This window comes from Protopterus annectens, chromosome 5.part1 (assembly GCF_019279795.1).
Source record: "Protopterus annectens isolate FY-2018-M chromosome 5.part1, PAN1.0, whole genome shotgun sequence".
Classification (NCBI taxonomy): Eukaryota; Metazoa; Chordata; order Ceratodontiformes; family Protopteridae; genus Protopterus; species Protopterus annectens.
The window spans coordinates 154,210,532-154,282,620 of NC_056736.1; positions in this window are offsets into that span (position 1 = coordinate 154,210,532).

The following is a 72,089-nucleotide window of genomic DNA, read 5'->3' on the forward strand; positions in this document are numbered from 1 at the left end:
TGATTGTGTATGATGTGTAGTTTACGTTGTTTGTGTCGGTGTAATTGTGTCCGGTTTTGTGAATTGTCGGTGTTGTGTGGTTTTGGTCATTAGGGTTCGGTGTTTTGTGTGTCGGTGAAGTGTGGTGTCGGTAAGGTAAAGTAGATCCATATATATATATATATATATATATATATATATATATATATAATTTACATGTCATATGCTATGTATAGCTTTATATGAGATGTGACAAAATGCCAGTCAATATTTTTTATTGTTATTCAGCTTTAAAACATGTGAAGAAATTAATGCATTCTAATTTATGATTATCTGATATAACCACTATGTTTTTTTAAAGTGAGTGTTTGATACTGCTTTTGAATGAGCATCGAGAGAGGGTGATGTCACAAAAGCCTTGCTGATTGAATATTTTTATTTTATTTATTTATTTTCCATTTGTTAACTGGGATGGTCTGACTGGACACAGGTCCATTTTCAGCGGAGGCCTGGAAAGAAAAGCTCCAACATTAAGTAAAAGTACAAACATAGTAGTAAAATTCAGTGTACATCAGTGATACAAATGCAAATCAAAAAGCATACGTACAATGAAAAACATAGTTAAATTAAAACAGAAACAAAAACAATAAATGTTTAATATATACAATATGTTTAGAAGATATTAGAATTAATGTTTCGTCTTCTTTACTCAGAAACCTATTATTAATTTGGATAAAATAGTTCCAATAATTGTCATTGCAACATTTTGTTTCTCTTCTCACAACTCTATATAATTTAGATGAGACCCTGTCCCAATGTGTTTTCTTGCATTAAGAATATTAGATATTCAATTAAATTTGGGATATGATCTCTTATTCTTTGTTGCTTTAACTTAATTTCCCTTTCTACATGCTGTCTGCAGGATTGCACATCTAGCCACATGTCTTTGTCTATATTATATTTGTTCTTAACATAATCAACAGCATGTAGTGTTTCATCTTTAATTAACTGAAAACAATATAGCAAAAGTTTCTCTTTAAATGCGATTATTGTTTCTAACCTTGAGGTGGAGATGTTATTTTGGGTATATGCCATAGGAAATATAAGGAAGCTCCATGATTTATATGCCAGATTTCTATATATACAATTTTAAAAAGTGTTAATATAGTAGAAATGAAATAAGAGTCACTTGTTCGGTGACTTTTTCTTATAAGGTAATCCTTTAATAACCAATGCAGAGATTTATTTCTGAAGATTGTAAAATTCTTGTTCTTAAAATGTTTGTAGCAATTTGAAGCTTTTCTCCTGGGCATCCACTGAAAATGGACATCTACCCAGTCAGACTTTCCTGGTAATCAAATGGGAATAAATAAATAAATAATCACGAATTCCTGCATATGTGCTTTTGCTCTGTACTTCTGATAATCACAGGTTTACTTATGCTGAATCAGATGGCATTAGTGTTTCCACATCTAAATGTGAGTACTAGTCCCAAATATTTCTGAATATCTTGATGCATGCAGATAGGCATGCTATTTTTTTAATTTGTTACATATATTCACATTGGCTTGGCTCTTCAATTTTTTTTTATTATTTTTGGTAGCATCATCCATGGTGGATAGCCTGAATGAACAAGAAAGTAAATTTATGAGCAGATTAGATGATCCTGAAGAAGGGGCAATCATTGATTTCAATGATTCTGTGAATTCTGTCATGGTGTATTACATCGGTACATGGGTGACTGCAAAGGTGAGTTCTACTATTTTATTAATAATATCTTACTGCATTTCAGTTCATTTTTGTGGTTCTTATGGAAGTATATTGTGCATGTTCAGCTTTTTGCAGGAAACAGTGTTATCAGCTCTATGTATATAGTTGTCTAACAGTAACACAACATTTATTTGGTGTTCTCACCATAGCTAACATTACTTGATCTAGTGCAATCATGGAGAATGAGACTCAACCAAAGAAGGTTTATATGGGAAGTAAATTGTGTTTTAAAACTATTTCTAGGTTGCCCCATATGCTACACAAATCTATTAATGAACTTCATGAGGATACACAGAATTCTTTGCATTCAGTAAGTATTGCAATTCACTCTGCTTTTATATTGATTAATGCTGAAAGAGAAACAGAATCTGCATTGCATACATACATATAAATATTTCAAGCTTGGGCATTAATGCCCTTCTAAAGTCAAATTGAAAGTCAAAGGAAACTTTATTTTCATTCAGAACTATACCATAGTGTAGCTGAATGAAATTGTGATGCTTCATTCTCAGTGCAAAAACATGCATACAGAGAAGAATAAAAATAAAACAAAAGTAAACAAAATAGAATAAAATAATAACATAATGACCAGACATGCTTTACATATAAATAGAACTGAGTAACAACGTGTACATGACCTTACTATAACATAAGAACCAAGCAGGATATGGAATGGTCAGCACGAATATTGCACAGTGTGATTTATATTGCAGTTCACAGAGTCTTACAGTAAGGTAAGGTATGAACCAATGTTAAATGTGCACAGCAGTCAGTTATTGCACATGAAAAAGCTTAATACTTATAGTGCAACAAATCCTGGATATTTAAGAATCTGTACAGTCGGATAAAAAGCATAACTATGTGGTAGGAGGGGAAGTATGCATTGACAATCTCTGGGCTCATTTTTCATAAGAGTTCAGTAGTCTGAGGGAGAGAGGAAAGAAACTGTTGTTAAGTCTAGTAGTCCTACCATGTATACTTCTGTATCTCCTACCTGAAGAGAGGCAGGAAAACATACCATTTGCAGGATGCAAAGGATCATTGGATATCTTCCTGGCTCTACTGATGCAGCATGATTCATGTAGGTCTTCCAGATGTGCAAGAGAGGAACCAATGATTCTAGCATGCCAATATACAAAAACGCTTCTTCCATAATGTGTCCAGGCTGTTTTTAAAAATAAACAAATACTTGCTTTAATGTAATCCGATAGTCTGTTCCATGGATCAGGTGCTCTCTCAGAGAACCAATTGCTACAGTTCTCATTCCTAAGGAATCCTCTACACAGGTTGTCTGATGATACTCTACTACTTTTTGACAAACATTCCCTGAGATAGTTGTCTCTAAATGCTCTATATCCCCTGAATAAGATTTCCTCTTAAATATCTGTAAATGACACTGTACAATTTCAGATATTTTAGTCTTTCATAATAACTTAAATTTTAACATCCATGGATGTCCTTGTTATATTTCCTCTGTAGTCTTTCAAGCTTACTTATGCTTGTTTTCTTATAACTGTTCCACTACTTTCAAAAATCATTAAATCATACCTCTTTTTCAACCCTCTATGCAACTGCAATACACCCTCCTAAATGCAAACCCAGCACAGTAGCCTACCTCCCTAAGCCTCTGTAGCACACTTATATATTGCTCTACAGTTGCCTTGTGTATAAATTGTATATAGTGTAAATATGTTCTACTATGATAAAGTCTTGCACATATATTGCATCTATGCTTTTCCATGAAACTGTTACACTTATATACTGTACTCCAACTTTGTATCCTTTAGAATTATTAGCCATTCTATAGCATGTTACTTAACTGTCTCTTCCATGTTACTCTTTAACCTACTATTAAAACTATGTATAACCAGTGTAGTTTCTTAATGTATGGAGCTTTTCACCCCATGTCTCTGCTGAAAATGGACACTAGTGGTCCAGCCAGACTATCCTGGTAAACGAATGTTAAATAAATAATTAAATAAATAATACGGATTCCATATTGTTATTCATATTCAAGTTTGTGTCTAATGTAACTTACAAACAATAACTTCATCATTTCTGATTTCATAGACTTTATAAATCTTTTTATACAATCCATAGTTCTATAACTATCATTAACCAATTAATTGATATGTTAAGAAAAACTCAAATCGGGATCTACCCATATACCCAGGTCCTTAAATGAATCGACAGTTTTGATCACTGGGTGTTGTATTAAATATTCACCTTTCATTTTATGTCTCCCAAATCTCATATGCTTAGTTTTTGTTGTATTTATCAGCATATTATTCTCCTGTGCCCAGATAGTCAATTTAGTCAAGTTATTTTGCAGATATGCCCTATCTGTAATGCATGTAATCAGTTTACCTAATTTCAGGTCATCTGCATATAGACTATAGGTTCATAGGTTCATAGGCAGGTATTAGGCTATTGGCCCTAGGGCCTATATAACACCTATAGAACACCTCAGATAAAAAAGTTAAGTTTGAAAGATACAATCTAAACACACAAAGGTCTAGAACAGAGCCCTGTGGGAAACCCTGGCTGTAACCAAGAATTTCACTTGTCCAATTGCTGTCCTATTTGTAAGCCATGCAGCTATCCATCATCTCAAGAGTGCCTCAATACCTAGTTGTTCTAATTTATTGATCAGTGTTTTGTGTATGACCCTGTCAAATACTGATATTAAATCAATATAAATTACATCACAGCACAAGTTTTCATTCATAGCTTTTATTACTGTATATTGTTATAGAACATCATGTTACAGGTGGTAATAGATCTGTTTTCAACATATGCATGCTGATATATGGTTTCAAGTACCAACCTATCCAGTTCTGGCAATAACTTATCCAATATTACCTTCTCCATTAATTTTCACAACATGAAGGTAGACTTAAGGGCCTATATGGCTCTGGGTTTGTCCTACTCCTCTTTCCCTTAAAGACATGTTTAATAAGTGCATGTCTCCAATCTTGAGGAATCTCTCTATATTTATATGATTTAGCAAATAATAAATATAATGGTACTGTGAGCTCTTACTGATGTGTTCTCAAGTCATTATTACTAATTCTGTCCCCTCCCTGTACTTTGTTTGGATCCAGTTTGTGCAGTTTTTTTTAAATATAATCTAATTTGAATCCAGTTTCTGCAGTTATCTGGATTTCACTAGGACTTGTTTCACACTGCGCTTAATTTGTTTGTCCAACTTGTTGTTTTCAGTTTTCAAAGTTGTAGTTCAACGTCTCTTCAATTTCTTATATTTTTTGTATTTCACCTTAATCGGGTATCTTGTTCTTATGGAAATCTATCCCCCTGATGTTCTATGCCTAGATCCTGATGTTAAACATTTTTTGATTTTTTTGCGCTCAAACAATTTCTCTTTCAAAACTTTCCACATTCCATCTGCAGTTTTTCCATTGAATATATCACTCCGGTTAGTTTTACATAGTAACTGTTTTGCTTGAATATAATCTATAATTAATCTTCTGGGCATTGATTTAGATTTCAGTTTGGTAGAATTATCTAGCAACAAATTAACTTTTATAACCCCATGATCACTGCACATCAACGGTGGTAAAACTTGACTTGAAGTAATAGCAATTTCGTTAGGAACACAAACAATGTCTAGTATGTTCTGTTCTCCTATAGTTTTTTTTTTTGCAATCTGAAGCAATTATTGTTCCGGAACATACATAGTAAATAATTTCCTTACCAATGTTGTTGAATCAATCTTATTCTAATCTGTTTCTGGTGAATTTAAATCCCCAGCTAATATTATTCTTCTCTCCTGTGTTTCATGCAAGAAATGTTTGAATTCCTCTAGGTCATCTGCACTTGACTGTGGTCATCTATACACTCCAACAATTGTTATATGATATCTGCATTGCTTACTGTACTTATTTCCTTGTTCCACTTGAAAGAAAGTTACTGTTTGTCGTTTTTGCATTTAAGTTACCTGTAACACATTGAACTTAAGTTACCTGGCACTTGCTCTCTAAAGCAATTATATAAGTCAGCACTAAAAATTAAAAGCACTACACCCTCACTTCCCACTGGCCCTTGTTTTCAATTATTAAGGAATTCCCAATATTATTCTAGCATGTCCAAAGGTCAGTTGTCAGTCTCCTCTCTGGTCCAGCTGGTGAATCTGGGAATCTTGAGGCAATGTTACAACTGCCTCATGTACACAGATAACCCCCTCCTCCTCCCAACAAATTCCAACACATGTGAGAGATGCAACCATAAAGCCAAACTGGAGGCTAAGCTCTCTCAACTCAGTACTGGCATAACCAGTCAGGAGGAGAAGGAAACCACACTCACTACAATTCCAGTCTCACATAGACCTACCACGACAGCAAACCAAACACATAATCACACAAAAACATACTCAAAGGCTCTAAATAAAGATCTGCCTAAGCAGCAGAGACCTCCAAAGCAGACACCCAAGCAACCGCTACCCCAAAACAAAACACGTGCAACACATATCTCACAAAGCCAGTGTGTCGAACAGTCACAGCTCTTAAGACTAAACAACACACCTGATACACTTGTAATAGGTGACTCTATCCTCAGGCACACTGACGTCCCGCTCACCAGGTTGAACAAGGAGAGGGTCACGGTGAGCAGCCTGTCGGGCACTAGGATCCACCACATAACACAAGCACTCAGGTCACTCCAAGGCAAGTACAAATATGACTCAGTCATTGTCCATGCTGGTGTGAATGACCTGAGACATACCTCCCTGGACTACATGAAAAGAGACATAAAGGAGCTCTCTGAGCATGTAGCCCAGGCCAGTATGACCCTGACCTTGAGTAGCATCTTACCCTCACCAAGAATGATTCCACAATATGAAGACAAGATGATCAATTTCAACAATTGGCTTAAGTACTGGTGTCATTCAAAGGGGATCCAATGCCTGTCAGCTTGGGATGATATGCTCAACAAGCCACGATGCTTCGCTAGGGATAGCTTGCACCTGTCACCCCTGGGCTTTCGGATATTGGCAAAGGCTCTTGCTACCCCCATAGTGCCTTTTTTAGGCAAGGCTCAAAAGACAAACCCACCTCCATAGGTATCACAAGGGATAAGAAACTAAGAGTAATGCTACTCAACGCCAGAAGTCTAAACCTCAAGATGCACGCACTCGAAACTCTCCTTAGCATGGAGAACATTGATATCTGTGCAGTAATAGAAACCAGGTTCAGGGCTCCCGAGAGCACCCCAGCACTACCAGGTTATACCTCATACCATGCTTTTCGACCCCAAAACTTGGACCGAACCACAAAAGGAGGGGGAGTATTGATATTCATCAAAGATACCCACACCTCCAGGTTGGTGGCAAAGCACGAAGCATCAGAGACTATCCATGTGCAACTAACAGTGGGTAAAACTGCCTTCCATTTTATAGCCTGCTACAGACCACCCTCCCAAACCCAGGAACCCCACTTGGCCTTCCTGAGAACACTGGAAACTATGAAGGTCTCTCCAAACACCATTATATTGGGCGACTTCAACTACCCAAACATAGACTGGGAGCATTACTCTAGCTCCAACACCCTAGCCCAAAGGTTCATAGAATTTATAAACTCAAATGCTATGGAACAACTTGTTACCACTCTCACAAGAGGGGAAAACATACTGGACCTGATCATCACCAACATGGGGACTCTATGCTCCAGACCAGAAGTGTATCCCTCACAGGTAAGATCAGACCATAAACTAATCTCACTGGATATTCACATCCCGACCCCACCCCCTGCCCAGAAAACCACAGTGAAAAACTTCTCTAAAGCAAATTTCACACTCCTCAAAACCGAGGTGGAATCCTTCAAAGCCTCCGGGCCTGTGGAAAATACAGCCCAGACCGCAGAATCCTTTATAAATGCATTCTATGAACACCTTCAGGAATGCATGGATCATGCGATCCCAAATAAAACCAAGACCCAATCCTCCAAAGGTAGACGTCCTGTCTGGTGGACCCCAGCCATAAACAAACTGTACAATAGAAGGAGGAAGCTACTAAATGATAGAGCAAAATCCCAAAAAGGGGAAGGCATCACTGATAAGTATTAGCAAAAAACTACGGGCACTCATAAAACTGTCTAAGGCCAGCTTCAAGAGAAAAATTGCACAGGACACTAAGGATAATCACAAGGCTTTCTTTAGTTATGTTAGGAACCAGGGTGGTAATTCCCAGATATGCTCAGAATTAGTCCAAAATGACAAAAAATACAATGAACCCACAGACATTGCCAACATCCTAGCTGACAGGTTCAATGCAAACTCCCTCCCCCCTCCCCACCAAAAGGGCAAATATCTATCCCAGCAGAGTGCTGCCCCCCTGACATCTCAGATGCTCAGGTAAGAGCCGCCTTCTCCAAAGCAAAAAACACAGCATCAATGGGACCAGATGGTGTCCCGGGCTGCATCCTACATGAACTCCAAGAAGAGCTAAACCCAAACATAAAACTACTGTTCATTCTCAGCCTTACTACAGGATATGTGCCCAAAGAGTGGCGTACAGAAACAGTGTTCCCTCTCCATAAAGGTGGTGCATCAACGGATCCTGGAAACTATCGCCCCATAAGCCTGACTAGCTTGGTCTGCAAAGCTATGGAAAGGATCATCATGGACCTCATAAATAAAGATATTGGGGACCTACAGACACTGGATCCTACCCAGTTCAGCTTTGTTAAGGGCAGATCCTGCCTCTTAAACCTGGTTGATTTCTTTGAAATAGTCACCAAGGCCATTGACGAGGGGAAGGTGGTCCACACAGCCTACCTGGACCTTGCAAAAGCCTTCGATACAATACCCCACTCAGGCATTATAGATAAGCTCACCAGCTTAAATATAAACCCCTATGTCACTAGATGGATTGCAAACTGGCTCAAGGACAGAACCCACATGGTTAGAATTGCTGGAGCCATGTCAGACTCCAAACCAGCTACAAGTGGTGTCCCACAAGGCTCAGTCCTGGGACCTCTCTTGTTCGGTATATATTTCTCGGAGGTACAGACCAACACGGAAGGACTGTGGCTGACCAAGTTCGCAGATGACTGCAAACTGGGCCATAATCGACTCTCCAGCCGACACAAGCATCCTCCAAAAGGGCCTCAAAGAAACAGACAACTGGTGCCAGAGCCATGGCCTCAAGCTAAATGCCAAAAAGTGTATAGTCATCCCCTTTGGCAAAAACAAAGTGCCCACAAATTACCACATAGGTGGTAATCCATTAAGTACAGAAGAAGTAATTAGGGACCTGGGGACCCAAGCTGATAGCAATATCTCATTTGACAACCACGTGGCCAAAGTGGTTAGAAAAACATTTTATATAGCCCACCTAATCATGAAGGGATTCACATCTAGATCAGGGGAGGTCATCGTGCCTCTTTACTCATCCCTCATCAGGCCCATAATTGAGTACAATGCCCCTTTTGGGATGTACCTTACCAGACACCTGCAGCAACTGGAAAGACCCCAAAAGTACCTCACCAAGAGGATCAAAGGGCTCAAACAGATGCCATATGCTGCCCGGTTAAAGAAACTCCAGCTCTACTCAGTGGCATACCGCCTGTTCAGAGGCGATCTGTGCCTGGCGTATAAAGCCATGTCCAACCCGGAATTAATGGACATGCTGCACCTCAAAAAATCCAAATCCCATCGAGCTACGTGCTTGAGAGACTTGAACCTCAGCACTGAAATAAATAGGACATGCTGGAGGGACAGATTCATAACCCAGAGGCTCCCTTCACTCTGGAATAAAATCCCAGTCCAGGTTAGGCAGAGTCCCTCGTTGACTCTCTTCAAGAGGAATCTTGATGAGTGGATGGGAGATCATAGGTTTACCCCGGGTATCAGTTTTGTGTCACTGTTAGACAGAGGCACAGTATACTAACCTCGAAAAGGGGCATAGCAAAATAAATTTAAAAAGGGTGGTGAAAGCCAAACACATTCTGGCTAGGCTTATAAATGCCCTAGGGCGGATAGCCTAGTATGAACCTATGAACCTATGATCCTATATGTTCCAAGGTCATCCTTGCTGTCACAGTTACACAATCTATAATATTGGTGTTATCACATATAATAATCACGGGTGTCATAACTATCTCCCTATCATAACACCTCAACCTAATTTTTGCTTAAAATATCCGTTACAGTAAAAACATTTATACCAGGACAGAACTGGTTTCCAATCATTGTTCTTTAAACATGTTCTCAAACAATAACAACAATCTTGTGGAAACATAGCAGATTTTCCAATTAAAAAAAAAGTTTTATTATTAATGCTCCTTGCATTAACAACCATCAGAGATACATCAAATATTGCTATCTGTGAACTGTTAAATTGTCGACCTGGCAAAAATCTTGCATAGTGCATGTCAAGTATTGCAAAATATCTGCTGCAAAAGTTCTCTTCTCTGATCTTGACAAATATCATATTAGAAATAATAAGTGATGATGCTGATCGTGATGATGATGAAGATGGCATTTAGCACAGTGGAGTTAGGCTCTCAGCTGATAATAAACATGAGATTAATCCTTTGCCCAGGGTAGAGGTTCCAATTCCTTTAACCCTTATATATCTACTGTGTGACTCTGAGCAAGTCACTTAACAAGATCCTGCTACTGGGTTACCTGTGAAAAGAGACAGTTGGGATCCAGTGGTCTTACCTGATCAACAAATAGGAAAGAAATACAAAATAATTAAACAAAATTTTAGTAGTAGACATAACAAAAATAGTGATCCAGACAGGTAGGTTTCAGATAGTGTGACAGAGTAATTCCTCCTTGGACAGTCTTAGGTTAATATTAGGAGGAATTAAGTGGGTTGGGGAGGAAGGGATGGTTGGGAGGAAACGAAATAATGATGGGGAGGAGCTTAAGAGGTTTAGTCTAGTGTAGTTGGGTTAAGCAATCACATTTTGGCGTGAACTTGCTATGCTACTGCAAGTATCATGCCCTTGGTGACCTGTAGGTACTGCTGCATGCAGGTAGGATTTGGGCTATACTAGAGGGTATGGTGGTTGATTCTGGTACAATTCTAGTACATAGACATAATGACAAAAGAACAAAGTTTTTTTTTTCCCTGTGGACTGTGTGGTGAATGGGTTTTGTGGAAAGGCAAGGAAGAATGTGTTTACTTTCCATGCCTTCACAGCATTTACGGAACTGAACTGCATGGTGGCAAAATCTTGCTGAATGGTAGTTTCGTGGGTCAGAGTGTTTTAAATTAGTTTTGAATACAAGGTTTTGTCACTCTTGCCCCTTATTTTGGCTTTGTTGTGGTTCTTAGGTCTATTTATGGCAGCCCGTTTGGTTAGTGTTGGTTGCTATGAGGTAATTGTTGGTTAAGGCCTTTTGAGTGCAGCTCTGTGTAATTCTTTTTTAAGCTACTGTGGTGAACTTCTTTGTTTCTTGATTTGACACACTTCATAATAAATGCAGTTGCTAGTTCCTTTTCTTATCCATGGCCTACTTGTCCTTGGAGGAGTGGTTTCTGCCCAGAAACTGTAGTTTTATTGGCCGCTTTGGGCTAATTTCTATCTCTTTAATCTTTCTGATATAAAAAACATATTTGCGCACATTTTGCATCTGTATAAGCTCAGCAGATCCTGCCCAGGTGTCCTTCAGTGACCTACAATGCCAGAAAAGCAAAAGGAAAGACTTTGGAGTGTTTAAGTACCATTTTTTGTTGTTTACTGCTATTTCCGCTTAAACGCTTGTTTTCTGGCATTTATTGCTTCTCAAAATACTCATTTTATACTGAAAATTGCATTTACTTGTGCCTGCACTTTAAACGAATCGTTTTTGCTGTAAATTGTATTTTTTGTCTCTGGATTCCCACTCACGTGCGACAGTCATTACTGCACTATAAAAGTTGTTTGTTACCTGTTTCTACTGTATTTACTGAAAAAACAAAAAACAAAAAACAACAAAACAAAAAAAATCTTGCTATTTTCCCACCTCAATAAGCTAGAAAAGTCTAGTTTCAGATACCTGCTGATACCTGGACTGTGTTTGAGCTTCTGTGTTGGCCATACCTTACTGCAAAAAGGAAGTTTCTTTGTTCACCATTGAGAGTGGGTAGCTCTGAACAGCCTACTTGTCCTCGGAGGAGTGGTTTCTGCCCAGAAACTGTAGTTTTATTGGCCATTTTGGGCTAATTTCTATCTCTTTAATCTTTCTGATATAAAAAGCACATTTGCATGGTTTTTGCATCTGTATAAGCTCAGCAGATCCTGTCCAGGTGTCCTGCGGAGACCTACAACATCAGAAAGGCAAAAGGAGAGACTTTGGAGTATTTAAGTACCATTTTTGTTTTTTTGTTGTTTACTGCTATTTCCGCCTAAACGCTCGTTTTCTGGCATTTATTGCTTCTCAAAACACTCATTTTATACTGAAAATTGCATTTACTTGTGCCTGCACTTTAAACAAATCATTTTTGCTGTAAATTGTATTTTTTAATTGTCTCTGGCTTCCCACTCACGTGCGACAGCCATTACTGCACTGTAAAAGTTGTTTCTTACCTGTTTCTACTGTATTTACTGAAAAAAAAAACAAAGAAAACAAAAAATATTGCTATTTTCCTGCCTTATTAAGCTAGAAAAGTCCAGTTTCAGATACCTGCTGATACCTGGACTGTGTTTGAGCTTCTGTGTTGGCCATACCTTACTTGGGCAAAAAGAAAGTTTCTTTGTTCACCAGTGGGAGTGGGGAGCTCTGAACATCCTACTTGTCCTTAGAGGAGTGGTTTCTGCCTAGAAACTGTAGTTTTATTGGCCGTTTTGGGCTAATTTCTATCTCTTTAATCCTTCTGATATAAAAACCGCATTTGTGCGGTTTAGCAAGCCGGGCACCGCCGGTTAGCTAGGGTTAAACTACTCCCAGTTCCAGAAAGTCTGCTCTTCAGTTTTTCTCTTGGAACTAGACAAACTTTCAACTCTAGCACTCAAACCATTCATTTTACAGCCCAGCACTTGCTTAAAACTCATAACAAGCATTAACTACCCCTAGCACTAGCCCCCTTATACTGTCCAGAAGGAAAAGGCTCTCTAATAATCCCCACCAGTCAATCAGGAAAACAGATCACTCTACCTATTCAGGTATGTCCAAAGGGCAGTTTCCGGTGTACTCTCCAGTCCAACTTGTGAATCTGGGCATTCTGAGGCAATGTTACAACTGCCTCATGTACACAGACAACCCTCTCCTCCTACCACCAAACACTACTATATGCGAAAGATGCAATTATACAGCCAGACTGGAGGCAAAGCACTCTCAACCCAAGACTGTAACTGACAGTCAAGAGAAGAAGGGTAATACTTGCAACACATCACCAGTCTCACATAGACCTAACAAACCAAACAGGCAAATAACACATAAATACATGAAAACATACTCGGAGGCTCTAAATAAAAATCTGCAAAAGCAACAGAGACCTCCAAAGCAGACACCCAAGCAACCTCCACAACTCATCACCAACCATGAAACACATACTTCACATAATCAGTGTGTCACACAATAACAGCCCTTAAGGCAAAATAACATACGCAACACAATAGTAATAGGTGACTCTATATTCAGGCACACTGATGTCCCACTAACTAGGCTGGACAAGGAGAAGGTTACAGTTAGCTGCCTGTCGGGCGCCAGGATCCTCCACATACCACAAGCACTCAGGGCACTGTAGAACAAGTACAAATATGACTCTGTCATTGTACATGTTGGTGTGAATGACCTGAGACGTACCTCCCTGGACTACATGAAAAGAGTTATGGAAGAGCTCTCTGATCATGTAGCCCAGGCAGGTATTACCCTGACCCTGAGTAGCATCCTGCCCTCACCACGAATTATGCCACAGTATAAAGAAAAAATGATCAATTTCAACAATTGGCTAAGTTTTTGGTGTCATTCAAAGGGGATCCAGTATCTGTCTGCCTAGGAAGACATGCTCGACAAGCCACGTTGCTTTGCAAGAGATGGCTTGCACCTGTCACCCTTAGGCTTTCAAATACTGGCAAAGGCTCTTGCTTCCCCCATAGTGCCTTTTTTAGGCAAGGCTCAAAAGACAAACCCACCACAGTAAATAGCACAAGAAACCAAAAACTGAGGATAATGTTACTCAATGCCAGAAGTCTAAATTTCAAAATGCATGCACTCGAGGCACTCCTCAGTATGGAGAACATGGATATCTGTGCAGTAACAGAAACATGGTTTAAGGCTCCAGAGAGCAACCCAGCACTACCAGGCTATAACTCATACCATACTTTTCGGCCACAGAACCCAGACCGAAACACAAAAGGCGGGGGTGTATCCATCTTCATCAGGGATACTCACTCAGGTTAGTGGCGCAGCATGATGCATCAGAGATCATCCAAGTGCAACTAACAAAGGGAAAAACTGCAGTCCAAATTGTAGCTTGCTGCAGATCACCCACCTTGACACAGGACCCCCATTCCGAATTTCTGGAGACACTGGGAAATATGAAGGTCCTACCAAACACCCTAATACTGGGTGATTTCAACTACCCAAACATTAACTGGGAGAACTACTCAAGTACTAACTCCCTTGCCCAACACTTCCTAGAATTTATAAACTCGAATGCCCTGGAGCAACTGGTCAACACCCCCACCAGAGGGAACAACATATTGGACCTGGTCTTCACCAGTATGGGCAACCGGTGTTCCACACCTGACATCAACTCCTCGCTGGTTAGATCAGACCATAAACTAATCACTCTGGATATCCACATTTTGCCTCCAACCCCAATCAAGGAAACCACCATGAGAAACTATTCAAAAGCAAACTTTAAGTTACTTAAGACCAAGGTGGAAAGGTTCACATCCCCCATGCCAATGGTCAATGCTGTCCAAGCTGCTGAAACCTATACAAAGGCACTCTATGTCCATCTGCAGGAATGCATGGATTGTGCTATCCCAAATAAAACCAAGACTCACTCCTCCAAGAAAAGTAAACCAGTCTTGTGGACCCCTGCCATAAACAGGCTCTACAACAGAAGGAGGAAATGAGTACAGATAAGAGCAAAATCCCCAGAAGGAAAGACATCCCTGATCAGTATCAGCAAGAAACTACGATCCCTCATTAAATCATCCAAGGCTAGCTTGAAAAGAAAAATTGCCAAGGACTCCAAAGATAATCACAAAGCGTTCTTTAGCTATGTCAAGAACCTAAGTGGAAACTCTCAGATCTGCTCTGAGTTGGTGCAGAATGGCACAAAATACACTGAACCGACTGATATTGCCAACATTTTGGCAGACAGGTTTAGTGCAAACTTCACACCCCTCTCTCCTCCTAAAGGGCCCATAGCCATACCAGAAGAATGTATGGCCCCAGCAATCACCGACACACAGCTTAAAACAGCCCTATCCAAAGCCAAAAACACAGCCTCAATGGGACCAGACGGTGTCCCAGGCTGCATCCTACAAGAGCTCCAAAATGAACTAACCTCCCCACCTAAACACACTATTCAAACTCATCCTCTCTACAGGCCACATACCCACAGAGTGGCGCACAGAAACAGTTATCCCACTCCACAAAGCTGGTGCCACAATGGACCCCGTGAACTATCACCCTATAAGCCTGACTAGCCTAGTCTGCAAGGCTATGGAACACATCATCATGGAACTCATTAACAGAGACATTGGGAACCTCCAAACTTTGGACCCCACCCAGTTTGGCTTTGTTAAGGGCAGATCATGCCTCCTAAACCTGGTAGACTTCTTCAAGACAGTTAACAAGGTATTAGATGAGGGTAAGGAGGTCCACCTAGACCTCGCAAAAGCTTTCGACACCATTCCCCATTCTGGTATTATAGACAAGCTCACCAACCTGAACATTAACCCCTACATCACGAGATGGGTTGCAAATTGGCTCATGGACAAAACCCACACGGTGAGAGTTGCAGACTCTAGGTCCGACTCTAAACTGGCTACAAGTGGCGTCCTTCAGGGCTCAGTCCTAGGACCCCTCCTGTTCGGTATATACTTCTCAGAGGTACAGGCAAGCACAGCACAGGAGGACTTTGGCTGACCAAGTTCACAGACGACTGCAAACTAGGGGCCATAATTGATTCTCCGGCTGATACAGAAACCCTCAAGAAGGGCCTCACTGAGATGGATACCTGGTGTCAAAATCATGGCCTCAAGCTGAATGCCAAAAAGTGCATAGTCATCCCCTTTGTAAAAAGCAAAGTACCCGCAAACTACCACATAGGTGGTAGTCCCCTAAATACAGAAAAAGTAATAAGGGATTTTGGGACCCAAGTAGATAGTAATCTCTCCTTTGATAATCATATTGCCAAGGTGGTTAGAAAATCTTTCTATGTGGTCCACCTAATCTCAAAAGAGTTCACATCCAGATCAAAGGAGGTTATTGTGCCTCTCTACTCATCATTTATTAGACCCATTATAAAATACAATGCCCCATTTGGGATGTACCTTACAAGACACCTGCAAAAGCTGGAAAGACCACAAAAGTACCTCACCAAGAGGATTACTGGTCTCAAACAGATGACCTCTGCAGCCCGACTAAAGGAACTCCAGCTGTACTCGGTTGCATACCGCTTACTCAGAGGTGATCTATACCTGACATACAAGGCCATGTCCAACCCGGAATAGATGGATATGCTCCACCTAAAAAAAAACAATCCCTGAGAGCCACACGCTCTAGGGATATAAACCTTACTACCATGTTAAATAGGACATGCTGGAGGGATAGATTCCTGACCCAGAGACTCCCCATGCTTTGGAACAAAATTCCAATATACATCAGGCAGAGCCCCTCACTAGCACTCTTCAAGAGAAACCTTGATGGGTGGATGGGCAACAGAAAATTTACCCCGGGGATCACTGCATTGGCACTGCTGGACAGAGGCTCAGGGAACTAATGGCTCTGCTGGTCAAAGTCACAGGGAACTAATCTAAGGGGGTGGCAAAAGCCAACACACTCTGGCTAGGCTTATAAATGCCCTTGGGCAGATAGCCTAGTACTTAGCTATGAACCTATGAACCTATGGCTAATAAACTAACAACGTTCACAATGCTTTGCAAACTGAGAACTTTCCAGTCAATACAGTTTGAGATAATCCCAGTACTTCAGGGGCAGGACTTCAGGGGCAAGATGTGTTTTTAGGTGCGTAAATTCGGTGTGTCAGGGTCTTTTTGGGGTGAAGGCTGCTGTTCTTGATATAGGGGTGAGAGTCTTGCTTGATATGCTTTATTTAGTGGTTTTAAGTGAGAGAAATAGGGAGGTTGTTTTCAGCAGTTATGGTAACGAGTGACTATTGAGATTATTTAATAGTGCCATTGGCTGCAGAATGATCGGAGCGATATCTGAGATGGTAGCCTGGTTCATACTTCAGCAGTGCTCTGTTTCGCAGGTAAACTAATATTGCCATTAACAGTGCTACCTGGACATGCACATAGCAGGAATAAACGTCTGGTGAAGTTAACGGTTCTTCCTTGGGGGGGATTGTGTATGGGTTTAATTATATTTTAAAATATGAAAAGGCCATATGTTTATTTTATGAAGCTTAAGTGGCGATGTTTTAATTCACTGGCTCACCAGATGTGCAGTAGCAAGCACTGGCCAAACCCGCCCATGGTATTAGGACATTTCACATATTAGAATAACATGGTTCAGTTTAACAAGTCAGTAGAAGAAACAATGGATGTAGTTAAAAGGCCGTTATGAATGTATGCAATCTCTGTCTGTATTTGATACATATTACATATACACACACCTACATTATTTGGAGCACAGATGCATGGTTGATTAGAATATGGGAAGCTTTTTGGTCCCATATCAAGTAGAAAACATGGCTCTGTGTAATTTGGGAATAGCTCCATTACAAGTGGCAGCAGTTATTATACCAGTAGTTATACAAAGCCAGTCTTGTCTTCCATCATATATCTTTGTGTTGCAAATCAAGTTTGCTCTTGCTCTCTTAAAACTGATAAAAATTATTGAGCATAGACAATAAGGATCATTGTAGTTATGAATTTCCTTTATTTAAAAAAAAAAAAGCCACGCAAACTCATGTTCTCTTATTCTCTCAACTTTATTTAAAAACTGTCACGTATTTGGGGACTCATTGATTCTAACTTGTTTTGGCTTTGCCTTTGATTGTGAAATTTGTGCAGGGAAGAAGTTGAGATCTTTGCATCAGGACATGCACTGGGTCTTGTCTAATCTCTGTAGTTGTATTACCAATATAGTTCCAGTGTTGTGGTTTTTGTATCTAGCTGTTGAAATGTTATATACAGCATAAAAACGCAGAAGAAAGGGTGAGGCAGTACTCTATGTTTATGTAACGTCCGTTTACCAGGAAAGTTCAACTGGGATAGAGATAGAGACAGAGGGCGGGGCATATTTCAGTCTATCTTAGGATTACCAGTTAGATTTAAAATTTGGAAGTGGCATTCACTTGGGGTTCTATCTTCATTTGTCCAGTAAATATGGGCAAATCTTTACAGCCTGGATGTAGGTACTGATAGGAGTTGGCAACAACAATAGTGGGGACTTGCACTGATGTGACTCCATTTCAGCGGAGCCCTGGGAAGAAACACTTCTGATGCATGTCTTTGAATGTGGGAGGAAACCAGAGCTCTCTGAGGAAACATGCAAATTCAGGGAGGACATGTGGAAGGCACCCAGTAGATAATCAAACCCAACTATCTCTTGCTGTGAAGCGATAATGATAACCGTGGAACAACTACCCCACTGCTTGTGTTAACAGTACCACCGATATATAGATATAGATATAGATAGCTATATAGGTATATATATATATATATATATATATATATATATATATATATATATATATATATATACACACACACACACACACACCCATACATGCTATACATTTGGGTACTTGCTGATAAGTAATGCAGATCTGCTAGTGTCTATATACTGTGAATATACAATATAGCGATTCTCAATTTAATACTGTTGTATAACATAGCTGTATTCTACAATGTAGTGAGTGTAGGACCTGTGGCCAGTGAGAAGAAACTGTTTGCCCTCGTATGTGGGGCTGCGATTGCTGTACTTGCAGAGGACATGTTGTGGTTTCACGGGCTTTCACCATGCTGTTGTTCACGGCGCATGTCTGCTGTAACCTGGCCATAGTGGGGGAGGGTAAAAAAAAAAGCATAGCAAAAAATGCATGACAGTCAGTCAAAAGGTGAAAGGTAAATGGACAGCTGACTGACACAGGGTACAACATGTAAGTTGTCAGAATTTACACAAACCACACATAGCGCTACACAGACCAAAGTATTTCTGTTTCTTATGAAGTTAAATTTATATAGTTTTATTTCTTTTTGATAAAATGCTGTGTACAATAAATGTGAAGATGTCTATGTTTGCTTTGCACTTGTTAAATGGTGGTTGATAGGCAAACCATTGAGGGCTAAAGTCGATAAACAATGGTACGTATTTTAGCTGCAGCTGTCATATCCTGGAGGGTGGTTCATTTACCATAAATAGGGGTTTTCGGGGAGGTTATTGGCAGGTCTTTGGATAATTCTGCTAGGAAATGTCAGACCTTAGGGTCAGGGGAAGGAGGCTGCTTTCCCTGTGGATTATTTATTTATGTATGTCTAGTGCATCATATTTATAAATTAGCAGTCAAAAAAAAAAAAAAACACTTTGATATGGTGGGGTCCCTCTCGGCATAGAGTAAAATGCCAATTTTGGGAGGCTGCTAGGATTAGGAGGGCTGTTCAATGGGCATGGGTGAGGTATAGGTAGTAGACAGGTTGGGGAATGGTTTTGGACTTATTGATTTATTTCCTCCTCCTGGAGGTCAGGCTTGATAGACAACAGGCAAAGCTGTAAATATATACTACTATGGCAGGGCTCATTTTCTGGACTATAAATTACAGTGCCTTAAAAGTACATGGTTCAATAGGTGTGCAAAGGTTATTGGTGTGCACTTTGCTTTGGATTTCTCTGTTAAGGAATGGAGTAACTGATGTTTCTCTGTCACTGATTATCAAAGGACAGCTATACCTCTCAACTGTACACATTCGGGCAACTCCCTGAGGGTTGAGGTCAAAAAATGACAGACATTTGAATTTCAGACTTTATATCTTTCAGATATTCAAGATAATACAATATCTGTTATTCTATCAATTTGCTAAGTTTGTAAGAGAAATATTTAGAAGTGTCCCTATTTGTGCCTTTGTCTTCCCATTAGTTATGGGTGTCCAGACTCTTTGTTCTAGGAAGTTGAGAAGTATGTTGACAGCCACTTGCACTTCTTTGATTATAGCATGATTCTTTGATAATAGCATGGCTGGTGCTACAGAGATCAAGTGTTAATATTTCTGAGGGGGGGCATATTTCAGTCTCTCTTAGGATTACCAGTTAGATTTAAAATTTGGAAGTGGCATTCACTTGGGGTTCTATCTTCATTTGTGCATTAAATATGGGCAAATCTTTACAGCCTGGATGTAGGTACTGATAGGAGTTGGCAACAACAATAGTGGGGGCTTCCACTGATGTGACTCCATTTACCTGCTGGCTATTCTAACTTTATAAATAGCAATATTTAAGAAATTACCACTATATTGGGTCATTGTCCCACTTTACTTTTAGCTTGGTTTACACATTTTCCTCAGTGAATTGAGAGGGATGACTAGCAGGTGTTTTGTTGCTATTTTGTAGTATGTGGACATTGCTGGCCTGAGGTGGCAGAAGAGACAGATTTAGCTCAGTTAGGTTCTCCTTAGAACTTTAGGATCTTCATTTGGGGCTCTCAAATCTGTCAGATAAATGATGGTAAACATTAAGGAGCAGTTATACGGATAAGTTGTCTGCCCCATAGACACATGGTATAGGGTTTGAGACTTGTTTTGTTCAAGCTTGGGGCATTTAGGGGGTGAGAGGGGGGTGAAGTTGGTACTGAATTAATCTGCCAGGATATTGGCAATATCCTTGGGATCAGTATAGTTAATGCCATTCTGTTGTAGCTCAGAGCAGATCTGAGCATTGCCGTTTAGATTCTTGACATAGTTATAGAATGCCTTGTGGTTGTCTTTGGAATATTTGGCAATTTTATTTTCATAACTGGCTTTGGAGGATTTTATGAGGGCTCTCAGCTTCTTACTGAGGCTGGTAAGGGAGTTTTTTGCATCCTGGGATTTTCCTCTTTTCTGCAACAGTTTCTTCCTTTTGTTGTAAAGTTCGTTTATGGCAGGGGGCCACTAGATTGGCTTCCTTTTTTTGGAGGAGAGCATCTTCGTTCTATTTGGGATGGCACGATTCATGCATGAGTGGATGTGCTCGTACAGTGCCTGAGTGTAGGACTCAGCAGTTGAACTCTCAGTTCCCATCTGCATGGGTGTCATGAAGTTTGTTTCTTCTGACTTGAGTAGCATGAAGTTAGCTTTGGAGAAGTTTTTTATGGAGGTTTCCTTACTGGGGGGTGGGGGTGGGATGTGGATGTTAAGGGTGATTAGCTTATGGTTTGACCTGACCAACGAGGTGTCACCATAGGTGTGGAGCATCGATTTCCCATGTTGGTAATGACCAGGTCTAGGATATTGGAGGCCCTGGTGGGACTATGGATTAGTTGATCGAGGGCATTGGAATTTATGAATTCCAAGAACCATTGGGTAAAGGTGTTGGTACACGAGTAGTTTTCCCAGTTAATGGCAGGGTAGTTAAAATCACCCAGTATTAGGGTGTTTGGTTGTATATTAATATTTTCCAGTATGTTTAGAAAGGTATAGTGAGAATCTTGAGACATGGTGGGGGATCTGTAGCAAGCTACAATTTGGATTCCATCTTACCTAGTGTTAGTTGCACCTGGAGAATTTCAGATGCATTGTGTTAGGCAACTAACCTGGTGGTGTGAATATCCTTGGTGAATACGGACACTCCTCCACCTTTAGTGTTTCAATCCTAGTTTGGTGGCCGAAAGGTGTGGTAAGAGTTGTAGCCTGGTATTTGCAGGGGTGCTCTCTGGAACCTTGAACCAGGCCTCAGTTACTGCACAGATATCGATGTTCTCCATTTTTAGAAGTGCTTCGAGAGAGTGCATTTTAAGGTTTAGACTTCTAGCATTGAGTAGCATTATCTTCAGATTTTGCATGCTTGTACCTGTTACGGTGGTGGTGGTTTTGTCCTTTGAACTTTTCCTAAAAAAGGCACTATAGGGGTGGCAAGAGCCTTAGCCAGTAACCTGAATCCCAGGGGCGACATGTGCAGACCATCTCTGGCAAAGCATTGTGGTCTGTCAATCATGTCGTCCCAGGCAGACAGATTCCCCTTTGAATGACACCAGAAGCTTAGCCAATTGTTGAAGTCAGTCATTTTGTCCTTATATTGTGGTATCATTCTGGGTGAAGGCAGGATGCAACTCAGGGCTAGGGTCATACCTGCCTGGGCCACATGATCCAAGAGCTCTTCCATGTCTCTTTTCATGTAGTCCAGGGAGGTACGTCTCAAGTCATTCACTCCAACATGGACAATAACAGAGTCATATTTGTACTTGTTGTGGAGTGACTTGAGTGCATGAGTTATGTGGCGGATCCTAGCACCCGGCAGGCAGCTGACTGTAATTTTCTCCTTATTCAGCCTGGTGAGTGGGACATCAGTGTTCCTGACTATAGAGTCACCTATGACTAAAGTGTTAGGTACGTTGTATTGCTTTAGGGGCTGTTGTTGGGTGGCACACTGGTGTTGTGAGCTATGTGACACTTTGGTTGTGATTGGTTTTTATTTGTGTTTAAGCTTTGGAGGTCCTTGTTGCTTGTGCAGGTTACAGTTAAGAGCCTCCACATATGTGGATTTAGTGTTGCTATGTGTGGGTGTTGGTGGTGTGAGTTTAGAAGGGCTATGTGTTGCTTGAGGTGTAGTGCGGGTGTTAACCTTCTCCTCTTGACTGTCTAGCACAATCTTGGGTGGAAAGAGCTTTGCTTCCAGTTTGGCTATGTAAGTGCATCTCTCACAGGTTGTAGTGTTGGGTGGTAGGAGGAGAGGTTTATCTGTGTACATGAGGCAGTTGCTGCATTGCCCCAGTATGCCCAGATTCACCAGGTGGACAGGAGAAATCACCGGAAGCTGACCCTTGGACATGCCTGGTTTGGTGCTTTTTTTTGAAAAGTACAGGAGCTGTTGTCCCTTACCTTAACAAGGTACTTTGCAATTATAGGCTGTTTAGTGCCTATGATTAATTTCTCCTTATTAATAAGGAGAATTGAGTGCTTGTATCAGTTTAAGGCTTCCTAGTGCTTTTCATCAGGTATTAGAGCAAGTGCTAGTCACAGGGATGCTTAAAGGTAAGATGGAAAAAAATGATTTATCCTAAACACTGCAGTGTGCACTAGAGAAGTTAGATGTGAAAGTAGGTAATTTAAGTTTTACCTGTCTAAAAAAATAAGTTTTGGTGGAGTGTCACTATTTTTAAAACAGCAAGATAGATTGAAAGGGGGTGATCACTTTTGTATTCCGGTACTAAAGAATACAGTAGAATGGCCAATAAATTTAAATAGTTGAAGGGGAGTGATTTCACAAAATGAGTACTTCTTTGTTGGGTATAGGCAAGTTTTCACAAACCAGGTCAAGGGGTGCTGGTTGGGTGTGAGACTTAATACTAGTCATTTTGATTGGGTTCAAGGGGTTATAGATTGTGGTTTTGTGGTGGTTATAGGTTGTCAATTCATTCAGGTTTAGCTTCGATTTCAGCTTTGAAGGTAGCAGGCTGAAACGGTATGTGTTCTCTTGGTGTGGATGTTCTGGTGTTACAATGGGGTCACTGTAATCCTACTTTATTTAGTTTTATTAGGGTGTGTTTCAGTGATGGCATTGTATATGCGTTTCTCATGGGATTCTAAAGTGCTTTACAGATGATGGGTACACAAAATGATTTTTGGATTGACCCTTCCCTCTATGGGAAGTGGATTGAACAATTTTGGGTAGAAGGGAGGGGGAACAGCCTAGTCAGGCTGGTTGCAGAGAAGAGGGATAGGCTTGCCCTCTTCTTTTCCCCCTCTGATGTCTGGATGTTCATGTCAAGGATCTGGGGAAAGGAAATGAGTAGTTGGAGGAAGCTTGCTGAATAGATAAGCAAGCTGAGGTAAGGATGGTGCTTATTTGGTGGAAGGTAATTCAATGGATGGTGTATGAAGTGTGTTGGGATGCTGCTTCATAAGTAAAGGAAGCGAGCAGAGGTATGAACCCTGCTAGTTGGGCAGGGTGAGTAGGTACACTGCCCTGATTAACATTAGAATGAATGGTGTATGAGGTGAGATGGGATGCTGCTTCATAAATAAAGTAAGTGAGTAAAGGTATGGACGCTGCTTACTGGGGCAAGGTGAGTAGGTACGCTGCCCTGATTAACATTATAAGGATGTTATGCTGTATTTAGAATCATTTATATCATGAATAGTTGTAATTAATAAAGTTGGTGATCAAAGCTATGTTATGGAAATCTAATAAACGTCGTCAAATGTCATTTGTTGTGACGTGTGTTATTGAAGGGGACCGGGACAAATAAATGCCACATCGTGTATATGAAATGAAAAACTTGTAAATGTATAAATGTTAAAAATTGATTCATGTAATATTTTCACATATAAAAAATGTTGTATAAGTAAATTAAAATCTTAAAACTTTTCTGCATTTAAAGTAGCAAAATATTAATCTCTCTTTCCTGCCATCTAGTGGCCATAGCAAAAAAAAAAAAAAACGCAGGTGGACATAAATAGAATAAATAAGGTACAACAACCTTATCCTATAACAAATTACTCACAATCTAGCCGCTCTCATTTTTAGCACTGAACTTATACTTAAATTCTCATTAAGCCCTGGGCTGCTGTTAACTTCCAGGATTTATTGCCAGTACAATTCAAAATACTCAACTATGTTCTCCGAAGAACCCCCCTTAAAATCAAAAGGAACTATTTCTATCACAAAAAACTTATATTTTGCATTGATGCAACCTTTCAAATGCTTATATAAGCTATTTTTTCTCATGCTTAGTTTTTATATCATAGTAATGTTCATATATTCTTCTCCTTAGGGTTCCTTTTCTTTTACCGATATAGAATGCATTACAGCATTCGCAAGTAACTAGATACACTAACCCCTGACTTTTGCAATTAGAAAAGGAAGTCCCTTTAATAACTTTGCTCTTACTTGTCAAAAAATTACTTTCTGTCTGGATAATATGGGTACACTGGGCACACACACCACACTTAAATGTACTCATCCTTTTATTGCCCTTTGTCTTAACCTTACGTTCCACCAGGACCTTTATATTCTGGGCTGTCCTATCAGTTATATTTAATCGATTCTTAAAAAGCACATCTAAGTCAGGAAACTAAAAAAGTTTCTTCCATTCCTCCCTAACAATCTTAGTAATTACTTTGGCACCCCCATTATAATCTATGACAAAGGCACCATCCATACTAACACCCTTGTCATTATTATTTTTACCCCTACTAACGTTTTCACCAACTTCACCCAAACCTAGCACTGGCTGATGTTTATCTTTTCCACCTACTTAACTTCTTCCTATACCTGATCTATTAGTTTCTCTGTGCATTTCATTTCAAGAAACATACTATTCAAATGTCTACTTCCCTGCACAAAATCATCATCTGATAACTTTCTACTTATACAGACATATTGTCCTTTTACTATGTTCCTTTTTTGTTTAAAAGGATGGTCACTTGTATAATATAAGTAAGAGTTAGAGAAAGTATTCTTCCTATAAATCTTAGATTTAAACCTCTTGTCCTTAACAGCTTTAGTAATAGACATATCCAAATAATTCGTAACATCTTCATTTATTCCGTGGGTGAATCTTAGACATTTATAAATTTACAAGTGTTTTTACAAGTGTTTCATATACAGGATGCAGTATTTATTTGCAGCATCTTTTATACAGAAGAAGTACTGTGATCATTTTTTAAATCTGTAACTTGTTTCAATGAGAGTTTGATTATTATTGGATGTATAATTTATAGGTGGAGATTTTTGATATATAAAGGCAACAATTTTATGTAAAATTTTATCTGAAGAAGTCTTGAAATGAAAATGTGGTGATTCAGTTAAAGCGTTAATTTTTTTGCTGGCCTTTTAATAAATTGCTTATTTTGCACTGTACATACTGCATCACACGTGTATTTTATAGGTTTTCCTTTTGGGTTTGCACTTGTTTCTTATTTTTTTGTCTTGTAGTATCCAAGTCATAATTACATATGAATCATATTATAAGCAAACATGAAGAAAATGACAATTTTTACAATTTATTTGATTATGGGCTACTTTAGGACAGATACTGGCTTAGTAAAAGTATGCCAGAAGTACACTGACTTAAACCCCATGAATAGTAGTCTACTCAGACTCATCACTTTTTAGAGTCAAAAGCACATAGTGAACTGGAACTAATTGTGAAGGGCAAATGTCTGCAGAATAATGTAGACAAAACTGTCAACTGAAGGGAATACATTATTATTGGTATCACTTCATAAGACTGTGACTTATTTTGCTCCAGTGTTTACACATTTTTTATTTTTAATTTTCATCTGTGCTGTGTAAGTCATGGACAAGGTTAATAAAATGTAATTTAATATGATAGTCTATATTTGTTTAATGTATACATGCCTTAGTTTTCTTCTTACTGAGCTACTGAACGCATTTTATAGCCCTTCCTGACAATGATAATTACTGAAGATAATCAGTAATGGATGATGACAGTGAACGACTGTGGAGAGTTTCTTACTTAAATACAAGGATGGAAACAGAGTTGGTAAGGATATAAAATTTATGTGAACATACACTAGAAATACAATATCAGCTAGAATATTGCAGTTTTTAAATTGTTAGCATATCAAATGTACACACCTTTTATGAAATATTTTTATGAAAAGGCTTGAATAATTGCACTTTTCCAGCTTTTTATTAGGAAAGAGACTACAGCACCAACCTGTTCTATGTTCAGCCATTCTCCAGTCTTTAGTTCACAGCATCTCTTTACTACTTACCTTTCTGAGTATATTATCTTTAGTCTCACTCTGCTCAGCTTCCTTCTCCCACTCTTTCTATAGCCATTTCTAAGACAATAGACTCTCTCTTCATTTGAGCTTTTCTAATTCTGCTCTATATCACATGGAAAGGATGCTGTTTATTTCATTTATATTTAATGATGGAGTTATTTCTGTACATTTTCTAAAGCTTCATGTTATCATCTGTATTATATCGTACTTTGTTGTACATACTGCATGCAGGTAAGTGCAATACTGTACACAGATAAGTGCAGTACCATTTCTCTGTGAAATTACACACATTATTATTTTCCTGCTCATCAACATGCTGTAGTCATTTATTATTTGCCTGTTCCTACTAGGCTGAATCAGAAAGGGGTCCAGTTGATTAACAAAAAGAAAGAGAGAAAGGAAAAAGAAGAAATTCTTATTAACTGGGTTGGACAAACTTCTTTTCTGTAGTCAGTATTTTGTGACATGAAATAAAAGCCAGTATATATTTGCAAAGCAATATTAGGAAGTGAATTGTTTTTTTTTTTTTCACTGAAGAGGGAAATATTTTTGATCATCAACAGAGTACATGACAAATATATTTAAGATTGTCACAGAACACTGAAAATGTCTGACAAGATTCAAATCTCAATTGAGAAATTTGGACCCATTATGCACAAACTGCCAGTAGATGCAAACACAACCACTCTCCTTCTTCTTCTTCTTGTCTTTCGGCTTTTCCCGGTTAGGGGTCACCACAGCGGAACTCCGGTCCGCTAATGATTGGCAGTAGAGTTTTATGTGCTGGCTTGCCGGGCCTAACGCACAACCTTCCACGAAGGAACGCCCATTCACGCATGTCGCCACACAGAAGACGCTCTAACTGAGGATCGAACGGGCAACGTCTGTGAGGCGACAAAACACAGAAATTCAAAACCAGATAACAAAAATGCAGTGCAGAGAAGACAAGGAGCCAAGGAATATGCATCTTCCTATGTTTTTTTGAATAACCTGACTGGTAAAGACTTAAAAAAGTGTATACTGATGCAATAGTGCAATTATCTTGCTACTTCTCCAAATTGTAAAAATATTACAGATTGTTCTAGCAGTATGCGAGGTCTTGTTTTATAGCAAATGTCTACATATAATATGGATTATATCATTATTTTCCTGAGAAAAGTGTGACACTCTCACGAAGGACATGAATGTTATGTCTGTATTTTTTCCCACACAAAAAAAGAAAAAATAAAGGACAGTTACACCACTGACTCCATGAAGTATACAAGAGTTGTTTATCAATAAGTAAATAAGGCTTACCATTAAGTTATATTAAATAGATTTGTGTTATGTCACATACTCTATAACATAATGGTCAGTTTTACCCACTGACCATTTGCATAAGAATGAAACTTTCACTGGTATATACTGACACCTTGTCTAGTATGCAAAGCTATGGTGTTCTGTGTGCTATGCATGGACCAGTCACTGCTGGAAAGAATATCATTGTGATAATCAGCAGTAAGTGTTTGCTGAGACACATGAAAATGTCATAGTCTATAAGCATAACCTTATTTAAATTAGGCAACTGCATATCCTGGTATGTTGCTCAGCGAGGATTATTACAATGATTCATGTACATTCATACGATGCACGATCTATACAGTGTACAAAATCTGTACACATCAATTTAACTGTGTATACCTATATAATTAAATAAATAAATCTGAAAGAAGAAGTCAGCTTTGTCCTTCTCAGATAGCCATACAGGTAATTACGCATACTTCAGTGTGTGTGTGTGTGTGTGTGTGTGTGTGTGTGTGTGTGTGTGTGTGTGTGTGTGTGTGTGTGTGTGTGTGTGTGTGTGTGTGTGTGTGTGTGTGTGTGTGTGTGTGTGTGTGTGTGTGTGTGTGTGTGTGTGTGTGTGTGTGTGTGTGTGCGCACACATGTGTGTGTGTGTGTGTGTGTGTGTGTGTGTGTGTGTGTATGTGTCCAAGAGTGATTAGCTATATGTAGCTGGGCATGCATTGGTTGTATGTGCAAACAAAAGGATCCATGTGTCTTTTGATGCAGGAACTATCCCCAAAAAAGACACAGAACGAGTGGCTTACATAAAAATCCTAATATTTGCCCTAATCTTACTAAGGGTAAGAATATTCATTTCAAAAAAGTCCAAATGCACAAGATAAACATGCCACTACAATTTGTCACATCAACATAGAAGCTCATAATTTTAAATAGAATGTGTCCATCATAAACAGTGTTGCAATTTACTAATTAGGCAAACTACATTGTGTTTACCATTTAAATAGTATCCCCCATGCCCATTTTATAGAGTCAGAGAGGCAGTCGTGATAAGAGTAACATTTACTCTGTTTTTCCCTCCATCAACTCACAAGAGTACCATGATTGCCTATGTGTTTTAAACAACGTACCAATGCTGATAGCCGAACTGCGGTGATGGTGCTTCAGTAGCGTTGTCACCTCACAGTAAGACGCTGACCGGTTCGACTCTCAGCTAGAGCATCTTCTGCATGGAGACAGGCGTGAATGGGCGTACCTTCATTGAAGGTTGTGCATTAGGGCTGGCAACTCAGCACGTAAAAATCAACTGCCAATCATTAGCGGACTGGAGTTCCGCTGTGGTGACCCCTAACCGGGAAAAGCCGAAAGACACAACAACAACCAATGCTGATAGACATTACTTTGCTTGCCTTCATTTTTATTAGTGGCCACCTCTGAAGCAGCATTTTAACTAATATTTGAATGTCAGGCTAGAAAAAGTAGCTGTGTTAGCTGTTCTTTTCAAGTGAATAAATGCATTTCTGTGTCCAAACGTGAGAAATTCAATTTGAGTGATTATTTGGAGACATTTAGATTGAGCTGGCTTGTGATAAGTCCACAGACTTTTGACATAGTGCTTTGAAATACAGATTTGATGCTCATGAATGTATAGGTTCATAGGTTTATAGGTCAGTACAGGGGTATTTATCCAGAGGATCATTAGTATCTTAGCCCCGATATTGCAAATTGTAGGTATCCTTTGACATGATAGTTTTAAACCGTACATAGTTTTGATTCCTGCCAATGAGGACCTGAGGGACGAGATCAATGGTACATTTATGATTTCCCATCCATTCTTCCAAGTTATGCCTAAAGAGGGTCAGGGACCTACTTTGTTTTGTTTCCAGAGGATGTATTACCAGCATATCTTGTTTTATGTTTCAATGGAAGTTAAGATATCTTGAGCAGGTGTTTATGGTGCTCTTACTTTTGTGGAAGTGCAGGAAGCCACATAGGACAGGATCCTTTGACGCTCTGTAGGCCTGATAGAGTTCAGCTCTCACACATTTGTAGAAAATGGAAAGGAAAGAGAGAAAAAGTATACTTTGAGGTGGTCTGAGTACCTCAAAGAAGACATGTCCTTGATTATCTTAATTTGGGATGCATCTGTTTCTCAAGCTGGCTCATATGTTTAGACAAGTATATGGCAAAGGTGCCATTGCACTCTATTATACCACTGACGATGGAGGAGTAGAAGAGATGATAACTCCATTAGATCCAGAAGAAATATCCCTTGTGATTAGTCTGGCAAGGCAAAAAGATTTCCTAGCAACAGTGAATTCATGGTGATCAAAGGATAGTTTGCTGCCAAGGAAAGTGCCCAAATTCCTAATAGCTGAGTCAGTTTCAAAGAGTTGTCACCTATGTGGTAGGTGCATGGGTACTCAGTTTTGCCAAGGGATGGAATGCCACATTTCTTGGCATTTCAATTTTGGCTGCAGTCTAGGCACCACTTATTAGTGCATGTTAGTCCCTCCTGAAGAAGTTTGAAGTCAGATGGGGAGTTAATAACAGCTCTAAGTCTGCAGTCATCTACAAAAATGGTTACCCACAAACCCTTTGTGTCAGCCTTGACATCAAATAAGTAAATACAGAATAATTGTGGTTCTAGGACTAATCTCTGGGGAACCACTGTTAATTTTCTCTATTCAAAGAGATAGTGTCTCCCACATTAATTGATTTAGTTCTATGAAGCAAGGATAAGTACTGAAATCTGTAACATAGTGAAACATTGCTTGGAGTTAAACTTAAATAGCTAGTTATTGCATCAGACAGTACTAATTCCATATCCTAGCACTAACATTGTGCCCTTAACCCTAGAAACAAGCTTAGGAGATGCCTGTTAAAACCCAGTTCTTCACCCATGATAACCTACGCTAATACATGACTGGACAACATGGATATACAATTTCCAAATGTGTCTATGGCCAGTTTTGTAGATAAAGGCATCCTGAGATAATGTAGTAACTATTTTATTTTCTCAGACAACCAAATAATCCTAAAAGAAACTAACACACTATGTGAGAGATGAAAATATGCAACTTCCATGGAGGGAATCTCTCAGTTACAAACGAGGGTGTCAGGAACACACACATTACATCTCTCAGATATACTGAACACTATACATATACATAGATCTTCTTACACAGAGGAAGGTAAAAGAAATGTTCTCAAACCTCAAAAACATCCTAAGATGTTTAATAGCAATACCCTTCCTCAGAAATCACTAAAGCACACACCAAAAGCAACAGAAAACACCACACATAAGCCTAACCTCAATGGTCCCCAATGAACAAAGCCCATAAGGCAAGCAGACATTTTACCTAATACTCTTGCCATTGGAACTTCCATTATATGACACACAGATGTCCCACTCACCAGGTTAGACAAAGAGAAGATAACATTTAGCTGCTTATTTGGAGCCAGGATCTACAATATCACGCATACACTTAAGTCACTGTACCACATATGATTCTAAATTGGTCGGTATACGTGTAAATGATTTGTGAACAACCTCATTAGACTATGTGAAAAGAGACATTATGGCTTTCTTGGATATATGTCACAGACAGGTATCTGCCTTGCATAGCAGCATTCTACCTTCACCAAGAATGATAGCACAGTTTGAACATAAAATGATTGATTTTAATAATTGGGTTAGTTTCTGGTATCTGTCCAGGTGATCACATATTTGTCAGCATAAAAAGACATGGTGCTTTGCCAAGGATAGTCTGCACCTGTCCCTCCTAGGCTTTTGGATATCAGCTAAAGCTTTATCTACCCCCATTACAACCATTATTTATACAGTGCCAAAATGCCAAGGCTACCAACACAGCAAAAAAGATTTAAAACAATCTTAAAGTTTGAGCTTATACAAAAAACTCCACACCCTATGAGCCCTCTGAACTCTGGAGAATGTGGACATCTGTGCCATTATAGTGACTTGGCTTAAAGCTGTAGAAAGTACTCTGACAGTGTAAGATTATAGCGCGTTCCACACATTTGGACCAACAAGTGTACAGACCGGATCTAAAGGTGAAGGTATTTCGATCAACATTAGCAACAAATATACCTCCAGAATGGTTAAATGGGATGATGCCATGGAGTTCATCCACATGCAAGTCACCATAGATAAGGTACATTACCATATCCTAGCAAGCTATAGATAACCAGCTATGACCCTAGAGTCTTCCTGCTCTTACCTATACCTATTAGAGGATGCTCCCCAACAATCAAGTACCCTATTCATGGGTGACTTTAACTACCCTTCAACAGACTGGGAAACATACACTGCATCAAACTCACAGGCAGACTGCTTCCTGGTCTTTCTTAACACAAATACCCAGGACCAGATATTGCACACTTCAGCCAGACGATTAAGCATACTGGATGAAGTACTCAACAACATGGAAGGGCGATGCACCCCCCCCCCCCATGTTCTCACTAGTAAGGTCCGATCACAAAGCTGTCTCCTTCAAAATAAAAATAGTAGAAAAACAAAATGGAATCAAGGCAGCAAAGGATCCCTACAGTGCAAAACTACATAGAAAAACAAAATAGCAATCCAGGACCACCAAGGTTTATGATAAAACCAGGATTTATTAAAAAGTTAGTGCTTTCTAGCCAACAACTCGCCACTTCATCAGACCAAAATAAAAATCATCTCAGAAGACTCATCTTAACTTTTAGCAGTTAGGAAGTATTGTAAGGGAATCTACATCCCATTAAGTAAGAGCCTGATAAATCCAAGGATCTCACTCACCCCAAGACCATAGCTACCTATGCAGAAGTATTCACAGAATCCCTGGACAAACGTGCAAATGGCTACATACAGGCTGCCATACCTACTAGAAGTAAGCCTAAAACAAACACCAAAAAGAAACTCCACTGGTGGAATCCTCATTTTAGCAGTGTATAAAACAAAAGAAGAAAGTCATGTCCAAAATCAGAAAGGACAACTCCCATAAAAAAAAAAAAAAAACAAGAGCTCTCTGACTCAAGTGAACAAGAATCTAAGAGGTCTAATTATGTCCAACAAGGCCAACTATGATATCAGAACAGCATCTCAGGCTAAGTGCAATCACAAGGCCTTATTTAGCAATGTCTGAAACCTTAAAGGAAACACACTGCAATGTCCTAAACTGGTGGTAAATGGCACCACCTTCACTGATCAGGGAGACACAGTGAATCTAATGGCTGATTAATTCATCTCTAACTTCAGCTTCTAGTCCCCCCAGCAACCCAGCTACCCAGTGTGAAATCCATTCTAACACACTCCTCCCAACTATTAGCAGGGATCAGGTTCTGATGGTGTACACTAAGGCCAAAAACACTGCCTCAGTAGGCCATGGCAATATCCCCAGTTGCCTCCTGAGTAGTCTAAAACATGACCTATTAGGACCACTTGAGGCACTCTTTAAGTACATATTTAAAACAGGTTATGTATCAAATGAATGGATGAGTGCAACTGTCATCTCTCTAAATGAGGGTGGACCATACCTCTCAACCTCTTAGCGCAAGAAATATGGACAAAGCTTGTCATAACTAGAAGACAAAGGCCCAAAAATAGGAATACATTTAAATATTGCTCTTATAAACTTAGAATGTTTCTAGAATAAAAGGATTTGTCCAAGAAGATAAAATAAAGCTGTCCAAATAACCTTAAAATGACCAATAGTCCATCAAAAATCCACTTTATTGAGATACGAACACGGGAGCAACTACCATAAGCGCTTTCGTCTTAGGCACAAGACTTCATCAGATACTCCTTCCATGTATTACTTGTCTTTTATACAAACCCCTATTAATTATCATTAACAATTAACAATTTAAAGCAACATTACCAAAAATAATGATAAAATACCATCCTAGGAAATGTTTTTTAAAATATAATAACTAAACCACAATGCTGTGTTTGATTTTTAAAAAAACCTTCAGATGCAGTCACCTATTTAAAAACGTTTTATCTAACTGAACATTAAATCGGAATTAATAAAATTTTTTTGCACAAATGGGCAACTAAATGTATAAGTTGTAAAATCACACCATAGAAGTTTTTTGTACCAAAACTGGTTTAACAGATATATATGATTTGTGTTAGTGTACATTTTCTGAAGGGTATGAAGTCTGAAACTCAAATGCACGTCATTATTTAGTGACTTTAAACCTTAGATCAACCCAGTGATTTCTCAAAAAAAACACAATTTTTATGAGGAACAGATCAAAAATATGAGGCAAAAATCTGGACATTGGATTAGATTGCTGGTTGTCTTACAAACAGGACCAACAAAGTCAGGATTGTTCATCTCCAGCAAGAGACAGATAACCAGTGGAGTAACTCAGGGCTCCATACTGGGTCTACTTCTGTATGACATTTACTTTTTAGAAGTGAAAGCAAATGTCAAAGGTCTCACCAAGTATGACTGTAAATTAAGAGCTATCATAGATTCTCCCCATAACACAAACATCTTGCAAGATGGTCTAAAACAGACAAATAACTGATGTCAAAATCATGGCTTAAAACTTCATGCAAATAAATGCATTATAATACCATAGGGACATATTTAAACATTGCTCTTATAAACTTAGAAAGTTGCTAGAATAAAATGATTTGTGTTCATGTGCATTTTCTGAAGGGTATGAAGTCTGAAACTCAAATGAATGTCATTATTTAGTGGCTTTAAACCTTAGATCAACCCACTGACTTCTCAAAAAACACAATTTTTATGAGGAACAGACCAAAAATATGAGGCAAAACTCTGGTCATTCTGTGAAAATATGTACAGTTGAGAGAAATGGATTGGAACAACAACCAACCCCTGGAACTACAGACGTATCTGTCTGACAAGTCTAATATGTAAAGCCATGGAATTAATTATCATAGAACTGATCAAGAAGGACATTGGCAACCTTCAGACACTGGAACTACCCCAGTATGGCTTTTTAAAGGGAAGGTCATGCCTTCTTAATCCGGTTGCTTTCTTTCAGAGGGTCATCAAGGCAGTGAATGAGGGTAAAACAGTGCATATTGGATACCTTGACCTGGTCAAGGCATTTGATTCAATACACCACTCAAGCATTGCTGACAAACTCTCAAAACTAGGCATACATTCCTGCATAACTTACTGGGTTGCCAGCTGGCTCACAGATAGGACCAATGAAGCTAGGATTGGTGAGTCCACCTCAACCAAGAGACAGGTCATTGTTGGAGTACCTTAGGGCTCTATTCTGGGCTCACTATTTTCTTTGAGAGTATCACTAAGGCAATGGATGATGGTAAAACAATGCATACTGCATATCTTGACCTGGCCAAGGGATTTGATATGATTCCTCACTCAGCATTGTTAACAGACTCTACAAAATAGGCATAAGTGCCTACATAATTTGCTGGATTGCTGGTTGTCTTACAGATAGGACCAATGAAGTCAGGATTGGTCACCTGCAGGAAGAGACAGATCACCAGTGGAGTAACTCAGGGCTCCATACTGGGTCTACTTCTGTATGATATCTACTTTTCAGAAGTGAAAGCAAATGTCAACGGTCTCACCAAGTATGACTGTAAATTGAGAGCTATCATAGATTCTCCCCATAACACCAACATCTTGCAAGATGGTCTAAAACAGACAAACAACTGGTGCCAAAATCATGGCTTAAAACTTGATGCAAATAAATGCATTATAATTCCATTTGGAAAATTGTTCACCCAGGTTAATTACTTAATTGATAAAATACCCCTAAGAAACAATCCAGTAATTAGGGATCTGGGCACATATGTAGACAGTAATCTGTCCTTCGACCACCATGTAACAGAGTTAGTAAGCAAATCTTTCTATGTCACCCAGCTTATAGGAAGGGTACAGTATCCAGGTCAATGAAAGTTACAGTACTACTGTAGTCAGCCCTTATCAGACTGGTCATTGAGTACAATACTCTCTTTGGCATGTACCAAATGGGAAACTTGCAACAGTTGGAAAGCCCACAAAGATTCCTAATCAGGAGAATCCAGGGCATGAATACACAGTCCTACACAGATTGCTAAGGACACTATCTTTGTTCTCAGTCTCTTAAAGGCTATTAAGATGCAATATATGCCTGGCTTATAAGGCATCCTCAGATCCATCCCTGATGGATGTTTTGCACATCTGCAAAACAGACATCACCAGAAACACTAGATCCAAGGATTTGAACTTGGCCTGTGACAAAAAAAGAACATGCAGGTGAGGCAGATATGTGTCTCAAAGGATCCCCCCCTTTATGGAATAGGGTCATCATCCATGTGAAGCAGAGATCATCTCTGACCCTATTCAGATGAAAGCTGGACCATTGTATGCCAAATAGTAAATTCACTCCTGGTCTGGCTCCTGTGTCTCTGACGAACAGTGGCTGTTAGTAAGTAAAATATTGTCCAAATAACACCCCCCCCACAAACAAACCCATAGCTACCTCCTTCTAGCATACCCCCCAGTAGAAGCCCAAGATACCTGGAGAAAAAAATGGGTTGGGGTAGAAGACTTGGTTTATAAAGGCCCTAGTAGTTGTTAGCGTAGTAACAACTACGAACCTATGAATAGGCATAAACACAAGTCTTTTGTATAAACATATAATCTCCCTTCATATTTTCAGAAATATACCTATGTTCTCCATAGAAAACAAATATTTTCAGGTAACATTATATAATTTATTTTTAGGATATAGCAATAATGTGGATACACTTAGTGTCAATATTTTAGAATTCTTCTTCAAACATGACATAAATGATAGCAATTATTTGAAATAATCAGACAAATATTACTATGCTTATTGCTTACCCGTATCTGTTTAATCAAGCAAATTAAAGTTCTAAGTAAAATTGCTGCACTGTCAGTTATACAGATGTCTTCACCATATGTAATGTGTATACTCCTAGGTTTTGGACTACAAAGCCTATATTTATTGATGCATTATACTGATATATTGTTTACAATGGAGGATATCCATGCAGAAGTACAATTGCTATCTTATTGTTTTTGGCTGATATTTTTTATTCTATGTATTTTATCTACAGCAGATAACTTTCAGATACTGGTTATCTAGTTGGGGAAAATAACCTTCTGCTCATGTTACCCTGTTTTGTCAAATATGTCTTAATGGGTATTAAACAGTAACATACAGGACATACAAAGTAAATTCTTCTGTAAACTTAGTTTTTATTCTGGTACTTATTTGGAATCTACCCATCACACTCTTAAAACAAGATAGGGGAGTTTTATAAAACATTCCCATAACAGCATATTATAAAGAAGAGATCACTCTAATGATAAAGCTTCTCAACTCCTTCCCCTGTTGGATATTTTTTTTAATATTGTTATTTTCTGCTTCCTTTTCTGCTTGTCAGAACTGCACGTTTTTCTAATTTGCTTAGCTGGCTTCACAAAGTAATATACTAAATGATGTGAACATTTAGGAAATTTTGATGATTATAAATCTACATATTTGTTCCTTACAATAGAGCTTCTTCTAACATGTGGTTTGTGTCCTCCATGTTTGTTGTTTATATGTCCTACTATTGTTATATATTAGAGTTGGAGTATAATTTGGAATGCTTTTGTCTTGGAGTTTTTATGTCTGGGTCTGTCATACAATGTACAAGGCACCCTTCGACCCATTACTGATAGATTTACTGCACATTAGCCAGTTGCTCCATGCATATCAAACAAAGTTCATCCCTGCCCATATTCAAGCACAACTTGGATTTATGGATGGGAAATAGAATATTTACTGCAGGACTGCATCCTGTACTGCTCATGGACAGAGGCAGTTTCTGAATACTTTATCTAATGCATGGTCCCTCTCAAATTATCTATGCTATGATCCCAGTTATGCTTATTAGGCGTAACATAAAATTATTAACCATGGAATGGGTAATCTCTAACCAAATGGGATAGCTTAATTCAAGCATAAAAAGGAAAACTGCCTAGCCTTAAAATGTCCCACAAATCAGCTAACCTAGCACTTACCTATGAACCTATGAACCTTTAATATTTATTTGTATCTCCACACTTTAAGCATCAGCATTTTAAAGACCACAAGGGTGATTGCAAGCAGTTTACCAAGTACAGTTTAGTGAAATTGTTCATCTCTAGGCTTGATTTTCAGTCCGTTCTTTCTTTTTTGCTTTTTTGTTGTTTACATATTTTCCATTTTAATATACTTTTCCAATTGTGTTTTATGTAAATGTCTCATGTTTTGTTTTTCAATATTTTTCTTTCCATGTTTGTCATTATTTTTGTTTATTGCAGATAGTTGTTATTAATAGTTGTGTATGATTTTGGGGATGCAGTGCTTTATAAAGTTACCTTTATATTATTCCTTTTTTCTTCTAAGCCTCACAGTCATCAAGTTTACTTTCAGATTTCTTTTCCCCATTTGTTCCACGTGGTGTGGGTATCCCAGTACAGAGGTGACAGCTTACTTCAGGTAACCACAAAAGTGTCTTGGCCCTTGCTTGCATCCTGGCAATTCATGAAGTTCCATTAGGACCCTAAACCTTCACTGATGGCTGACATGAGCATATCATTACTGTGGATACCCTTGTCCTTGCTTTCCTTCTTACAGGGGCTACAAGGGATGCAGACACTAGCCTGGGATAATGAAGACCATATTTGCGGTCCTAGCAATTTTTGTACTATCTAATCCTCCACTTACATGGTGGTAACTGGCGTACCAGAACCACTACTTCCTGTCTAAACATTGTTGGATCTATACTGGGTTCTCATTCAAATTCTCATCTTCTCTGATCTTTCAGAACCTAAGCTGCTAATTGAACTTAATGTTTACTATGTCCACAGTCAGTGATTTATTTCTCTACACTTCAGGGCTGTGCAATAGTTATTTCTTTTAGTTTTTGTTTGCAGTTAATAGGCTGTTACTGGCAATTGGTGTGGTGCAACTTGTTGTGTGTGGCTTTGTTATGGAATTATTTTTGTGTTTTGACTGCGTCTTACATTTACTTTTTTTTAGCTTTTTTATGATTATGGTTGGTTTGTGTGAGGGCTGTTTTCTTTGTGGGAATGTGTATTTCATATATATATTTTTTCTCACTCCTCCCCTTCCATAAATGAAGTGATTATGATGTGTTTTTGTTGCCTTAGTTTTAGTATTTTTCATCTATTTGTTTGTGGTGCTTTATGTTGTTCTTTTTTTCTAACTGTGTACACTATCTTTTGATATTACAGCCTATGACACTTGTTCTCAGTTAAGCTCTTTGATGCCCCCCCCCCCCATTATAGTCTATGGGGAAACAAACCTAGCTGAAGTGGTTCACTTTTGTTATTGCGATGGAAATAGTATGCACATTATTCGGGATTGTAATCAAAATGTATTTTTTAGTATGTCTATTTTGTGCGAGTTATATTCTTTAATCCACCTCCTGTTGCAGGATTCAGGGTTAGATAAGCATTGATATCAAAAGACTACACACATTGTTAATCCATACTACTGCAGATCGCAGCAGAATTTACTTGTCTGCATACAGATTACAATGAAGACACATCACGTCAGATTTTAATGCACATTTTCATAATTACTGCATCTCTATGCAGAAAAAAAAAAACAGACATTACTAGAATATTTCTTTAAAAAAAGTATGCTTACTTGTAATTATACCAGAGATTGCTTTAATCTGCTAGTAAACATAAAAGTGTGTTCATGAAAAGATGTAACCCTTCTGCAATAATACCCAAACACTGATTTCTATCTTCTAAACAGTGCCAGTTTGATAGTACTTTCAGCACATTGATTTCAAAGGAAACTGAGTCACCAATGGCAACTAAAATATTTTTGGCCTGCAGTCAGTAGACTCCTATGACTTCTGAATATGTTAAAGTTTTGCTGTTTCTCAGTATTTGAAAAACAGAAACTGTCTCAGTACCTAAAACAAGTAACATACCTTAAGTTAGTAAATCTGTTTCACCCTGCTAACTCCCTTTATCTGATATACTTAGTGCCATCTTTGGTACTTAAATAATCAAAACAATGTGTCACAGGAAGAGAAAGAGCTGAGCATAGTACTGCTTAAAACTACTGGACAAGTAAAGGTGGCTATTAGTATTGCAAGATATCAGACCCATTCCTTAATGTACTTACAATAGGGGCAGAGTTAAATAAGAAACCTTGAATTTTAAAGTCAGGGGTCTCTTTCAGTACATTTGAAGTGGTAGCAGCCTTTTGGTTTACAAAGAAACAAGTAAACAACTGCAGTTTGCACACATAATGTACAATGCCCCACTATATTAAACAGGACTGAAGGGCCACCTATTGTGAGGCAATACAGATCAAACTTAATACAGTTAAATGTTCTTCAAAAAAAAAAAAGGAAATAAAAAATAAAAACCTGCAAAAAAGTATATTTAAATAAACTATGTGTGACTTTGGCACATTAGTAAAAAAAGCAGTCCCCCAGATTCAGCAAGCCCTGCACGGTGTGGAGGACTAGTACAGGAGCTCCAGCAGGCAATATGTCTGCTATGCGATCCAGGAATAAGCTGCAGGGATGTGCACTTGCGCTCCTGCACTAGTCCTGCACGGACTCAACTCCTGCATGCAAATTACCCCATTTGGAGGTGAAATCCATGCAAATTAGGTGAATTTGCGATCCAGGAAGTTGGAAGCCAGCCGTGCAGGACTAGAGTAATCTGCAGATCAGTAACTGAGTACATTTCTGCAAACTACAAAACACAGCCATGACAGCTCCAAATAAAGACTGGATATTATGTAGAAAGCATGCCAATGGCCAAATATATGGCCACTAGCATGCAAAATAGTTGCAAAAATAAAAAAAAAAAAAATACTTTTTTTTTTTTTTTAGCCGATCTCAGCTGTTTAAGCGTAGGGCAGTGGCGCGCAAATGGGATTGGGTAAGAAATAAAATAAAAACCCTAAAATAAGCATTCTAATCAAAATCACTATTTTGCCATTATACTCAATGGCAGGCAGAAGACAACATGGCCAGTGAATAGTGGTTGCTAAGGGGGAAAGCTCAGTGTGGGACCTGTAACTATGCATCAGTAGGCAATCCTATGCAAATGAGGGGAATGATACTGATTCCCAGATTTCTCCTGCATGCTAGTCAGCACCCAACAGTGTAAGAGCAGGAATAGCTTGGTGCAAGCCTAGGAGTTAGCTGACATCATAGGGGGTGTGTGTCAGGCATACCGTAAGCAGATTGGAGCCCTGTGGCTTGGGTTTGCCCTTAGCTTAGCAGAGCTAAGCAAGGGGATGTGTCTGAGGCTGCCTAGCACTCTTTACATTGCCTAAGCGGGTGTGGGCACCACGCACCGGGTTTTAAAGGAAAAAAAATAAACCAGGAAATAGCAGCTCTGTGCACATTTGAGTACTGTGTTTGTGTGGCGCGCCCCTGGGCTTAAACAGGAAAGCAATGGGAAGGGAAAACAGCAGTAGGATGGTAATCAAGGAGAAGTAGCATAGCTGGCAGGTGAAATGTATCAGAATCAACTAATTACACAGGCAGCAGCTCAGCCCAGCCCAAAACACAACTATAAACCATGCAAACACCTTTCCCTCTGTTTTTTCCAACATACTCTACACCACCAGTGTATACAAGCGGGGGAATTTTAACAAATAAAACAGCAAAATGATAGGGGCTGTAATAGCTATCATACATCAACATGTGGAAGAGGCTGAGGGTGGTGAGGATGTGAATGCTGTTGACCAACCCACAGTGAGGAGACGGAGAAGAGTGTACAGACCCAGGGTAACCTACCATGGGTTACATGAGCTGGAGATAGTGGAGGGATATAGGGTGAACAGGGGCCTCCTACAGCAAATTGTTGAGTTGTGCCAGCCACGCCTCACACACAGAACTAACAGAGGGGAACACATCCCAGTGGATACCAAGGTATGTATAGGCCTTATAATACTAGCTACAGTTACCTTCCAAAGGACAACTTGAGATATAATGGGGATCTCACAGGCATTAGCATCCAAGGTACTCCACCAGTTCATGGATGCCATGTCAGCACATGCCGGTGAGCACGTATATTTCCCCAAATCCCGTGAGGCATTGGCCAGCAATATGTATCTTTTCCACCAAATAGCAGAATACCCCGAGGTAGTGGGTGGTATAGACTGCATGCACATATGCATCAAAGCACTACCTGGTGAGTGTGGTAGGGTCTACATCAACCACAAGGGCTTCCCCTTCATCAACTGCCATGTCATGTGCGATGCCCAGGGCATTATAATGAATGTGCGTGCTGGCTGCCCTGGAAGCTATCACAATTCTCACATCTGGCATCTGACGCAGCTGTACAAGAGATTTTCCAGGGGGGACATCCTTTATGGTCACCTAGTGGGGGATGCTGGTTATGCACTGGAGCCGTGGCTGATGACACCCATCAGAAATGCACAACCACCTGAACAAGAACTCCATAATGAGGCACACATACAGACCAGAGTTGTAATAGAGTGTGTGTTTGGGATGCTCGAGTCATGGTTCTGGTGCTTGGACACATCCAGTGTAGCCTTGCAGTACTCCCCAGCTACATGTACTCAAATTGTCATCATATGTGCCATGCTACACAATATGATCCTGAGTAAACAGCTGCAGCAGGGAAAGCATGGGGCAGTGCCACACAGCCCCCACCATTGCAAAGGCCTGCACAGGCACAGAGTGACTCGGAGGACTAACAACCTGAGCTTGCCCCAGTAGGCAGAAGGAGGCATGCCCAGTATGCCCTAGCCTTGGCAAAGAGGCAACACATAGCACATACACTGACATAGGAGGGACCCAGGGAATAACACCACTCTCTGACTCGCACATACAGCAAAAGGGATGCCAAACATGACACTACATGTCCTCAACCATGTATAGGGAGTGTACTATGTACATCCAGCATAGGCAGCCCTCCAGCACTATCCTCAATACTGGCACACCCGCAAGGTAAGTCACTCACCTTACCAATTGCCAAATGGAGTAGTATGTGTTGTTACTTGCATCATGGGATGGATGTGAGCATGCAAGGGAATTGGGTGTCTGAATGGGATGCCGGCAGATAGTAGACACCTATAGTGGTACCATGAGATCTGTAACAAATACTGGTGTCACCATAGTAGCCAGTATTACACATGGTGACCAAACCCACTGCAGGAATGTGCTGGGCCACAGGGAAGTTCACATACTCAACAACAGTCTCAGCCAGCAGGACAGGTGCAGGCAAACACAAACAAAGGCTGTGCTAAGGCCTCTGAATGATGGCTATGGGTAACCCCCATCCTAGGCCTACACAGACAGACTACAGCAGGTCAAGCAGTTGTATGTTAGTTATGAAAGGTAAGAAGTCAGAAACTGATATATAGGTCAATTAAACCTAACAGCTGTAGTACACTGATATGCCTCTAATCATTATGATAGGTTAGAATACAGGATGAAATGGAGTATCTGACATACCAGTACAGTCATAGCACATGTGTACAAGTGTCTGGTGTGCCCTCCAATCCTATGTAGAAATGTAGAAACAGTTAGGTGTGCCCCCCAATCCTGTTTAGAAATGTAGAAACAGTCAGGTGTGCCCCCCCCCAATCCTGTGTAGAAATGTAGAAACAGTCAGATGTGCCCCCCAATCCTATGTAGAAATGTAGTAACTGTCAGGTGTGCCCCCCCATTCCTATTTAGACATGTAGTAACAGTCTGGTGTACCCCCCAATCCAATGTACACACCTTGTAACAGTCAGGTGTGCCCTCCCCTCAAATCCTATGTAGAAATGTAGTAACAGTCAGGTGTGCCCCCCCTCCAATCCAATGTAGATATGTAGTAACATGTATGTGTAGGTATAATACCAGTGGAGCACAGATGACCTGAGGTGGCCAAGGTAGCAGGATAGATTGTAGCATTTGTACAATATGCAGGTATGCGTTTGTTAGGTTGGTGTGTGTTTCATATTGTGTGAGAGTGGTCAGTATGTATGCATGCTGAGGTTTGACTTAGTGGCCATTGTCTACTACTGCCGATGACAGGGCCAAGTATCACAACTGCAGTGCCAAAGACAATTTCCCCCAGTATAACACATGCTAGCAGTAAGCCATTGTAAATGTATGGTGGTAATATGTGTTACCATTTGAAAGATGGACATGGCATGACTGTTGGGCTAGATATACAAGCAGTACACAGGAAAAAGTACCCCAGACATACAGTATATAATGTGTAACTGTGAAATGGAGACACCCTTGGAATTGTACATACAGGCATGCATCACATTATCTGAGCTTGTAGTAGGGAATACTGGCTGAACACTTGCAGATCACAAAAGTGATAGGATTGATGTATTGGCAAATGGCTGATGTCCCTGCACAAGCCAGCATAACTGGAATGCCCATGCATATCTGTGAGTCAGATGCAAGTAGTGTACATAGCAAACATGCACCCAGCTCACCCAAACACCACCCACAGGTACCTCTCTGGTCGTATCCCTGCTATTGGGAATGGGTACAATATGAGCCTCACCTGTGTATGGCAATAGCGAAAGAATGCAGCATGCAGTGCAGGTGTCCCATGCAAGTGTGTCCCTAGCTGTATGTAGCACCCTGCCAGCATCAACACCACCTGATCAATACTGATAGAAAGTACTGGCATAAACACCTAGCACACCTACCCTGTCACCCCAGGGGAATATATTGTATGGCAATCTGGGACTTTAGGACTGACAGAATGCAATGGCCTACTACAGCTGGCCTACATCACCACCAAATGGCCTACAGGCCTCTGGGTAAGGCCTGTGTCTCACCCATACTGCCAATGTATGTTATGTCATGGACACCCAAATAACAACATACACTCCACATTAGCCATATGCAAGGCCATGTGGACAGACCACAGTAACATGCCCACCATGTCCCACTGCATGAACTGTGGACCAACACCAAAACACAGCTGTGATGAGGTGATAACTATAGGGTAAATATCAGAGAATGTATGCATAATGTATGGAAGAGGATAGAATAATAGAGAGGGGTTGGGAGCATGGGCAGCATAGAATGTGCAAGGTCCAACACATAGCCATGTGCACATACTATCCCTGGCTGCAAACACAAAAACGGGTGGCTACAAACCTTTCCATACACCACAATAGGGGTAATGTTCTGACTTATAACCCCTGCCTCTGGGTAACCAGTGTGAATCTGTACAGCTGTTTGGTATTGCCACAGCGAGATAATGCCATACTGTCATTTCGATGGATGTACAAGTATGAGATCCTCTGCCAGCATTGTACAAAGGTGCTGAACTGGATACACAGACCCAGCAACAAGTGTCTGGAGCTCCCCCTCCAGAATGGCATGACCTTCCATGAATATGTAGGCATTTGACCACAATACTGGACACAGCTGCATTCACCCTATGTTCCTCAGGACATCACTGTGAGCAAAAAGGCCCAGCTGACAGTACTTAAGGACATAAAACATCACAGTGTATAACAGTACACATGTCTGAATATATCTGCTAACACCAGTACCATGTAGCAGAAGCAGCACAGACACAGTCACCTACAGTACACACTATCCCTTGCACAGTGTGACTCCATATTGCCAAATAATCTACAGATATCCTGCAGAAACAGTTTGCTACCTGTAGGTGTAGAACACAAAGGTCTGCACTGGAGTACAAACTACCTGAAATGGATTCACACATTCAATACAGAAGGGCATACTGGGCATGCTCACACACTTTGAAGCCCATGTCTGCAAACAACAGTGGACCATATATATCTGACAGTTGCAGATGTTAGTGCATATACTCCTCAGTATGCACCAGTCATGCTTTGCACACACATTGCCTAGGAATACACACATATATCTAAGGACAACACACTATAATATGCCAAAAGTGCACATGCATAGTTGTGTGGAAGAGAGTGACAGTGACAAAGAGCCTTCCATCATGAGTCCTGTCTAACCCAGCATAGAGCCAAATGGCTACAACCACATGATGTGTAAATGCCACTCATTGTAGAAATTACCCACTGGTATCCCGCAGCATTACAGACTCTGTGGTGCAAGTGCTAGCTGTGCAACATGATTGTACAAGGCAGTAGTCATCTAGCAGTTGTATACATGTACCTACATAATATAAACCTGCATGTGCCTGAGTGTGGTGTGTCTACCTCTAGATGAATGGTTTATGGCCCATGCACACACACTGCCCTCCCCATAGCCCTACAATGACAAGCTTGCTGATGTCATTCACTTTGAAATACTCCTTTGGGAAAGGAGTAGGCCAGTAATCTCTGTGGTGTGTCCTATAACTGTGTAATGTTGTAGAGTGATAAACTAGTCAGGTAGGAGTTCTAATCCCAGACATTGCAAGTCTGTGTGTGTGTGTGTGTGTGTGTGTGTGTGTGTGTGTGTGTGTGTGTGTGTGTAGGGAGCAATGCTTTTTAGGCTAGTCACACTCACTACAATTCAAATGCCCTACTTTGGCAAGGCTGCTGATGTCATTCACTTTGAAATATACCTTTGGTAACGGAGTAGCCCCCAGTAATCACAGTGGTGTGTCCTATAACAGCATAATGCTGTAGTGTGATATAGTAGTTTTGTAGGGGTTCTATTTCCAGACATGGCAAGTGTGGATGTTTGTGTATGTGTTTTTGGTCTGTGTAGGGAGCAATATTTTTAGGCTAGTCACACTACAATTCAAATGCCCTACTTTGGCAAGCCTGCTGATGTCATTCCCAGTGAAATACACCTTTGGGGAAGGAGTACGCCAGTAATCTCTGTGGTGCATCCTATAACTGCGTAATGCTGTAGTGTACTAAACTTGTTATGTAGGAGTTCTAATCCCAGACATGGCAAGTGTGTATCTGTGTTTGTCATTTGTATCCTGTGTGGAGATGGCTATGAGTGTGTAACAAATGGACTCGTGCAGTGGGTTTCACAAATTTCTTATATGGTGGCCTTATAATACGTCACAATGTCCACCTTACAAGGATAACAGATGTGAAATAGCCGAGAGGCTGGGGTACCAATCCATACCCCTCCATGTGACATCAAGGCATGGCGAACAAAGTTAGCAACCATTGTATTACCCAGAGAACACTCGCAACCCATGTCTCATACACAAATACACTTGCCTAGGCAACAACCGCTATGTTGGTTGTACCCTGCATGTTGCCCACAGATAGTAACCATGGTGTGATTGCAGTGGACTACAGAGGGCATGGCACCCTGTCCTTCAGTACAATAGGCACATACATGCAGACAGTGTACCTTCACTATGTTTCCCCACTGGGCGCCTGCAACACCTGTGGTGCCATCAAATGTGACCCACAAAGAACATACCATGCCTTAAAGACATACTCTGTATGGACAGATGCCACTGACATCAGGGAATACCTGTATCATGCTATCAATGTAGGAGCAGGTTCAACCTGCAGTTCCCACCACAAGAGGCCAGGACTGGCACATCTGATGATGACAATCTTTGTACACAACATGGGCCAGACACCCCAGGTACAGTTCCACATGTCACTGTACATGCATGTGTCACATGTGCACATCCCAGACATCATCCATGTCATGGACTAAAGAACACATACATGGCAAGCATTGCACAGCAATGGCCACACACAATAGTTACCCTGGTGACTGGATGGTGAAAACAATACCCACCTGTGTGGGCCAATCCAGACATTACACCCCTGAGCCGCACTGCATACCATTGTCATGTGGCCTGATGCCAAGGTATACCCTTCACCTAGCCTTGTATAGCCTTCTGGCACAGTCAAACACTCCTCACCTGTGAAGCAATGCACACTGTCATGTCAGTACTGGCACCCTGTGTCTGTGTGTGTGGTGTATGATACTTTCAACCCCATTCACACTCATTACAACTCCCATTAGCATACTGAAGCATGCTGTCTGATGTAAGACACCTTCACATACCCTTTGCCCATATAACCTCTGGATAACTCCTGTGGTGCATGTGATACCGGCACATTACTATATTGTGGTAAACTTACTAGTTAGGAAGTGTATTTCTGACCCTGCCAAGTGTGTTAATGTGTGACATCCCCTTGCACTAAGAGGTTGGGACTATTGGAGCTGAGGTAGTACACCACCCCATGAGAGGGTGTGGCTGTGTTGACGCTGACACCTGTTCATGTGGACAGGCATGTGTACTACACCTACTGTAGCACTGCCATATCACCTTTGCAGATGTCACAAACCATTATATATACATTTGGACAGCTCTTCAACATGTAAGCTATGTGGCGCATGCAATAACTGCATAGACATGTGATAGCAATACATAGTCAGTCAGGGGTTTGAAGCCCTATACTGGTAGGTGTGTGACACAAACATGCTTAGGTTTTACTCTTCCACCCCCTCCCTGTCTTACTTTGTCTCTGTCTGTTTCTCTCTCTCTCTCCCTCTCTGGTCGATGTGGAGAACTACACCTGCTTTGCTTAGGCAGCAGCTTGTGTTTTGGAAGTGATGCTCATGATCAGCTGATGGCCTCTGCATGAATTGCAGCCCTCCTCTTGCTGATTGCATGTGGAACAGCTGTGGTAACATTCCCATAGCCAATTGCATGGAAACACACTCCAATGTCTAGGAACATCATGTTGGTCCTTTTCATTCACTGTGAGCAGGACCTAGATCTGGTATTTGGCAAACAGCATCACAGATGGATTTGGGATTTACCTCTAACAACATACACTGTGGAAAAAGGCCAACACACAGGAGGGTGATGTGCCTGACATGACTACAAAATGTAAGTGTTGCTATTCTGCATTTGGAGTAATGTTGGTTTAACAGGTTGTGTGAGGATATGGCTGGTCTACATGTTTTAATACCTGTCATGACAATACTACGTTTTTGAGGAAACCTCCATCTGTAGGGTCATCTGCAGACTGGGCAGTGTGTGGTGCCTCTTGTTTCTTGTGTTACTCGCAGAAAACCTATCTGAGAATGGCAGATGCATAGAATGAGAACTGCAGTCAGTACATGGTGACAACCATGAGGGTTAGTGACTTCATATCCCTCATAGGACATATGTCACTACAAACTCTGTTACAACAGTAAATGTATGAGGTTATCACAGCACCATGTCAATATTGGCCATGTGTTTGTGCTTCCAGCCACAACTCTATCAACCTTTGTACATACATCATGCAGTAAGAGGTGCATACGTTCTGTACACCATTATTTATTGACATCATATCTGATAACAAGCCAGTGAGATATCAGACTGCTACACATGTTATGTATAGTAGGGGTTATATTTGAGGATATAACCTGGGTATTCTGTGGTTGTGTGTACAGTACTGAGGTCTGTGTACTCATGGTGATTGTCGATAGTGTGTGTATTATGAATATGTACCTTGGCCTGTGTACAGACTGTGGTAAATGTCAATGTTCTTGGTCCTGTTCTATCTGATGCTACATGTTGCTCCAGTGTATGGTACCCTATCTGCTGACATGTTTTTAGGGCCAAACACACACATGTCCCATACCACAGACAGGCATCGGACCACACTTTGTAGTGGCCCAGTATATGTAGGGTTAGTATGTGAGTGGCACATATGAGGATGGTGTTGATCAGACAGTCCATATACTGTAATATTAAGCTAGTCACCATATGTGGCTGTGGCTGTGTTCCCATTGGTTGTGGGTATGCACTTTCACACAGTTGTCTGTTACACTGTGATGTGACATGTCTGTAGAGCCTGGTATATTTGCAGGTGCATGTGTATTCCTCCATAAGAAATGTAGGACAGTGTTGTGGCAGTCTGCCTGTAGTTTGCACAGTGCTTTGTTATATGCCTAGCAGCTTAGTGTACTTACCCAGTTTGATGTTTTGTCCAGATATTTGCCAGATGTACTGCTGCCAGTCCACCATAACTGTCATGTATTTCTGAAAAAGCAGTGGGATGCTGAACAGATGCATGCCACTAACTAGTGGGTAGTATGTGGCCATGTGACCTCTGCACCAGTAGTTATTATGTCAGGGCAAACAGGAGTGTGTGACTGCATAACCTATGTGGGCATATGTATTCCAGTATTTACTTGATATACCCAGCTACATGGCTGTAAACATCCACATTGTCAGGCTTGGTCCACATGTCTTGCACTAAGGGGTTCTGTGTATACCTTTGGACTGACCAGAGTGTGTCAGACTGTCCACATTTATTGGCCATATCTCTGCTGTAGTCCATAGGATCATTACTATGCTAACAGTGGTACTATACTATGATGTCCTTAGGATGTCTGTCAGTAGCCAATGGCACACATGTTAAAAGCAGATGTGACCTCCCACACACAACATATCTGTTAAGACAACCCCTATTACAGTAGCAACAGTCTACATATATACCTGCAATACATACCTGACATCCCCTTGCACTAAGAGGTTGGGACTATTGGAGCTGAGGTAGTACACCACCCAATGTTCTGGACATATGGTAAACATATATGTATATATAATTATCCATGTATCTATATAGATATATACACATATGCATATTGACATACATAGATGAATATATATATATATATATATATATATATATATATATATATATATATATATATATATATATATATATATACATATACATATACATATATATATATATATAGGATGTGCATACATATATAGCTATATATACATATATCTATATATACATATATGTATATATACATATATGTATATACAAAGAGATCTACACATGGCCATATATATGATGCAGTATACAGATGTGTATACAGACATATGTATGAATATACATGTGTATGTACATATAGACATATGTCAACATATGTATATGTATATATCCATATTCCTGTCATGTGTAAACATCACAGCTGTGTATACCTTCCTAGATGTATCTCACCATATATATCTGATATGTGTACATTATGATAAAGCAAACTATGTGATGCAACAGTCATATTAATAAGTACTACACAATTGTGGAAGTAAAGGCAATTATTCAATACTAATCAATATGTGTATTGACAGATATACTGGAAAAACAACAGCTGTCATCATTGTGGTTAAGTGTTGTGACTATAGTGTACAGGGTCCTGGTTTCAAGACTTGCAAGGGCTGTTCATTTTGTTGTGGGCAGAATAAGGGCTGTCAGATTCAGAGTGGTTAAGGCAGTTTTCAGCAGCTTTAAGAGCATTTGTGCAGGTTTGCGCGAAACTAAGCGATGCTAAGCTATGGGTAAACATACTGGTGCTTACACACTGCAGGCTTCGCTTACCAGTGTTCAAATCAGCTTAGCTGTTATAGTGGAGCAATGTTGATAACTGCTAAGCATGGCTTAGACCTGGTAACCAGTTCTCACTACCCAGTCTGATAACATAGCAGGGTAATGACATCTGTAATAAGTGTATGTAATGCCATGTACAATACATGTTGCCTATGTGCTGTCACTACAGTAGCAAGGGGTGTGAGTGTTATGTCTAGGACACACAAGTATATGAGGCCTGTACAGCACTGTTATCCTTGTGAATGTGTTACATACAGGGGTAGTAGCCCAGAGTACATGCTGTCACACTGGCATGTAGTGTATCATGGTGGTACTACTGTTGACAGTGCTTTCCCAGGCGAGAGTAGAGTGCTAAATGTAGTATTGAAAACAGGCACACATGCAAGCATAGCTAGACTCTGAGGCCTCCCTGTTGTGTCCCTGGTGTGTGAGCTGTGTCACAGTATATATCCCCTAGTGGATAATGATCTGACATGTGGAATGTAACTGTAGACTACTGTCTGTACAGCACATGTTAGTGAGGGCTTCCAACATGTAGTTATGGTATACATATTGTTGTCAAATGTCTATCTGTCACCACATTCATCCTACTGCATAGCTACTTGCCAAGCTGATGACTGTCAGTCCCTGTACAGATGTGCAGATGACAGATATCCAGCTGGGATATGTACAGGCAACCTATGCTTGATTGAAACTGACATGTCTGCCCAGCTGTGTAGGAACTGGCACATATAGGAGACAACACCCTGTACGCACCACATGCCATGAGTGCCTCCACTACACTACCACAGTCAACAGAACATGCCTGGGTACAGGTCTCCATCACAGACACTAATCATGTGTTGCAATACATGTTGCATACATGTCATCTTGATCACCTCAGTGGCCATGTGCAGGAGGCACCAGAGGATTTGCTGATGCATGTCACTCTCACCCTGAGGGTCACCACAGTGGTGTCTGTTGATATATTGCCTGCTGCCACATGGAAGGTAGCAGCATACCACTGTACACATACACCCTACACAACCCATCTCTCCTTGTACAATAGCTAGGAACACAGCTATGACCACCTGCAGCGATGCACACCAGTACTGACACATGTGTACATGTGCATTTCAGAGGATAGCAGTTTCTGTGTGTTAGTACACCTGTACTTGGGAATTCCATGAGGGCCTTCACAACCACCGCAACACCTATTGCCATAGTCAGTTGTGGCTGCTGCTGTATGGGACATTACATGTACCCTGTTACACCTTACCGGCTACACAAGCCTTGCAGTACCAGCACAACAGTGTTGTACAAATGAGTTGATAGGCATGGGATACCCATTGCATTCTGGAAAGTGTGTGTATGTGTTCTTGTCCATACATATCTGTAGGGTACAGCATTCTGAGGCCACATACTCCTATTACAATGCCCATTGCCACACAACAGTACAGATAGTGTTGTTGCTGCTCATAAATGAGGCATGACAAGGCAACACCCTACTATGCCTGTGGCATGTGCATTAGATGCATACCCCTGTAGTACCACTGTTGGGATATACAATGGGTTGTACCACCATTGTGGGCAATGTGTGATGGTGGGTATGTCAGAGTGTCATCATGGGTTTCAGGGAGTACAATATCCACTGGGGGATGTAGGTGCTGTGTACACTGTCATTACACCAAGGTACACCTGCTATATGTCCCATATACCACTTTATGGTGACCACTGTCACCATCAAGCATACAGGTAACTGATACCACAATCCAGCCCAGTTATGCATGTGCTGTGTGCAACCTATCTGTAAGACATTGGCACACAGTCAAGTTTGTTAGCAGCGATAGGCCCAGGTCTCTCAGACGTGTGTCTCCTGTTATGTGTCTGTTAATGTGTATATGATGGTATGTCACACTATGTATTTTCCATATACAACCATTACATCCTCCATTAACATACTGTACATGTTTGGGGATGTTCTGCATGTAACATATAACCTGGAACACACCTCACCTTAAATGCTGTGTGATGTGTGCAATGAAAATAACACACTTCAGTAGCACTGCATACCTAGGTAGGGTTCTAGTCCCAGTGTTGCCAAGTAAGAGTGTGTGTGTATGTGGATGGGTCTACATCAAGTTGCAGATTATACACATCCCAGCAGGTCACCTGTCCATGTGGCACAGGCGACAACTGTTATACAAACCTGTGACGTGTTCAACTGTACCCCAGATATGTCACAGCCATGGTGTCACCACAGTGCCATACCCCATTGTGGAATATGACTGCAGACCATCCTCCTGTTGACACATGTATACCTACAACACAAATGGATAACATTATGGAGACCACACTCAACCAGTGTTACAAACAGCTATAAAGCATCATTGCTGGATGGCTACACTACCTGACATGTATGCATTAAACTTTACTCTTGACAACATGTTACACTGCAGTATTTTGGTACACTCTAGAACAATCACTGTGTGCATCAGAACCATATTAGCCTGTCCTTGCATCAGTGTTATGGATGACAGGGATGTGGCACAGGTATCATCATATGCACAGGGTGTGTTGTTGGTTTGCCAGAGGCCGAGGGTGGGCCATACATTTGACACCATGTGTGTGGGTGAGGGGTGTAATGAGGTGAACTGGGCATGGTGATGTGGTGTATGTAGGTATGGGGTTGCCCTAGGTGTATTCATATAGTGTGTGGGTATGCATCCACACAGTTCTGCCATGTGGTTCATAGGTTCATAGGTTCATACTAGGCTATCTGCCCTAGGGCATTTATAAGCCTAGCCAGAGTGTGTTTGGCTTTTGCCACCCATTTTAAATTAATTTTGCTATGCCCTTTTTCGAGGTTAGTATACTGTGCCTCTGTCTAACAGTGACACAGAAGTGATACCCGGGGTAAACCTACGATCTCCCATCCACTCATCAAGATTCCTCTTGAAGAGAGTCAATGAGGGAATCTGCCTAACCTGGACTGGGATTTTATTCCAGAGTGAAGGGAGACTCTGGGTTATGAATCTATCCCTCCAGCATATCCTATTTATTTCAGTGCTGAGGTTCAAGTCTCTCGAGCGCGTGGCTCGATGGGATTTGGATTTTCTGAGGTGCAGCATGTCCATTAATTCCGGGTTGGACATTGCTTTATACGTCAGGCACAGATCGCCTCTGAGCAGGCGGTATGCCACTGAGTAGAGCTGGATTTCTTTAACCGGGCAGCATATGGCATCTGTTTGAGCCCTTTGATCCTCTTGGTGAGGTACTTTTGGGGTCTGTCCAGTTGCTGCAGGTGTCTGGTAAGGTACATCCCAAAAGGGGCATTGTACTCAATTATGGGCCTGGTGAGGGATGAGTAAAGAGGCACGATGACCTCCCCTGATCTAGATGTGAATCCCTTCATGATTAGGTGGGCTATATAAAATGTTTTTCTAACCACTTTGGCCACGTGGTTGTCAAATGAGAGATTGCTATCAACTTGGGTCCCCAGGTCCCTAATTACTTCTTCTGTACTTAATGGATTACCACCTATGTGGTAATTTGTGGGCACTTTGTTTTTGCCAAAGCGGATGACTATACACTTTTTGGCATTTAGCTTGAGGCCATGGCTCTTGCACCAGTTGTCTGTTTCTATAAGGCCCTTTTGGAGGATGCTTGTGTCGGCTGGAGAGTCGATTATGGTGCCCAGTTTGCAGTCATCTGCGAACTTGGTCAGCCACGGTCCTTCCGTGTTGGCCTGTACCTCCGAGAAATATATACCGAACAAGAGAGGTCCCAGGAATGAGCCTTGTGGGATGCCACTTGTAACTGGTTTGGAGTCTGACATGGCTCCAGCAATTCTAACCATGTGGGTTCTGTCCTTGAGCCAGTTTGCAACCCATCTAGTGACACAGGGGTTTATATTTAAGCTGGTGAGCTTATCTATAAAACCCGAGTGGAGTATTGTATCGAAGGCTTTTGCGAGGTCCAGGTAGGCTGTGCGGACCTCCTTCCCCTCATCAATGGCCTTGGTGACTATTTCAAAGAAATCGACCAGGTTTAAGAGGCAGGATCTGCCCTTAACAAAGCCGAACTGGGTAGGATCCAGTGTCTGTAGGTCCCCAATATCTTTATTTATGAGGTCCATGATGATCCTTTCCATAGCTTTGCAGACCAAGCTAGTCAGGCTTATGGGGGTGATAGTTTCCAGGATCCGTTGAGGCACCACCTTTGTGGAGAGGGACCACTGTTGCTGTACGCCACTCTTTGGGTACATATCCTGTAGTAAGGTTGAGATTGAACAGTAGTTTTATGTTTGGGTTTAGCGCTTCTTGGAGTTCATGTAGGATGCAGCCCGGGACACCGTCTGGTCCCATTGATGCTGTGTTTTTTGCTTTGGAGAGGGCGGCTCTTACCTGAGCATCTGAGATGTCAGGGGGGCAGCACTTTGCTGGGATAGATATTTGCCCTTTTGGTGGGGAGTGGGGGGAGAAGTTTGCGCTGAACCTGTCAGCTAGGATGTTGGCAATGTCTGTGGGTTCGGTGTATTTTTTGTCATTTTGGACTAATTCTGAGCATATCTGGGAATTCCCACCCAGGTTCCTAACATAACTAAAGAAAGCTTTGTGATTATCCTTAGTGTCTTGTGCAATTTTTCTCTCAAAGCTGGCCTTAGATGATTTTATGAGTGCCCGTAGTTTTTTGCTAATACTGATCAGAGATGCCTTCCCTTTTTGGGATTTTGCTCTATCACGTAGCAGCTTCCTCCTTCTATTGTATAGTTTGTTTATGGCTGGGGTCCACCAGACAGGATGTCTGCCTTTGGAGGATTGGGTCTTGGTTTTATTTGGGATTGCATGATCCATGCATTCCTGAAGGTATTCATAGAATGCGTTTATAAAGGATTCTGCGGTCTGGGCTGTATTTTCCACAGGCCCGCAGGCATTGAAGGATTCCACCTCAGGTTTGAGGAGTGTGAAATTTGCTTTAGAGAAGTTTTTCACTGTGGTTTTCTGGGCAGGGGGTGGGGTCGGGATGTGAATATCCAGTGAGATTAGTTTATGGTCTGATCTTACCAGTGAGGGATACACTTCTGGTCTGGAGCATAGAGTCCCCATGTTGGTGATGATCAGGTCCAGTATGTTTTCCCCTCTTGTGGGAGTGGTAACAAGTTGTTCCATAGCATTTGAGTTTATAAATTCTAGGAACCTTTGGGCTAGGGTGTTGGAGCTAGAGTAATGCTCCCAGTCTATGTTTGGGTAGTTGAAGTCGCCCAATATAATGGTGTTTGAAGAGACCTTCATATTTTCCAGTGTTCACAGGAAGGCCGAGTGGGGTTCCTGGGTTTGGGAGGGTGGTCTGTAGCAGGCTATAAACTGGAAGGCAGTTTTACCCACTGTTAGTTGCACATGGATAGTCTCTGATGCTTCGTGCTGTGCCACCAACCTGGAGGTGTGGGTATCTTTGACGAATATTGATACTCCCCCTCCTTTTGTGGTTCGGTCCAAGTTTTGGGGCTGAAAAGCATGGTATGAGGTATAACCTGGTAGTGCTGGGGTGCTCTCCGAAGCCTTGAACCAGGTTTCTGTTACTGCACAGATATCGATGTTCTCCATGCTAAGGAGAGTTTCGAGTGCGTGCATCTTGAGGTTTAGACTTCTTAGTTTCTTATCCCTTGTGATACCTATGGAGGTGGGTTTGTCTTTTGTGCCTTGCCTAAAAAAGGCACTATGGGGGTAGCAAGAGCCTTTGCCAATATCCAAAATCCCAGGGGTGTGCTATACAGGTGTTTATGGACAGCTGCAGACCATACCTGGCAGGGTGTGCAGTTCACTGCCTCCAGCCAAAGACACGTGGACTGTGCCTGCCAGTGGTTCCATGGGCACATCCAGGTACAGGCCTCAATGTGCTACTTTACCCTGATGATGACAGATGTCTGCTGGAACCAGATCCCTCCTCAGACTGGCCAGGACCATGTGCTCATGGCCTACTGTCGTGTGGTGTGGATAGTGCCCCTCCTGCAGTGCTGGGGCTGGTACTGCCACTACGGGAGCACCTTGGTGTCCTAGCACATCTAAGTTGACTACCAGCTGTTGCTGTTGCTGGCCTACATCCACGCAGCTATCACCCTACTCCCACCACATGTTTTGAAAAGGCTAAGCTATGGGCAAACCTGCTTACCTAAGGTTGGCATTGTTTAAAGGGGTATACCAATGGGCAAATTGAGTAAGCTGGCCTACACATTGCTTACACTACTAAGCTGGCCTGTGCAATGCTTAGCATTGCTTAATATTAAATTTGCATTATATTTGCTTTTTGGCATTAATTTATAATTCATTACATGTTATAGATGTGTCTGGTATGCATGATTCATGTGTACGTACACTGTATGGGGTTCTTGTGTTTATTAGGGGACTTCAACACATTATTTCAATTACCCCTCACATCTGGGCTTACTGCAGTACTCCAGTTCACATATTTATGTTATGTAGTAGGTTATACAACATAAGACTGCATATAGATTCTTTTCACATGTTCAGTTTGATATTCCTATAGTGAGGATTTGTTTGATGATACCTTAATCTTTTGTACTGCTGTGGTGGCTTAGTGGTTAACTACTGTGACTACAGTGTACAAGGTCCTCGGTTCAAGACTTGCAAAGGATGTTTATTTTGTTTCTGGCCAGAAACAGCGGCTGTTGCATACAGAGTGATTAAGGCCCTTTTAAGCACTTGTAAGCGGGTTTGCGTGGGTTTGAGCGAGGTTAAGCTATGCTAACCTTCAGTTAAATATGCTTACAGAGAGTTAGCTTCAATATTGCTTAACCTATGTGCGCATTGCTTACCCCCGTGCAAACGGGTTTAAACCCACTTACTAGTGCTTTCATATGCTTACTCCCACTTACTACTGCTTAATAGTGCTTACACTTGCTTACTAGTGTTTACTCCCACTTACTACTGTACTAATTTAGACGGTAATGTCTAATGGTTCTTGGGAAGGAGGGGGATTTGGAACCTGTATGGAGTTGTCATTCATTACACATTTTACCTTCCATTTGTATCCCTGATTCCTGTGTACATATACTGTATGGGGCACATGTGATTATCTGTGGACTTTGCAACTTTATGACACTGACACCTCACATCTGTATTTAATGCAGTACTCCAGTTCACAAATATATGTTATTTAGTAGGTTATGCAACTAAAAATATTGGTCATTAAGTGATTTGACATGGAAAATGGAACGTGCTGCAGTGGGACTCAAACAGGGAATGGCCTCTCATAAGGCGAATGCTCTACCCACTACACTATTGCTGTACTGCTTCATTTGTATATATCTTGCTTTTTATCCTCTTCTGCCATTTATGCTGCATTAACCATAGCTAAGTGATGGGCAAACCTGCTCACCTAAAGTTAAATTTAATCTGTTCCATAAGACAAAAATGTTTATATTTGTTGTTTTAACTATTGCTCTTGTACACGTGGGGGGATGTCACTGGGGGTATGCGTACACCTATGAGCGGTCTCGCTCATTCTTTTATAACTTGTCTGCTGTTCTTCATTGGAGGGGTGTGTATATCGTGAGAGCTCTGCTCTCAGACATGCCCCCTGCACTCTTCCATGCTCCATGTAAGATTAGGAGCTCAGGTAGCACGCCTTCATTAATATGCATGGTGCGCTGCTGTCCTGCTCCTAATCGGCCACTTCCGTGCAGGACTAAGCTAGTCCTGCATGGAAGGATAGTGAATCTGGGGGAGTATTTTAAATATTGTTCTTTCTGTAATATATGGATAATTGATAATACAAAACACACAAAATGAGAGATAAATCACTTTGCTAATGCAGAATAGCAATACTTAGGGCTGTGAATACTGGGTTGCATAGTATTTACTCATCAGCATTCTTCCACCTCAACCAAGTCTTCACCCACATGGTCTAATCCTAGGTCTCGGTTGTAAATACTATGAGTCAGATGAACTATATTAATTGTTTGTTAAGCAGAATATTGTAAGAACATTTCTTACTCAATTACGGTATAGTTTTAAGGACTTGCACATAAGAGTTGAAAAGATTTTAGCAGATGCAATGGCTCTATATATTTCATCTATCTAGCGTTATAATGAAACATGAAACCCATCAGCAAGTTTATGAAGCAGGTTTATGAATGTAAAGTGGTCATCAGGTTTGGGAAACAGAATGAAGTACACCAGTCTCTGGTGTCACAGTCTATGTTTCAAAGGTTTATGCTTCTGCTTTCTTACAATTTATTAAGCTACATATCTCTTATGCAGCTAAACCATAATAATGGGTCACGTGCAGAGACACTACTCAAAGTACTACATGAGCTTCTGTCTCTCATTTAATCATCAGGGAAGTTTTCACAATTGTATCATTCTCTAGTTATTGTCTCTGTTTTGTTAAACCACAAAACTAATAATTTGCTAACAGAATACAAAAAGCGAATGCGGACAATCATAACTGAAAAAAAGCAAAGAAAACACATCAATTGTCTATGCCATTCCTTGTGAAACTTTTTCAGTTCAAAAGCAAGATATGGTGATTAAATTTTCAGCAAAGAAGTTCAAAACCACTTTGCGTAAAATAGTTTCCACAATATCCTGGAAACTGTTAGTTTATACATTTACATTTGTAGTATAGTTTGACTGTCTGACCTTACTTCTGCCTTTCACATGTATCTGGTGAAATAAAATTACTTTCAGTACAATGCATGGAGTTCCCTTGATATTACTGAGAACAATCGGTCACAGCATTGCTTCTTCCTCTAGGCATCTGCATTAATGATTATTTTCAAAGTTCCTGTACATGCACAAGGGTAATGTAATTTCTTTGGCAAATGAAAATTAACACATAATTGAAAAAGCATCATTCAGTCTTTCCAAAAAGATAGAAAATGGAGGAGAAACCAAAAGAGGTAATCAGGAATTTTGGCTTACTTTTACAGAGAAGCATTGCAAATGAAGTCTGGATGAAAAAAAAAAAAAAAAAAACTTGTCATGATTTTACTATTTAATGTGGGGTTAACAAAAATTATCCTGATTTTTGATTCAACAGTCTTCTAACAAAACAAAACAAAAATGTAAATGCATTTGTTTAGATATAACAGTATTTTTCCAGCTGTATACCCCTAGTATGATGGTCATTGTATCTACCCGTACGTTCAAATATCTGTATCTATTTCTGTATCTATATCTATATCTATATCTATATCTATATCTGTTATCTATATATACATTTATCCATTTATATAGATAGATATAGATAGACCTCTCTCCTCTCTCTCTCTCTCTCTCTCTTACACATATATGTGGGCATGTATGTGTGTGTGTGTGTGTGTGTGTGTGTGTGTGTGTGTGTGTGTGTAGCTATATCATTCTATTGTCTATCTATCTATCTATATATATATATATATATATATATATATATATATTTGTATTATGTGAGGTGGATATGGTGGCTGCACCTGACAGTATCACTACACAAGACAAAAGGACACAGAAAACACACAACAAACAGAAAACACACACCCCTTACCTAATTCTTGCGCTAATTCTAACCCTCAAATAATGTCACATTCATGTCAACCCCTATACCTTTTTCTGTCAGATATTCTTTTTTTTCTGAATACATCTGTCTATAAGAACTATAAAAAAATGAGCATTCAGTCTAATGTGCTTTGTATATTTTGCACTTTCAGTGATTTTTACCTCCTCAAAAACTTTTTGGTCAAATGAGCTTTAAATTTATTTGAGCTATAGTCATATATACATGTATATCATTCTATATACATATGTGGATATATAACATATGTGGATATATATAATAGCTCAAAATGTTATTTGTATGGGCCAGTGGTGCACATCAAGTGAAAAACAGTATGATACTTGTAGCAGAGGGTTAAGGCTATGAGTTCAGCTCCTTTGGTACAGGATTTGTCTCCCTCCAGTCCTTGTGTGGCTCCTCTGTGATCTTAAGCAAGTCACTTAGATCAACAGTGCTTGAAGGAAACTGAAAATTTGGACTGGGCTCCTCAATGGTCCCCCGGAATGGAAACCTAGTAATTTCCTATGAACATATAAAACAAGGGCATGGTATCAGCTAAGTAAAATGCAGTCATAAATTTCAGGAGACACAATAATCCTTCAATGACTACAATAGACTGCTGTTTTGCAAACAACTTACTCATTGCAGAGAAGTTATACACATCAATACACATAATTTTGTCTACAAGTGTAGACCATAAACACACACACACACGCACACACGCACACACGCACACACACACCTTGTGTAAACACACATAAACAGGCATATACAGGCACATGCATAAATACAAACTCTGCACCTGCCAAGTCAAATCAATCCATTTTAACCTCAGTCAAATAGTTTTACAGTTCCTTGCTTATAGCTACAACCTGCGTCTTTACTTCTCTCAAAAAATAAGTAACCACCTTCTGTCAAATTAAGCCTCTAATGCTAGACTGTTCATTATCTCTCCTCTTGCCAGAGGTTACAAATCATATTCATTATTAGTATTAACCCTCTCATTTGCAAGTTTAAGTACTGGAAGCAATGGACAATATTATGGATATGGTGTGTTATTGACACAGTAACCATGACTTATGGTTGTTTTCTCAATATTTTTTAAACATTTACAAAATTCTTCTTTAGTTCAAAAGCATTTTTCCCCTCTGATGTCTATTTTCAAATTATGAGAGATTGCTAGAAAGCCCTGACCTCAGTGACACTGCTTACTACATGTAGTAACAGGACTTGGATTGTCAACCTATTGACATGTTACTCTTTGACATTGGTGAAATTGTGATGACATGTTAGTGAGACCCTCATTTCAGTCTGGGGATATATTCTAATCTTTTTTTTTTTTTAATTTAGTGCAGATAGTTTGATAGTCCTACTAATTTGTTGTGTGCCAAAATAATTTTGTTATTATTGATTTTATTTTTAATTTTAGGGATTTTTTTGCTAGTCCTAATAACATATATCCTAAACTAAATTCTGTTTAATTTTAAAATTGTATTTGTAGTATTTTAAAGATAAAATAATAAAGAATGTGAGTTATGTTGTCACCAAATGAGACTGTATTGTTCCTCTGACACTTCCATTAGGAGCCACACTAACACATTACTTTTAACAACTGGATTAATGGGTTTACACAGATGAACAACATGGAAACTATTGATTTGGCATAGCAGTATTCATAAAACCAGTGAGATTTTCACTGCAGCATCAACAACAGAGCATGATGAATTCAACTATACACAAATTGCATGCCTTGAAAAAAATCATTATTTTGTTTTCTTCCCCCCTTTGCTAACTTCATGAATAACAGTATACTGGCATTGCCTGGGAAGTGACTGCTGGGTGACTATTGTTTCTGTGTTACCAATGTTTGAAATATAACTTATATTTGGAAAGTGTCATAAACAATTACCCCTAAGTATAGTGTAGGTGATGGTCTCACAGATCAGACCAAGTGCTGCCTGGTTAGCTTGATGCTGGGTTGCTTTGATGATGAGATCTACTGGATGCAGAGGGGCATCTTGACCTTAACGTAACAGTGCTGTGGGACCTAGAACTTGACTAAGAGTAACTACCACATTTCAGGAACCTCTGACAAGACCTGTCTGCCTAATCTTTGTTGAATCCATATATGTGCCTGTAGCACTTTCCTGAGATGCACATGATGTCTGGCCTATTCATCTGCTGCACATGTCCTCGGGCTGTGTTATGGTTATGATACCAATAGCATCCTCATCAACAGCTGTTCTGCTGTCAATGCCAGCCTGATGCAATGAAGCACAGGATGTGGTTATTTCTGTTTCTGTTTTTGACTTTATGAAGAAATATATCAAGATGTTCATGAGACAGAAGAGACAAATTTTAGATAAAGGCAGGATATCACACTTTCAATGCATTGTCTGTAGACTTCATGACACACCTGACCCTGACGAGATACTTGTTGATGAAACATGTAAGGTTGATGTGTGCACAGATGTTATGCCAAGTATATCTCAGCATAAAGTAGTTAAATCCGAACACACAGTAAAGGTCCATACTACCTGACTGTGGTTGCGGCAGGGTTCTGAAAATACTGCTGTCCGCACCACTGCTGAAGATTTCAGCTGCAGTTCATCTACATCAAAATCATCACCCTGACAAAAAAGGAAGTTATTGCTCATCTTGCATTAAAGGTTAGAATATGGAAGACCTACCTCCAGTACTTTTATGGGCAATTGCATTCTGCTTAGCTTTTATCCTGGCACTTCTCACCTCACCATGTCATTTGCATGTTTCCTACACTGTTCCAAGGTAAATATATTTCCTTTACAGAATTATAGTTATCCACTACTTGTTTCCATGCCTTAACTCTCTCTTTCTCTACCTTTCCAAAAAAGAGATTTCCATATGTCCTCAGAGCATCCATGAGGATGCAATTCTGCTCTGGTCTGAAGGTGTCTTTCTTGTGCCCTGTTCCCTGATGCAGTAACATTTTCTAACCTACAAGAACATGTTGAATCAAACTTACATTTGTCTTACCTGCATAATAATTTAATTAATCATGGATCATGCATGCCACTGTGCATAAAAAAAAGGAAAAATGTATGAGTAATACAGAGAAGCATTAATTCTGAGCTGTAGGCTTGACTTTTCTCAGCAGTACTGTTTGTGTTATGAATTCCTCTGCTAAAACAGTAAAATGTATGGCCAGAGGCATAGCTGCAGTGGACCAAAAAGTGAAACTGTCCTCTCTACAAGGGCATTGGTTGTTAGTCCATTCATTTATGTTACAACTTTTCTAAATGCCAGTACAGAAATACTGTTTTAGTGGTCAGGACTGAAGCAAAGCACTTTCATCTGTGCTTCATGTGTGATGTATCTGCAAAGACCTCAGACATAAGTATTGCCAGGTAAGAGAAAGGACCTTTTTTTCATTTTTGCCCTCAGCTTAGAGTACAGGGGTGCCAGCTTGAGGACTGACACTGGGTGCTAGAAGAACCAACTATGGCTATGAGTGCAAGTATAACTGTCCTGGGCATCACATATTGCCAGAGACCACTGTTTGCAGAATGCCATTTGGCAGATGCAGACAACACTGAAAATGGCATCTTACACATTCCCAATCATTTTATTGAGTAATCAGAGAAATATTGTAAAATGTCATGTCTTACCAGTAAATACAAGCTAATCTTGAATTAGTCACACAAAATTATACTGATTACTGCCTTTTCCTATTAATTCCAATGTATGTGCAGAGCAAAGCAATGCTTAAAATGTTGTCAGATTCAATCAAATTGGCATGCATTGCAGCTGATTTGAGAAGTTCGTATCCAAATGAGTCTAAACCATGCTGAGCTCTATGAATTATATCACAGTGTACAAGTGTATTCTCTCTTATAGGTGTAACTGCATTCAGATTGCCAATAATTGCCATGTTAATGCTCTGTTCAAGCACATACACAAGTGCCATTCATGCCTCAGCTGAGCATGTTATACCTTCTGTATGGTATGTATGCATTTATAATGTTGTCTTGCCAGACCTTACTCTCTTAGGCTGTTATGATACCAGCTGCCTTATTTTTCCTTCAAAATCCCTACCACAGCGAAGATGCCTCATGTCACACAACCTTACAAATGAAGCTGTAGCAGAGATTTTTCTCCAATAATTGCCATGTGAATGTCCTGTTAATGCTACACAGAATAATGTCAGTATATGCGAACATCCTTAAATACATGTAAAACACAAGAATATTATCACATTCCACAAAGGTTATCATTTGTTTCTAAAAAAATCAAGCCTTTGCAGTGCATGGGGGTATGGCTTGTCCTAATAAATGTCCTGTTATGGAACAAAGTGTTTCTACTGTTACCAGTTCAGTAGGTAACAGCGCTATATGGGTGTATGGGCTGGGGAATGTGATGTCAAACCCTAGTGGATATTGTTCAAACCCTAATGAGCCTTGCATTAGACTCGTACATCTCATTCTGAACTTGGTATATCATGATTATGGAAACTGATAAAGCCTAAGGCCACACACCAAACTAGTCTAATAAAGACATCAAAATAGTCCTTTACCTTCTGCAGGAGATGGATCGATGGGAGATGGAACAGTCTGCTGCTGGCAGAAACTGGAAGACATAGATGTCTGTCTGGATCTGGGGGGGGGGTTACCTGTTCTTGTTGATAGGGATCCCCTGCTTTGGAGAGCAACATTGCAACATATATGATGGCTTGCAGAGACAGAGAAGCCATCAGATACTACTTAGAAAGTATGAAAAATAATGAAGAAAATAACAGAAAATTATATTATGTTGAAAATACAATACCATTAATTTGTAAAGTACCCCTGTCCACCTCATGTGTGCTAACCATAAACCTAACCCTGCTCTGTTCCTAACCCAGACCAATGGATTACTTTACCAAAAACCCTTTCCAAAAGAGCATCACTATTCAAACTAAGTCTGTCTGTGATTGTAAGGATTCTTTTGTTTGTTTTATGTTGCCCCAGTTGGAAAATAATAGGGATTTCCTTCCTTTTTTTATCTGTTTTCTTTTTTCATCTTTCTTTGTCAATGTTACTGGTTTTCAGTGAGCAGAAATCAATGGTTGAAATGTTGATATTTCTGTCTGCAGTAGCTCCTATTGCAGACAAGGTCAAAGAGAACAGATTATAGTGGTTTGGGCTCGTGCAGAAAAGCAGAAGACAATCTGATGAAGAAGATTTAGGACAGACAGGAAGAACGCAAGAGGAACCAATGGTAACCAGCAAAGAGGTGAATGGATTATCTGAGAGAAGACCTGCAACAGTCAGACATGAGTATTGAAGAAGGCAGAAGAGTAGCATTGACTTAAGAGAGAGATGGCGACAGTTGACATGAAACCCCGACCCCATGTAGAAAATGGGCAAAGGAGGGGATTGATGATATCATGCGCTACTGCACCAACACAAATGAACACAGATTGATAGATAGATAGATAGATAGATAGATAGATAGATAGATAGATAGATAGATAGATAGATAGATTTATAGCAAGATCATTTTCTATACTCCTGTAGTCTGGAAGCATTAGGGTGTTTTGTGCTTACAAGCAGTGCTGTGGACTGAAGAGTAATATTGTCAATATTTGGCTTCTAGCTTTGTATGACTTTCTAAAAGGCCATGAAAACCATTCACTGCATTTTTTGGAGAACATGTTTATGATCTAGAGGAAATCCATTTATTTGTGCATGTGGGTGTGTGTGTGTAAAATAGAGAAGCAAATTTTTACTCAGTGAAAGAAATTTCACTGAATGTTTCATATTGTCATGGAATTTTGCTAAATGCCGAATTCACATTATTAAACATTTTCACACATAAGTCTTGTAGAGAGATGAGTAAGCTTCCCCCTGCTATCCCACAGCTGTTACATGTCTACAGAAACTGCATGTGGTGATGTTTGTACATTAGTGTTTAATTTATTGGCTGACGTATACATCTGCAGGGTTGATAGAAGGATGTTGAAGTTTTGATGGTGGATTTTGTGGAGATATATTTTTCCGAATGCATATATTGATACTCTCATCTGTTTAGTATAAAAATAATGATAAAGAAAGAAAGGCACATTTGTTGTGACAGCAAAATTTAGTTAAAACATTTATTAGCTTAATGCATTATATGGATCAAACATGTTAGGTGATTTTTCATACTGTAATTATATTTCTTTTTTACACTATCACAGGAGGCCTTGGAGACAACAAGATCAATAGAATCTGGATGTTTTTTCAGTATGTAGGTATCACGTCTAAAGATTCTTTTGGTGTCTATTAATACTTACCTTTGTATTTCAGTGCTGAGAGTATTCTTGTTATGGCCTTATAAAGAGGTTGCAGTATGTATATGTATATTTAATGATGCATGGCATGATGTTTTATGAAAGTCCAATAAACCATGATTGTCTAAAAAAAGGATGACAATAGCATATGTTGGTGAATGAGAGGCAGAAAATTCATTTCACATTTGCAATTAAGAGGTTTATAAAACCATTTAAGTCTACAAGTCAGCAGGGAGTACAACATTGTGAAATAATGAAAATGATTGTTCTTTGTTGGCATGCTAATAGGAAAAGTCATTTTGTAGGTACAAAATGAACTGGATTAATTGTGGTATCAGCTTGATTTGCCTGATTGGTTGGTGGTATGTATTAGTATAGTTTGAGACTGGAACTTTGATTTCGTAAATGTATTATATAGAAGGCATGGTGAAAGGTAGTTCATTATTCCAACTAAAGTAAATTGTGTTGTTTGACACAGTTTGGTTTACCGTGAATATATTGATGTTATTTTATAAATAGGTGAATAATTGTTCAAAGTTGTATAATCAGGAGTCACAATAAAGAACTCAGAAGGCAGGATTTTGTCCAGGTCAGTCAAAGAAATGATAATAATATTTATCATAATGTTATCTATCTATCTATCTATCTATCTATCTATCTATCTATTTGATCTTTCTATTAATTAAGACAATCTGTCTTTGCAGATTGTCACTTTTTTACCAGAGTCACAGGGAGAAAAGCTCCACAAAAATGAATATGCAATATAGGGCATACATTGTGCAGAGATATAGATTATATACAACACTATAAAAGATAGAAGGAAAATAAATGAAGAAAAGAGAAGAGTAGTCAGAACAACAGCAACATGTTTACAAATATTAAAATGAAGATGTAGTGAAAGGTAAATGTGGTTCGTGAACAGGAGAAGGCAGTAGCTTGACATTATAGTTATATATGGATAGTTTATGATATATGAGTGATGTATAGATGTTCAGTATTCATAAATTCAAATTCGGAGTCTCCTTGAAAGGCTTTAGAAGAGTTTGCCAAGTGTAACACTGCAGTTATATATGCCTTTGTCAAACCATCTGTCCAGAACATACTTACATGCCTCAAGACTTCTAGCTTTTATAAAATCCATTTCAAGCTATTCCATAGCTTTACAGTTATTCCATTGAAATGACCTCATCTCTGTAATGCTGGTATAGGGAGGATCATTCACAAATAAACAGATCTTTCATATCCAATAACATGAGTACAAAATTCAATTCTTAGTGTTGCTACCCTGGTGTCATCATTCACACATTTATAGATCATGATTTAATCTCCTCTTACCGATCTATATATAAATGAATACTATGATATTTTTTCTAGCATATTCCCATAAAACAGGTGCTTAATTCTAGTTTGTAGATTCATAGGTAAGTACTAGGCTAACTGCTCTTACAGGCCATTTTAAGGATAGGCAATTTCCTTTTTTGTGCACAAAACAACCTATCCCATTTGGTTACTGATTAGCCTTACCCATCCCATGGTCGATAGTTATATATTACATCTAATGATAATTACTGGGATCATACAATAGATAATTTGAGCAGACCCATACATGGGATAAAGCATTTAGGAGCTGCATCTAAGCTGAACTGGAAAATAGACAGGGACAAACTTTGTTTTATGTAGATGGGGGTCTGTTCCAGAGCACCAATATCTTCTGCAAAATTTAACTGTCACTCCCAACTGTTCTGTTGATGTTGCAGAAGAGGTTGCCCTATATACTGTATTTCTGATGCCATTGGACTTGCTGAAGTGCAAAAAATCCATCAGTAAAGGGATGCTTCATATGCTAAACACAGGTCACCTCTTAACAGTCTTTTAGATACTGAGTATAGTGACAGGGCTTTGAGTAGGTCCATATAGGACATGTTGTTTAGGTTTTGCATCCTTTTAGCAAGAATTTCTGTGTGTGTTCCAGTTGTTGCATGTGTGGAGAGATACATGTCAAAGGGGGTATTATATTGAATGATTGGCCTAATGAGGGCTAAGTAAAGGGGGCAATGACATCCCTAGATCTAAAGGCAATCCCTTTGTTTATAAGCTGTGCAATATATTAGGGATTTCTTACCAAAATAGACACACATTGGTCAAAAGTTAACCACTGTCCACAGAAGTTACCAAATCCTGAAAAACAAAGTCAACTCTTAGGGGTGTATTTTCAGTTTGGTAGTTATCTGCAGTAGATGACTTCCTAAATAATACAGTAATGTATTTTTTAGCATTTAGTTTCGGACCATGATTTTGACACCTGTAATTTCTTTCAGGCAAGCCTTCCTGCATAATGGCTAAGTTATTTAGGGATCCCATGACTGCTTTTAGCTTGCACTCATCTAAACGTTTAGTCAACAGAGCCCTTTGGTATTGTCTTTTACTTCAGAAAAGTAGCTGCCAAACAGGAGAGATCCCAGCACAGTTCCCTGGGAGAGTTGACTGCTGACTTGTCTCTGTGGAGGTAATTCCCCCCATTTTGATTATTTGCATCCTATCTGTGAGTCAGATGGCAAACCAGAGGTGACATAGGGGTTTATTCCCAGTGCACTTAGATTTTCTGAAATGACTACAACAGATGTTCTGCATATTGGGAATTTCTGCAGTAGCCTTAGCTATGTGGGTTATATCCTGACAAAAATGATAGGGTGATTGGGGTAAAATTCACTCCAGTCTTGCAAACATTGAGCAACTTGCCATTAACCAAAAACAATAAAATAATTCTCTTTGTTGTTAAAAACTTTTAGTGAGGAAACACTTGAGTCGTACTTCAAATAGATTTTATTAAATCCAGGTAGGTGAGTGCAAATGTTTCTTTAAAATGAACAGTGTGTCATATACTCAGTGTTTTTTTACAGTAAATCCAATATTACATTATTTTTACAACAATACAGTAAAAACAATTGTATGAGTATTGAACTAAATAGTTCAAAGTACTTCAAAGTTTATAATTTTTCTGATTTGAATATAAATGTAACTATATATGATTTACTGTCTAAAGGTTTTACATTTGTAACCAACAAACCTGCCAACTTGGTACATACTGTAATAGATCTTAAACAATATGTGAGAAGACTAAACTTGAATATTATGTTTGAAAATGTTGAACAGATTTGAGACCCACTTAGAATTTCTAGCATATACAACCCCCCTATCCATCCCTTGCTGGCTATGTTTGAAAAGGTTTGTGAACTAGATTTACATGAATTAAGTTATGTAAATAGGTGAAAAAAAAAACTTGATGACAATTTGAATTGTGATGAAAGAGTCAAATTTGAGTTTTTGATATATAATAAAGGGGTAAGAATCATGAAGCCGGACAAAGGGGGAGGAGTTGTTATAATGAATAAGATTGACTATAATCATAAAATGCATGACATTCTAGACACTAAAACCTTTGTTAAAAGTTGCCTGAATGAACTGAATGGTTCTTTCAGAAGAATTAGAGGTTTCTTGCAAGATATGTTTATTGATGGGTTGATTACAATAGACGAACTTAACTATTTATCAGTGGAATTCCCAACAATACCCATCATTTTTGGGGGCCTAAGGTACACAAAAATTTGTATCAACCTCTACTGAGGCCCATTGTGGATGCAAGGGGTTTGATTACTTACCCCTTAGCAAACTTCTTGGACAACGAACTTAATAAATATATTAAGGGAGAACCTTATATCTGTATAGACTCATGGGATTACTAAGGAATATTGATGCATTAGAATATAGTTATCAGTTTGTATTCTTAACAATAGATGTAGTAAATCTATATAGCGTTATACCCCACAACCTTGGAATAGAGTGGTTTTGCGATTATTTACAGTCAAAAAGATCCCCCAGAATAAAATGAATATGCATGAGCAGATACTGGAATTAGTATTGAGAAATAATTTTATTATATTTGAGGGGGAGTATTATTTGCAAAATGAAGGGGTAGCTATAGGCTCCTGTTGTGGAGGCCTATATGTGAATATAATAATGGTTGAATGGGAGAAAAGATATTTAAGAACATCCCCATTCTTCATTTATTGTAATACATATATACGTTACCTGGATGACATCTTTATTTTATGGAAAGGGCCAAAGGAGTTAACAGCTTCTTTTGTGGAATATATTAATGGCACAATGGACTTTTTACAATTCACTTGTACTATTGATGAAGATAAAATCCCATATTTGAGCATTTTATTAAAAAATGACTGTGTGAACGAAAGATTTCTAGCTGAAATGTTCCGTAAGAAGACCTATTCTAACAGCTTTCTTCATTTTAACAGTTGTCGTCCAATGTCATGAAAAAGAGCTGTCCTAAAAGTGTAGTTTGTGCAAGCAGCATGGATGGTAAGATTATGGGAAAATTTTATTAAGGAATGTGACCTGTTAAAAAGAATGTTCATTAAAAAAGGTTACCCTGTTGAACTAATAGGTAAAATAATGGATGAGGTTATGACAAAAAGGAAAAATGGGTATTTTGTTCCCATTTTAAATGTAAAAACTAGACCAGGACAAGGAAATGTAAATATAGAAAAATTGGTGGAAATAAGAAGACAAAATAACATAGAATGAACCACACATCTAAGTGTAGAGCGGTAAACTGTTACTACTAACACTGAACAAATAATGACACCTTACCAGTCCAGTTTTTTAGCAACTTTTTCTAGGGACGCAATTGTAATTAAGAATATTTTAATGAAAAACTGGAACTTAAGTAATGAAAAACATATGAGGGAATTGTTAGGTGAGAAACCTATCTCCATATACAGGAAGGGAGCTACAATAAAAAATCTACTAGAACAAAAGGAAAAGAACAAGATGGAAGGGCGAATGTTTAAATGTGGTACATGTAAGTTTTG